General features: G+C 35.1%; 2 pseudogenes; both read right to left on the reverse strand.

Annotated features, from left to right (window-relative positions):
* Positions 1–17,594: 17,594 nt before the first annotated feature.
* Positions 17,595–17,929, reverse strand: LOC147826329 (SRA stem-loop-interacting RNA-binding protein, mitochondrial pseudogene; annotated as a pseudogene).
* A 54,150-nt stretch (positions 17,930–72,079) lies between these two features.
* LOC101698517 (solute carrier family 25 member 36 pseudogene) overlaps positions 72,080–72,089 on the reverse strand; it is a 1,060-nt pseudogene continuing 1,050 nt past the window's right edge.

Genomic DNA, 72,089 nt, shown 5'->3' on the forward strand with positions numbered 1-72,089 from the left:
CCTAGTCAAAGTGCTACATTTTGGACAAACAGATCAGGATGTTTCATGCCCATAGTCATTGGTCAGGATGAACAGAACTATCCTGCACAATGGATTCCAAAATCTCCAGACATTATGGCAGTGGTAGTTAATTACTTGTTTGTGCAAAGTGTGTTGTGAGCTGATGCAGTCTTCCACCATGTGATGCTCTAGGTGACTGCTCCACACTAACAGAGGCAGTAAACATAACCATGGAGGACACTTCAGGTAAAGAGAGGGTTAGGTTCCAGAGATGAAATGCTTCTGCCCCAAAGTGGAACATCACTTCCACTTACATGTTTTGAATAAAACTATTCCCATGGACAGGACTAATTGCAAGGTCAGGATATAGTAGGGATTGTGGAAGCATAAGAATATAGTACACTAAGAAGTAACCAGATATTTATGGTTGCATTAACTGCCATATTATGCAATTGTGATTTGCTAAAACTCAGACATATTCACCATTAGTAAATTAAAAATATGGCGCCCTGATTCTGTGTTAGCATTCCACAGAGGTAAGGCATCTGGCCTCTCCATGCATTTTTATATGTTGACATATCTGAGATTGAGACAAACAAGAACCATATATACACTGTATATTGATGGATATAATTGTGAATACTACCTAGACTTCTCCCTCACACAAAAATATGTGTGTTGAAATTCTTTGAAAAGTGACTGTTCCCTTCAGTTGCCTTTTTGAAAGAACATTGATTTCAAAAGAAAAACTATCTTCAAACTTCTAGCTTCTCAAAGTGATGGGTAGCTTTCTTATATTGAAATGTCTTATATTGAAAAAAGATCCCATTTTATTGATGGAGAAATAAAAGCAACAAACCACAACATAATCTTGTTTGAGAGATACAAGAGCAGAAAAAGAGTACTAGCAGCCTCCCTGCTCGTCTTTAAATGAGGCTCATTATTGCTTTGAAAAGTTAATAGCTCATTCTAACATATAAAACAATGCATGCAAATAATATACAAATAAACATATTAAATAGAACACACTATAAAAGCAATATGGGCAATTCTATTTTATTTGGAAAATAAATTACTGTATAGAATAATTGTATCAAAATGTCTGATAATAAAAATCATCTCTCAGGAAACTCCAAGTTATTATTATATACTGGCAATAAGTCCTACCATAGAAGGATTATGGAAACTTTTATTATAGCTTATACATGACATGCTAAAATTGTGATGTACACCAGACATAATTTAATATAAATATCTATCACCTAGTTAATCACTAAAGTCTTCACCTTCACAGGCAAAACATTATCCAGCTCTGTGATTCTGACCAAAACCACTGTTCACTGCCAACTTTTCTTCACCCACAGTTATATATTATGTTTTATGAAGTGATGACACAGGGTCAAAACTGCTCTCCAATCCAGGGAGTTATAGATGGGGAAAAAACATGCCCCCTGATGTGCTAATAGTTTTAGACCTGGAGCTTCCTGAGCCTACACTGAAGTATAACAATTTACAGTGTTGACCTGTCTTTTTTTTTCCCCATAATGATGATGTTGTTTGATCTATTAAATTTTTTTAACTTTATGTCATAGCACACTTTGCAAACTCACAAATGTGTTCCTCTGGCACATTCTTTGGGACTAAACTTATTTTGGTGAGTGAGTTGCAATTAGACTTAAAAGGTTGGCTCACTAATGTGGTCAGTCAGTTTAAGAATAGGTTAAACAATGTAAATTGTCCTCTCATGATAGAATTATCAAAGGATTCTTCAAAGTAACAAAGTTTAACAAATCTTTTTTTTTTTTTTGTACTAGGGATTGAACTCAGGACCTTGTGTTTTCAAGGCAGTTGCGGTGGTGCCACTGAGCTAAATTCCTGGCCCAACCAATATTTTATAAATATTGTCTACCAAAATACTTTCTTTAAATACACTTTAGGCTGGCGTGAAGATGGATATGGGAAAAGAAATTTATATTTATTCAATTTTTTTTTTTGTTTGGTACCAGGGATCGAACTTGGGACCTTGTGCTTGCGAGGCAGGCTGAGCTAAATCACAGGCCCTATTTATTCAATTTTTAAGTGTTAGTTTTTGGTACTTTAGAAGGATTTCCCAATGTAAGTTTTCAAATGTCCAAATATTCACACAACTATATTAATAGGTAGAACTAAAATTCGTGATCATTTCTCTTCCAAATTCATGTTTTTCCCATTGCAGTGACCTGTAGAAGAAAATAATATACAAGAAATGCCACAATTAATACAACCACAGCTACACTCATTCAACTACAGCAACAATGTGAACAGTAGAGTTAACTTTACGGAGTTTTTTTTTCAGGCAATAATCTTCAATCTGTGTTACATCGTTTAATCTTTAATTACCTATGATTTAGGCTTCATTGCCAACTTACCCATTTTATAGATAAGGAAATTGTGACAGGTTATTTGTTCAAAGTTATGAAGGAAATTAATGATGGATCAGGAATCAAAATCCTAAGTACATTTTGACATCAGAGTTAAAATTTTAAACTGCTGCCTAGCAACAGTCAATATTATAATTGTCACGTGGATTTCTTGCCTTCACTTTAAGAGTCACACATGATTGAAAAAAATATATTTGTGTGGTTGAACTAAGTAGCTACTGTGGAAGTTTCTAGGAGCAAAACAAAGGTGTGACTACTTTTTAACAATCAGAAGGATAAGCAGAAATTTTTGATCATCAGAAATTATTATTTAAAGGAAAGAGGAGTTTCAGATTCATTTGCAGGTTATTTCAGGATCTTTTATGGCTCATTAGCTTCTCTCTTCCCTTTTATTTTGGTTTGACATCTCTGTGAGCATTTGTTCATAATTAATCAAGTTGTCCAATGTAAGGTCAGAGGGCATGCCTGGGTTGACACAGCCTTACCAGCACTACCATTAAAAACAACCCAGTGCTTTTGCTCTGCTGACACATAAGTTAGGAGAACCTTTCCATATAGAAAGGCCATCATTTTGTGTTTCGTTATTCTGCACAGGGCATCTCTCTGCTGAAGCTTGACACACAACTTGACAGGCAGAGACATAGAACTTATTACCTGTCCTCGGCCAGAGGACAGGTGGCCCAATTCCATCCTCTCAGCTCTACAATCTCTTGTACTTCTCACATCTCACTGATTACCGGTAACTACCACTGCTGATCATTGCACACATTGGCAGCTGATGTGACTTGTGTGTCTCACCCGCATCCCTCAGCCACTGCAGTACATTCTGTCTGACATTGAACTGCATGGTCTACATCTCTGTGCCTGGGAATCATCCTTTGTTTGGGATGCACTGCAGGCCAGAGTCTACCAGGACCTAATGCTCTGAGTAGTCTTCAGCCAATGTCTGGGTGAAATTTCTGCATAGAGCTGCAGGCCACCCACCTCTCAGGTAGTATAAGTTGAGAGGGACCGTGGTAGTGGTGGTGGTGGTGATGTTTCCCCTTCTGCTTGCTGTGATAGCTGGCTTCCTTGGCTATCTTTCTGATTCTATATTCTCCTCTCTTCTGTGGTATTCCGTGCATCATTCTTGTAACTTTGCTCGAATCTCTGTTTGAGGGTCTCATAGGAGGAATCCTATACTTTAGAACAAATGTTTTTACAATGTGCCAGCACTGTAAGAGGCATGGAAACACTGAGCTTGCATGGATGACTGAGGCACACTCCTCTGCTTAGGAAGATTTTACCCTTCGTAAGAGCCAAGTTTGAAATTTTGGGGAAGTCTCCTGGTGCATAAGAGTGTGTTTGGAGCAGGGATTCCAGGTGGAGAGGACGGTGTGACAGAGCCCCAGCTGTTTCCCAGAGCTTACTGGATACAGAGCCTGTTTCTGTCTCACAGCTCCCAACTCCATTTCCTTCTTCATACTGCTTAGGAATTAATTTTATAGAGGGACATTGGTTCAAAAGAAAATAAATTGTAAATAAGAGACTTTGAAGGTAACTGTGTAACCAGAAAACAGAGTATTTCCTTGGCAGTTACCAGAGATTTGACTGAAGATCTTCCTGGATACTCAAATTCACACATTTCACTACAGAAGGTATTGTTCCTAGCAGCTAAATGGAGAGAGAAAAACACATCTTCAGTCAGGTGTGGTGGCACAAGACTGTCTGCAATTCTATCTCTGAGGAAGACTGAGGCTGAAAGAGTGAAAATTCTAGTTCTGCCTGGGCAACTTAGTGAGGCTCTGTTGCGAAATAAAAACTATAAAGGGCTGCCGATGTAGCTCGGTGGTAAAATGTTCCTGGGTCTGATCCCTAATAATATACGCAAAAAGAAAAGAAAGGAAGTGAAAAGAAAAGAAAAGAAAAGTCACATCTTTCTGTCAGGTAAAAGGGCCGAAGACCAAGACCAGACCAGGCCACAACAAGCTTTTATTAGGGGAATAGATCTGCCGGGCTGTTTCTGAACAAAGGAGAGCCAAAGCAATATGGCCGGGCCAGGGAGAGTCTTTTATAGAGACTGGGGTGGGGTTTGTAGGGGCAGAGGTGGGGTTGAGGGAGGTAGTGACTAGGGAATGGAGGAGCCCATGATGTCACTAGGTGGTAGGAGGTGAGTGAGTATTAGGTTACTCTCTAGGCGGGAACAGGGGCATGCTGGGAAGAAGGGTTTATTCTTTGGTGGGAGCAACCACCTTGGCATGACGTCACACAGGGGAGGGGTCAAGGCAGGATAGGAAGAGGGAAGTTACTATACATAATAGCTGCTGAGGTGGTGGAAGACCTATCACTTTCAAGTTGTTATGAAAATTAAATGAGATCATTAAGTTTTGTGGAATTGAAGACACTGAGTGTTTGGTTAGGCTTATTCGCTGGGAGATCGGTTCCTCTACTGGAACCTATCCATGTGTGATTAAACTAAGTGCCTCATAAATATCACAGTTGACCATAAGCCACAAACCTTCACTTTGCTCTTGCTTATCTAAATTTGGAATTGTACACTCTCACCATTGAATATCCTTTTGCTTTTATTATGGTCAGTCTTGTGCATGTTCATTCATCCCTCATTCTCAGAATCTCCAAATAATAATACAGTATCAGTCAAGCCTGGGTCAACATTAAACATTTTTTGAATCTTTGCTAACCTGTGGCAACTTTCCCACGGTCCTACTGCGCCAAATAAACTATGCCCTAAATGCCTTTGCCTTGCATTCAAGACCCTCTAGCATATGCTCCCAATCTATTCATTCAACAGGAGAGCAATTATTTTTTTTTAACATGACTAAGACTGCAACCAGTGAGAATAATTAGCAGTTTCCTAAGTACACAGGGAGCTTGTCATCCTCAAGCCTTTATTCTTGTCATTGTTGTCACCTAGCAGCTCCACCTCCTTCCTACCTCTCTGCCTTCTTAAAGTGTGGCTCCATCAACAACTATCTTTGTGACATCTTCTCCAGTTCCTCAAATCAGGGATGCTGAACATTTCATGCATTTCTCCTGTGTCCTATTCTATTTTTTATCCTGGATTACAGATATTTAAATTCATGTCTAGTCTCTTCTGCTAGAATACCAGTCCCTGAGTTAAGTTTGTTTTTCAAACTTAACCCTATTTCCCAGAGTACTACAGCATAGCACTATGACACACTAGGTGCTTTATAAATGTCAGTGGGAAAAATGTAATATTACCTTTACCTGCTTCCCTGGCATTCCAGTGAAGTATGGATAATTAGGGGGACATCAGGTTCAGTCTTCCAAAAGCCTCCCAGAAATGTAATTAAGTCTTCTGGTTTGTAAGGACAGGAAACTAATCTCATCTTCCTCAATGTATTTGTATGTGGTACAAATAGTGCAGACATTTTCTGCTTTATAGCTTCTAATGGGACTGGCATCTGATAAGCAGCTCAGAGACTCGCACTGGAAAGTGCTCAATGCATGCACCAGGTCTAATTATGATGATTCTTATTTTTGTTTGCCAGTTGATAATTGAACAATATTTGAGATTTACATTAATTTTTTAAAAAATGTCACCTGTAATTCCTTAAACCTATTCTACAATGCAATTGTCAGGGTATCCTTGACAGAATACCAGGAATGAAAGTTTAGGATTTTCTAAATGAGTGCCACATAAATATTCCCATTCTGACTTTCCATGGCTAGCTGGGTAGGTAAGTGTGAGGAATAAAGCTTAGCGCACTGAAAATCATCATGCTTCATAGGTTTGTCAAAGAAATGAAAACATAGGGCAAACTGCTGCCCCTCCCCCACACCGCCCCATACTGCAGAAAGAGACAGGAAGATATAGAGAATCGTGACATACTGGAGCAAAGCCAGAAGCAGCAACTTCAACCTCAAGGCGAAGCAGCACCAGGTAGGAAACACCAGCTGTGAGTGGGGATTACTAGGCGCCTCCTGTGGACAAGCTGGTGACAATTAGAGGGGACCCCGTTAACAGAGGCCCCACAACACTTTCGTGAGTTTTACCTCTAGGATCCACAAAGTTCTCATAGTGAACGATGGAAAAAACACCCCTCGAGCTTCTGGCAAGGGAGGAGGAAGGAGCCATTTTGAAACACACCAGAGCACTCCTTGATCTTCTTACCCAGAGCCTCACCTACAAGAGTCCCACCAACTTAGCAGAGTGGAAATGGCCAATTCCAGGCCACTGTAGCCATCTTGTCAAGCCAAAGGAGAGGTAACTTGAAACATCAGGAAAGCTCAGGGTCTGGGCACAATCTCAGCACCCAGCAAGATCTAATTAGATGGTACAGAATGCCGCCTCTCCCCCATACCTCCCCAGCACATCAGTGAAAGCCTACTACTGAACTTACTCCTATTTTGCACATCATGTTCTGAATTTATAAAATTGGTAAATAAAAATTCTATATGTTTACACAATACAACATGGGGTTGAGATATGTGTACACTGTATAAGGGCTAAATTGAACTAGATAACATAAGCATCACTGCCTTGTATAATTACCATATATATATCATTGTCATTAAATAGACTCACCACTTTGTGCAATAGATCTCTTGAAGTAATCCTCTTACGTATCTAACTGAGATTGTGTATCCTTTCACCAACATCTGCTTATGCCTCCTTCTCCTGCTTTACAGCCTTTGCAACCACAATTGTGTTGTGGGTATGAGTTCAACACTCTATTTATTTATCTGTTTTACTGAGGATTAAACACAGGCATTGCTACTGAATTACATCTCCTGTTCTTTATTTTTCAATTTGAGATAAGTTCTCACTAAGTCGTTAAGTTGCCCAGGTTGTGCTCAAGCTTGTAATTCTCCTGCTTCAGCCTCCCATAGTGCTAAACTCACAGGCATGCACCACCACTCCTGGCTTCAATACTCTTAGATTCCACATATCAGTCAGACCATGCAGCATTTGCCTTTCTGCTCCTGGCTTACTTGATTTAACCTAATGTCCTCTACGTCCAACCATGTTCTTGCAAGTGGCATGATTTCCTTCTTTAAGGTTGAACAGCATTTCATGGTGTGTATATGCCACATTTTCTTTACTCATTCTCTGTTAATGAATATTTAGTTTGATGCCATATCCTTAACTTTGTGAATAATGCTATAATAAACAAGGGAGTGCAGATATCTTTTCAACATAGTGATTTATACCCTTTGGATATATACCTTGTAGGAGTGTAGAATACATAGTTGTTCTTTATTACCTTTTTGAGGAGCCTCCATACGTTTTTCATAATGGCTACATTAATTTACATTCCTACTGACATTGTTCATATTACTAAGTGAAATATGACAATCTCCACAAGCTACTTACTATATGATTCAATTATATGTCATTTTGGAAAGTAAAAAATTCAGGGTAAAAATGATTAGTGTTTGCCAGGGTTTGGAGAGGTAGGGAGATAAATAGAATATTGAGGATTTTTAAGGAAGTGAAATTGCTCTGCACACTACTATAATGTTAAATATCTGCCATTATACATTTGTCAAGACACACAGAATATACTATACCTACAGCAAACCCTAATGTCATCTCTGAACTTTGTGTGGCAGTGATGTATCCATGTAGTGTCATTGATTATAACAAATACACCCTTTGGGGTGGAATGTCCATAGCAAGAAAGTTAGAAATATGCATGGGCAGGGGACATATGAGAATTCTATATGTTCTGCTCAGTTTTATTTGGAACTTAAAACTTAACCTAAGTAAATAAAGTTTATTAATTTTAAAAAGTCTTTTCTAGCATCTAAAATCATTGTTATTAGTGGTGGAACTAATTCCTTTGGCTAAAGTCTTAGTCTCTTCCAAATTTCTTATTTGAACAAAAGTTTCAGCTTGTAAAATACCCACTTATAATAAAATTAACCTTCAACATTTAAACACAATTGACTTTTGTTAGGAATATATGATTTAACTGTTACTAATCCAGATTTGAAGGGTTAGGAATAATAAGCTATGATAAAATGGGCTCAGTTTCTCCAAATTCCATAAAGAAGAATAATCACACATATTATTGCCACTACTTAACATATTTTAAATGTTACTTAGCAAGTTTATGGAAAATTCTTCTTGCTTAGAATGCTATGTTTATTTCTCTTGAAGAGTGGGTGCATTACATCTGATAATATAGTTTGAAGTGAGATTCCAGGGTTTTAATGTTATGCTAAATGAAAGTTACTGGAAAAGCACTCTGCTGTAGCTCAGTAGTAGTGTGTACTTAGCTAATAAGAATTCTTCACTTCGATTCCCAGCCCAGTCCCATGTTCAAATAAAAACATTGAACACTACTTACTGCCCTGTTCCAACAGCTGTATTTAACTTTTAAGTCAAAGGAGAGGTATTACTTAAAAATCAACAAATGATTTCCAAGAGAAAATCATTCTTTTTCTGGAGTCTGAGAAAAGATTGAAGAATGGAGAGCTTCAAAGGAAAATTGTAAATTTTTTGTCTTAAAATTTCATTTTGAAGGTTAACAGTAAGGATGCATTCTAGTATATGATAGATTCATAAATTCACAGTATGTATATTCAAAGGCTCTTGCTTATAGTTATACATTAATTTATATAGCTATAATTTTATCTGTGTACAATAAAATAATTTGATTAAAAATATATGTACAATAAAATAATGTGATTTCAAAAATATAAAGACATAAGTATGTGCTGCTTTTTATTAGTGTTTGTTTTTTTCACTATTCATATATTATGGAAAATAAATTGTAGTTGTGAATTTAAAAGATTGAAAAACAGTCTATAATCCCAGCTCTTGGGAGGCTGAGGTAGGAAGATCACTGCGAGTTCAATGCCAGACTGTTCTATATAGCAAGACCTTGTGTCAAAACCCCAGCAAAACAAAATAAAAGATGGTAAAGTTTTCCAGCAAGAAAATATATCTTTTGGAAAGTAAATCTGAAAGGTTTCTGTTTGAGCAATCATATGGTATTGCATGGTCTAATACTGAAAATAAATATTCCATTTTCTTTGTCATCCATGGAAAATATTAATTAAGATATTGACCAAAAAAACGTAAATGTTTCAGGTTATCTTGGTACATCAGAATTCCTCTTTACAGATAACATGCTAGTGGCTGAAAAGGTGAAACTTTTTACTTAATTAGTGGGAGAAAGAAGCGTGTTAGGTAGAAGCCCCAAAGTGTTGAAAGCCTGAGAAAACACATCATTTTGGGAGAGAAATCTAATTTTGAAAAATCTGTATAAAGAAGTGGAAAAATACCAGAACATGGTGAAAATAGCAGAGAAAGCAAAAAATAAATTCTGAGATGCTGTGATGATTCTGACCCCAATTTTCTCCCAAATTATTGAATCGCACCATTTCTGTAGCTCTTGATGACATATTCACTAGAGTGTTAAGGGATTATCTAATGAAGATACTGGAACACTGGCAATTAATTTTGAAGAATCTTCTAGAATTAGGAAGGTGAAATGTTGGAGTATTACAAAAAAATAGAAAAGCAATTTTATTTCTGATATTCAGAAAGCACCAGAGCTTTACTCCATGAGCTCACTGGCCAGTTATTCCAACTTTAATCTTTGACAAAAAAAAGAACAATGCTAAAAACTTTCTGTCACCTATAATATTCTGTGATTTTAAAAAAGGAAAGAAATTTCTGATAGTCAGCAATCTGGTCCAGCAGGAAACTAGGGACTGGGAAATTTATGCTACCAGAAGTACAGATAAGAATTTAATGGTATTGGGAGAGGAGGAAAAGGAAGGATATTGTGGAGACAATAATTTAGTATTGTAACACAAGGGGGACCTCAAGCCTTGAAATTACTGAGGTATTTGCAGTTCACATTTGTTGAAGTCTGAACATTGCTTCTTGAGAGTAGAACTGGTAAAGCATTTAAGACAAAGAGAAGTGATTAATGACACGGTATCATTTCAAGCAGGAAAGATAAAACTAGATAGCCTGTAAAGACATTGTATGAACTCTGTTTGAATGTGATATCTTCTCACATATAACAAATATCCAAGAGTGAGTAGAAAGCAAATATTAATAACATTTGCAGATGATAGGTCCAAGGGGTGTTATGCACACCAATCAGGACTAAGGCAAAATAATAATTTTTTGTGTGTCCACAGGTATTGAAATATGTGCAGTACATAACAAATGTTGTCTAACTAGGAAAATATGAACTGATGTATCAGAGGAGAAATATGTGAAGGCAAAGACAAACAGGAGGATGGTGAGTTTGAAAATGTAAGAGGGTATTTCTGCTAAAGAATATTTTGAAATCTACATATCTTCAAATATGGCTTCCAGTTAGCCCAAAGAGGAAACCTTTTATGTATTCAAACTTTAGTAATGTTACTTCTTAGAAAGGTTACAAAGAGAATTTATTATAGTAATGATGAAGATCAGGTACACAAACAATTGAACTGGTTGTTTTAGGGGTTTTACCTGTGTATATCTCTGAAATTTTCCCTATGTTATTAAGATAGTTACATAAACAATGAACGAGGCACCCTATTAAATACTCAGTTAACTGAGAATATCTTATGTGACAGACATCATTCTAGTTGTTGAACAGTAGATGATTATGATAGAGTTTGTAACCTCCAAAAGCTAAAATTCTAATACATAGTGGAACTACGGGGTGGCGGTTGGGGCAAACTTTAGTCTATAGTGTATCTTTGTCAGTGTATGGTTGACTCTGCAGCTTATACACATAGATATAAGGATCCTTACTCTATAGATTGAATTTATGGAATTGCCAAGTTCAAACGTAGAACTTAAAGCACATGGGGTAGTTTCATATGACAATAAAGTCAATTAAGAGAGGCTGAAGTGTGCACAGGTAATGGGGAAAAAATAAAAACCAAGAAACATCATGTACAGGTACAAGCACCCAATGATAAATGTAAATGTATTGTTTACCTAAAATTTACCATTAAAAGAATTTAAGGAAAAAAAATAAAGTCAATTAAGATGAATATTGCAGATTAGTCAAGGTAAAACACAAAAATAAGCAACAAGAAAACCCCTCTCTTTCCAACTCCAAGAACCTTCAATATTTCTACAAGTTGTTTCTAAACATGATGACGAGTACCTTAATAATAATCATTATATTCAATTTTCTTAATATGGGGTAAATTAAGAAGAAGTATCCACAACACCTGCTCCTTGGTAAATTGCTAGACAGATGACAAGGCATGTGTCCCTGTAAGAGACTTTTATTTGAAATTTAGAGGTTTTTCTGTACACAAAGGAAAACAGTTGGGTTCATATTTTGCTAAGGTCCTCATTCTTCCTCTGCAAACAAATCGGGGAATTTCCCAGAGGCAAAACCATGACTGGTAATCTGGTATAATGCAGAATATAGTTGGCAAAAAGGTTGACATGCATTTTGTTAGCAAACCCTCCTCCTTTCTCAGGTTGCTTGAAATGTTTATTTAATTGTTAAAGTTCTGCTTTTATTAAATTTACTCCTAAACATGTGGAAGTCAAGGTGATTTGACTCTGTAGTGCAGCCAAGCATTTCCTAGTGGTCAATTGGCAACATTCCATTTTATGTCCCTAATCAAGCATGGAATGGATTTTGGATGTGCAAATGTTTCTTTTTCAGTATTATTAAAGGAAGACAATTTGAGGAAACAGGAGCAAAGGGAATTAAGTCTCAGTGATGTGTACAATTGGTACATTAGGTTGCATATGAGAATAGTGAAGCTTTCGATTTAGGTCTCAATACTAAAAATGGTATGTGCAGTTATTATGGATAGTATGCACTTGACCATTTTAACATATGTACCCTTGAGGTCCACTTCTTTATTGTTTTGGCATACATTCATTGCAGATATCATTAAGAATGTAGTTCTGTGTTGGACTCATTGGTTGAGATGGAATGGAAAGAATATGCCACAGAAAGAACCAGTCAGTTTCTAAAGAAGCTCATTAAGTAGTGCCCAAGATAGGAATTATAAATAATAGTACTACTAATGATGATTAAAAGTTCTCCTTAAGTTGCATAAAACATGTTACAAAATTTTTCAGAAACATGCAGAAAACAGGAATACAATCCAGCTGTGGATTCAGAAATGGGAAGATTTCAAATGGAACCTTGTACTTAGGACCCAATAGTTACTAATGAGGAATCACCCATTGTAAACAGGAAAAACTTAACATAAAATGTTAGCTATAAGGAAATACTGACTAGTGTATAAAGAAAAATCAAATGAATACAGAAACAGTTACTATACCTAGGGCTCAGGGAGAACATCAAGGGAAGGAATGGAAAAATCTTTTTTAGAATCCCTCATCCATACTGCTAATCTCAGGATAAGATAAAGATTTTCTTCAAGATTTCACAACTGTAGCTTGTTGATTGATAGAGAAACTGTCTGTGATCCCACACCAATAGAGCCCTTGCAGAGCTACACTCTGGGGTACCAAGGGAGCTGTACTTGGGGAACTGCCATGTATTAGAAATCACTGTAAAACCACCCAGGATGGGGTTGACATGGATTGGAAATCTGAAATGCTGCCATTTTCATTGCATATAATTGAATCATAATGAAAAGAGTGCAGGACGTAAAATTAGAAGATTTTTTGTTTCAATCATCTCTCTGCATCTTAACAGTTGGCAATTTTTCACCTTTTCTGAAACCTGGGTTTCTTATCTCTATGTCACACCAGTTACCCCTCCCTAAATTCACAATGACATTTTAAGGCATCTGCAAATGTGCCTACAATAATAAGCTTCATTAATAGTAATACAAAGAAAATCATGAGACTCAACAAATGTTTTCACATTTACTATTGGCCAACCACGGACACCTTTACATCCATTCTGTAGTATAAGAGGAAGTGTCTCCTGTTTCAAGACCTATATCCTCCAGGAGAATCTCACATCTGCCTGCCTCCTTCTTTTCACCTTACTGAGTATCTTATATCCTATAAACGTGAGAAAGGAGTCAATACATCTCTGGTCACCATTTCCATTCTGAAAATAAGTTTGTATTCCTTTGCTGGGCCTCCCAAAAGAATAGCTGACACTCTTTAGCACCATGTGCCATCAATTATTCTCAGCATTTTCTGCCTTTACTCATTTAATAATCACAAGCCTCAAACCCTCAGTGAGAGGTATTATTATAAACATTTTATGCACTAGAAACTGGTTTAGAGTTCTTGTGATACTGCCCAAGATTTCATTTCCAGAGGGTTGGGTGGCTAGAACCAAACCCAGGTTTGGCTTCAAATGCCATAACATTTAGCTGTCCCCAAATGTGTCTCTCACATCCACTTTGTACCTTGTATACTCTCTATGAACCTTTTGCATATATCCTTAAGGACCAGAGAACTTTCTTTTATTAAAATATTCTATCTTTATTGTACATATTCAAGGTATACAACATGATGTTCTATTTACATGGACATAGTGCAATGATTACTGCATCCAGACCAGCCTTCAGTTGAAAACCTAACCACTGTACCTATATTCTGAAACTTGAAGTTTGGCAGAGGGTGAACCTAACTATCTATCAAGATGTTAGGGCTGTTCTACAACTCCATGCTCCCCAGGGGCTTGAGGAAATCAGTATTTTATATGCAGTGGAAGTGCAATTAAATCTAGATTGCCAGCATCTTTATTGATATTATTATTACTTATAGCCTGATCTATTTCAACAAAGCCATACCAAGCAGCTTATATTTCTCAAACTTTTATTTATTAATTTTTTTTGGTACCAGGAATCAAACTCAGGGTCTCACACTTGCCAGGCAGACAGGCACTGAACTGCTGAGCTATATCCCCAGCCCATTGTTTATTACTTCTTAAGGGTCTTTTTCATGCTATTCTATTTCCTTTTTTCAGTTTAATTTATTTTTCTTTTCTTGGTCAATTCATCATCCATCAAGTCTCATCTTAAACATCACTTCTGCCAGGAACTCATCTTATTCCCCTCTGAATTAAGTTAGCTGCCTTGCTAAAAACAGTCTCTCAGCACTGTGTGTCTCCACTCAGCAAATTTTATTGATCTTGCATATTTATTTTTTGTTTTCTTCATCACAGAGGAAACTCCAAATATCAGAGCATTTCTCATCATTATTTTTCCAAGAATGTCTATTGAAAGGTAAATGATACACATAGCTGGGCTCTTATTGTGTGTGAGGTGCTTAATCCTGTGTCACTTTAAAATAGGTACTGTTAATCCAGAGATGAGAAAATAAAGGCAGTATTTTAAAAATTATTCAAGTTCATACTACTGGGAAGCAAAAGAGCCACAATTTAAGCCCTAGTATGTCTCTAAAAGTTTTAAACTTTCTATGTGCAAGAAATGCTGCATTTGTGTTTGAAAGTTTGGCAGGGTTTACTTAGAACTCAAAGTGGGGAAAATATTTAGAACCAGTTCAATATAAGAACTTAAAAATATTGATTAAAAAAGATGATTTGCCTTGTGAAGTAGTGAGCTCTGCACTCCTTGAAGAGTTTACACAATGTCTGGTTAACCTTTTTGTCAGGGATACTTAGAAGGTGTTCCAGAATTTGTTAGAAAGATGGTAATTTGATCCGGTAAGACTCTGAAAGTCCATGAAAATAATTGTGTGACACTTAAGGGCAATTGAATGGTTGCTTGACTCAGAGATGAAGCCGTCTTAGAGATGACCTCCAATTTTAGTACTTATCAAACCATCTTCAGTTGCTGTAAATCCTATCCAGTAGGTCGGCATCTTGGATGGTCTTTCCACTTAGTTTTGCCGACATCCAAACTTAATTGGACCCTAAATGTTTTCCCTGTAGAGCTCTTATCTCCTGAACCAACTGCTTAATCTATTTTGGCAGATCTGGGATTCATAGCTCTTCAGGGAACTGTAAAATATCTTTTCAAAAAAAGTCAGCCTTCTCCAGTGTGAAAGCCTAGTGACAGACTTCATTTTCTATTCTGAAAATTTCCTCTTGCATGATTAGTATATGATTATACAGTGCTTTTCAACGTGTCTTGGATTTTTAATACCATTTTATGGTATTTTAACATTGGAGATACTTTTATTATTATTAAATTAATTCAATCAATAAAGAGATCATTGATGGGTCTTAAAAGCTGTACAAAATATAAAACTACAGAAATATTTTTTAAATGAGATGAGAGAGACTGAGCCCTTCAGCTACGTGGAATAGTGGTAGAATTCCAGAGTGAGGAAAAGACTTCCCTTAAATCTTACTTTCTGTCACAGATTCATCGGCTGGAAAGAAACTCTTGGCAGGCTGAAAACTCTACCCTCTTCAATGTGCCAGGATTGATTTTACTAGAAATAACTTATTGCTTATTTGATAATATTTCTACTTGGACCAAGCAGTTTTTGCAAAGGATAAGAGTTAGTTTTGTTATTTTTTTGAGTCATGATTTTTGGATCTGAAACATTCTTTTCTCTAGGTACTTAAATAATAGGGAGATTATCATGCAGAGTTGAGCAGATTTCTGTTTCAAAAAGTTAAAAAGATATGAGTAGAGAGCCTAGATAGAAATAAGAATTTAAATATGATGAATCATCTAACATATTGGAAATGGTACGTTTCCACATAGGTTTCTTCCTTTATTTGTAAAAGTACTTTATGATATAGGTAAATATATACTATGAAAAACCAGTATAAATTATATCTAAAATACTAAAATAGGAAAATTATGATATAATTGAGATTAGATGGTTCTAGCAATCCTAGTTTGGGTCCCACTTTAGTTATGGATTGGTAGTATTTTAGAAATAGTCATTGAATGAACAAATGAGAATCTATCTCTTGAACATCACCTCTTTACCTTCATTAGCCCTACAGATTTTAGGTAAAGACTGTTATATTCCAGCATAATATAAATGTATGCCATAAAACAAAACATGTAAAATTTAATTGTCACATATAGTTTCCAAAATAATACTTTTGTTCTTATTAGCATTGGCTTTCAGAATACAGTAAAGTGAAGACTGAATGATGAAAAATAGCTAAAAATGGAGAAAATAGAACAAAAGTTGAACTTGAACTGTACTCCCACTTATATAATTGTTTTAAGAGAACTGGAAGAAAAAGTTAATTTGGAGAGGACTTCATTCCTCCACCTCCAGTCTTGTTCTTTAAACAACAGGAGAGAAGTTTTTACATTCATTTTATCATATTCTTCCAGAAGCTGGTAATGCTAAAGGATCACTCTTTGTAGAGAACCACAGAATTGATATTTAGGGAAAGGTCAAAGAATCAGGTAAAATGACACTAAGGGGAAAATAATATTATCAGACAGATGAGTATTGAAAATCTCAGCCAGTTTAAAATATTTTGTAATCTAGGAACCATTGAGGGATAATAATAAAACAATAACTAGGATTGATAGTATTATATAGCTCATATCTATTGCTTCCTTATAAATGTTGCAGACATCTTTCCTGAAATCTTATCCAAGCTAATGCACATGAGCATTGAAAATTACTTGGTCATAATATAGACATTCTAAACCAATAATAAATTCAATAGTTTGAACATTCATCCAACATCAGGAAATACTTCGGTTTCCAAATTCAGTCTCTGTCATGCAATTCATTTCAGGGCAAAGAAAATAAAAAGTATTCTTATAAAATTTCAAGAAAATCTCTTCTTTAATAAATATGGATAACCAAGTTATTTTGTAGATTAAATTTAGAATTTAATATAATTAATACTCAAGGCAAATGCCTCTGATTCTTGAAATAGCTCATTAATTTTATCTAGGCATTTTTAGATCATTATATAGTGTTTTCTTTCATTTTATGTAAGCCTTTTTTTGTATTCAAAGGAGTAAACTCACAGAAGTTACCCGAGATTATGGGAACAAAGAGTTGAAAATTCTTTCTTTCAATTTTCTTTTTCAATTTTTATTTTTTATTATTATGTGTTTGCAGTATATAATGACTACATTTCTTATGGGGAGTTGGTATATTCACATGACACATCTTAATTGTTTTTCGTCTTCCTCCATCTTAGTCCCTTTCCTTTTTGCAAAAGATCTATCTATGTATTTCCCATTGGCTCAAAATGAATGCCAATAATTATAGCAGTAATGCCAATGCCCTTAAAGGCACTACTGGGTAAACTATTATTATTTTATAACTTACACAATGAATTGTATGATTTTTTTCTGTTTTGTGTTTGTTTAATGTGTTTGATCATCTCAGAAATCTTTCTCTTCATCAAATGTTTGATCTCCTTGCAAAATTTTTGGTTTTTGAACTTGAATGTGGACCTTTACTCCATCAGTTACATGATTTCATGTTGCACTGCATTCTGAAGTGCTTCTTCTGAAGAAAAGTAAATCCAACCCATACCTTTATGAAAGCCAGTCTCTTTATCAAAAGGAAGAATGAACTTTTGTATATGACCAAACTGAGCAAAGTGTTTTCTCAGCTCATTGGCTGTTCCAGTCCAAGGAATTTTCCAGACATAAGCAACCTGCTGAGTAAAATTCATACACAGTGCCAGGGCACCCCTCGCTACGAAGTCTGACATCTTTAGACTTGAATTGTATGATTTTTAAACAGATAAGTTGACAATTAGAATTATCTAAACTATCACACTAAATGTTTACATTTTTTACTTGGTTCCCATAAACATTCACTATAAATTATTTATATATGTGTGTATATATGTGCTATATTTATACATATATGATGCAAATATAGCAAGTATGTGCTATATAATGTATACCAAAAGTGTGAGAATGCAAGGGAGATAGGGCAGAAACAAACAAGAGCCAACATGCATAATATTTTTATGAATGTATTAATTTAGATGTTGAAACACTTGGAAATAATGTGCCTTGTCTCCTATGAGGTGGTCATGGATGGTTTGTAGAGTAGTTTAAATATGCATAATATACCTAAGATCTACGAATGTGACCTAGATTAATTTCTATGTCCTTCTGAGATAGGAGATAGGGCAGAGCTTAGGTTGGCTGGGAAGAGAGGCCTGGCAAGATCTCATGATTTACACAGTACCGCCTCTCTAGACCCGGTATGTAGAACTTCTCTCGGGTTCTCAGGCCATGTGGATGCCATAAAAGAGAGGGGTGGCCAGGAGAAGCTGGCTGTCATGACTCTTCACAGGAGCCCACCCTATATCTCTCAGACCACAGTGTCCTTTTAGTTTTGCTTTTCTCTTTTCCTCTCTTGTTGATCCCAATTTTACTCTGCAGTGTCAGTTTCTCCTTCACCTCCACTTTTCAAATAAACCTTGTCACTGTTTTTGACTTGTCTTCTTCAATTCTTTGTCCGAGGTGAGAAGGACCTATAATATGCTTAACTGGTGAGCCATTTCTAAAAGGAAGTACCCCGGGCCGGGGATTTAGCTCGGTGGTTCCACTGCCTGCCTCGAAAGCACAAGGTCCCAAGTTCAATCCCTGATACCACCAAAAAAAAAAAAAAAAAAAAAAAGAAGTACCCCATGACACTTCCCAACAGTTCTGAATACACAAAAGGTCACACCTTTCCCTGCGTGTGTTATAATATTTAAAAACATGTAAGCTTCAGTTCTCTTTTATACTTTTATGGAATATAAGTCTGGAGGTTACTTTCCTCTCAGTTTTAGAAAATGTAATAAGGATTGGAGGAATGAAATGCAGCAAGACAGAGAACCTAAGTGAAGCAATTATCCAAGGCAGAATTCCTACAGGGTCAGTTTTCCTCCATTAATTACCAGAGATCAGTGACCAGGGAAGAACTGAACAGACTCTACTCTGCTTTCCAGCATCTTTTAATGACCTCAAACCTGTCAATTCTAGATCTTATGACTGAGGGCCACAGTGTGCTTAGCTGGCTTCTCCTAGGAAACATAAACACTAGGTTCCAGGGAATAAATCAGTATATTTGACTTGCTGTCCACAAGGTTTCAAGAAAGCCCTAAAGGAGTCTTAAAGCCAGATGGAAGAAGGCTGGGTGTAAGGAATGAAAGTACTGTTATTTTAGAAAGCAACTTGGGAGAGACTGTGGTAGAACAGGGTTGAATTTCATGTAAAGATATGCAAAAATGCCCATACAAAGCCTGAATTCTGTATACCAGATATCAATGAACAAAATAGAAACAAACAAAACTGCTCACTGCTTCCCATGTTGCTTGCCTAGTCTAACAATTTATAGGAGCTGAAGATCCACGACTGCAGAGTCAACCTGTGGGTTTTCAAAGGCATGATTTGTTTATTACATAATGCATATATGAAACATCTCATTGTACTCCACCAATATGCACAATTATTATGTGTCAATCAAAAAAAAGTCAGGAGCAGTGAATATAACTAGCAGTTGTTTACATTTCTACCTGTTTTGGTGAACTGTGATTAGTGAGTTATAATTTAATGATATTGAATGATGGATTTGTCTTCTAATGAGCAGGATGACATTTCTAAGGTGGAATTGGTAGGAATAGCTGCTGAGTGTGTGGGATGAGAAGTAGGAGTTGTTAAGGTTGAATGAATCTCCCTAAGGTTGACATTTGGATGAATGGTGATTTCACATGGGAAAGTGATATGCTGATTTCAAAAATAGACCAAGAGCTTCAAGCCATGCTGAGGCTAGTCAATTTTTACCTGGCTCTCCTTTAACAAAATTTTGCCACATTTAGAAGTAGCCTATAAATAAGAAAGTTTCCAAAATATTGAGGAGCATCATATGAGTGTCTCCATTTCAAGGAAGGGAAATCATTCCTTCTTAGAAATGACCTTTCACCTTATGTTGAATGATCTTTCACCTTCTGGCCAAGCTGAGATATAAACACCAGTCAGTCCCTAACCTGAGCTGTTGCCCTTCTTATGCCCAAAACCTAAGTAGCAAAAAATATCAGTGATAAAATAATCCAAAACCACATTTACCACCAAATCCCTAGTTTCCATTAGGTTAGCCAATTAATTCCACTTTTATTTGGGGTCAAAAAATCTGTTAGGTTTAATCTATAATTTTGTCATGATGCATTCTGCATTGAAGTCTTGTTCAGTAGAGGATCAGAATTGTTCCAACACCACTCAGGAAGATTATGAAATTCATCCAAAGCCTGCCATCTTTCCCATTTATATTTTTTTGATCTTGGACTTTAATCATAGTTAGAATAAATCAGCCCTCACTTTTGTTTTTTTCAGACCAAATCCACAGATAAAAATATATATTAATTTTGATATATTTATATATATTTCATTTTAATTTGAGTTCTCATGTGCAAACTATGCCCAATCACTACCATCTGGTAAAACACATAGAAACACCAGCTCTATGGAAATTTTGATATCAGTAATCCTCCTTTTCTTATTCTGTTACTTCAGGTGATTCCCTTTCAACAGCAGCTTTGTTTGATGACTAGACTGTCTAAAATTATTGTTGTCCTTCAAGTGTTTGTCCTGGAGGTTTTGGTCCACAGAGTAGAGTTCTCCTGAGCGCATTCACATTGTGATTATGGGTGTAAGTTAGCAATCGACTTTGAGTTAAATTGTTATAAAGTTCACTCAACTGCTTTATCCCGCCTTTCAACTTTCACTGTTTTATGGAGTAGCATGGAGACCCTTGTCAGACACCACCTCCCTGGTCTTCCAAGCCTCCAGAACCATAAACTACATATACTTCTTTCCTGTATTAAGTACACTAAGAGAATCATCAACAAGTGGAAGGTGTTTCTGACTGATACAATCATTGCACAGTCTACAAAGTTGAGTATTTGTTACAAGAAAGACAAGGAGAATTTTTATTGTTACAGGAGGCAATAAACACATTGCTTTTCTTTTTTTTTTTGGTACCGGGAATTGAACTTGGGACCTTGCGCTTGCGAGGCAGGTACCGGAACCACTGAGCTACATCACTGGCCCAACACATTGCTTTTCAATATATTACAAAACATACTTGGAAGTGTCCTCATGCAAACACAGGTTAGTTACTATTATGTGAATATACTATGTACAAAACCAACCAACCAACCAACAAACAAAAAACAATAGGACAGAGCAATGTAACTTTAGCCAGTCTATACAGCATAAATTTATGAGGTTATTTAACTTGGAAAACAACATATTTTAGAGTAATTCTGATTTCTTCTAAAATGTTCAAGTCTTCCTCCATTAAATCAGTTCATTCAAGAATTGCCCTCTGGCCATCATTATGCAAAAAAAATGATGTCAGCCATTGTATAACAATGATCCAAACTTACTTAATTTAGTTTAAGAAATATGTATTAAGAAGCATCTTATTTAAGTGGCTTGTGTTGAAATGAACATGATAGTGATTAGCAAGGATCCACCTCACTTGTTTCCTTAAGGGAATAAATTAAAGTCCACCATGCTTCTTGACACATCATCTTTTTCATAAGCACAGGAATCAGGTGTGACATAGAGACCATGTAACCAATGAGAAGTCCATATGGACTAGAATTTCCAGAGCAAAACTCATGTTTGTATATATTAAGATAAAATGCAGAAGTCATACATAAGGCCTGTCGCCAAACTTGTCATAAACTGAATATTGTGATTTGGATCAAGACTGTTGGAAATGCATAAGATTATGGAAAAGTATTTTCCATTTTCTACTCTCTCTTCCAAAGTTTAATGCATTTTAATACCACCCTTCTTTTAAAGGGGAAAAATCTAATGAGTAATTCTGCATTCTGAGAAGCATAGGGCAAGAAGAATGAGAAGATGTTAAGCATGAAGAAGATTTAGGAGAAGTCTGGAAGTACTTCTGGGTACAGTAAAGAGAGGAGGAAGCCAGGATGCCTGAAGCAAATTGCAACCACCAGAGAGAAACATTAATATGGATGTATATTAGTTATAAGTGAAGAATCCAAGAGGCTGAAGCTCAGTATTATTTGCTCTTTACATTGCTTAGAGTTTTAAACAACATTCTGTTTGGTTGGTTCCCAAAAGAGTGGCCAAAAATCATTATATATTTTTTGTTATTAGCATGATGCTTGCTAAGTCACAGTTCTATGTGCACCATCTCCCTTCTGAAAGGTCTTTCGTGGTTTCTATTGTTCACAAAAAGGACAAATGTTTTAGCTATCTGTGAGGGCGATTCTGTTGCCTTTGGTTTTCTGTTTTCTGTCCCAGTTTTCTCCCCATGTATCAGTATGGTTTATTCTGCAGTCCCTAAAGGCACTTTGAAATATTCCAGCTCATTGCTTTTGCTCATATCATTACTTTACCATAGATAGTCTTCCCTTCCTTTTCCTCATCTGCAAATACTATCCATTTCCAAGTATATATTGAAAAAGTCTACTTTTATAACAACTCAACCACAAATAATCTTTTAGAACAGTGTCATAAACCTAATAGCAATAAACACCTTATATAAAGAATACTATGATGTTTTCCTCAAAATTTCACATGAAATCTGTCATATAAACTGTTTATGCAGACATTTATTACTTTGAGGAATTTTAAGATTACTTATTTTTTTTAAAAAATGGATTTAGCATCATTAGGAATCATTTGTCCCTTGAACTCACTTTGATTACAAAGCAATTACTTTTGTTTCATACATTTGGTAGTTCTATAGTTCATCTCTCAATGAGATGATCATGCTAAAGAAATGGATAATTCCTTTTATGCTGAAAGACCTTGACTTGAATGGTTTGAGATGAGAGAGCTCTATAGTTTTTCCATTATTTACTAGAATGAGTTCTATTTTCCTATGTTTACAGAGCTGTAAACATTATGCACTGTATTAGAATAAAAACTTTAAAAGCATACCTGTAATAAATAATAGGCATCTTCTAAAATAATTAAATTTAGGATCTGGAGACAAGAGTAGAGGTGGAAATGCAAGAAATTGTCCAATTTACTGTGTTCATTTCAGAGAAATTGAAATCAACAAATATGAGAAACACTTTCTTTATAAATCCATATAGCTGTCAGTTGGCCTTTCATGCTCCCTTCCCTCAGTATCCAATCTCCTGGAAATCAAACTCAGATCTAGGATTTTAGGGCACTGCACATGGCACTATTAGTTCAAAAATCTAAACTGAGAAATGCCAAAGATCAAAATAGATACAGTCTTTTGGGATTGACTAAAAGCATTCCAATGAAGGAAATCTATGGTACTCTAGTAGAGTGTTCTGCTGGAGGTTGATTTTACTCAGCAACCCCAATGTCTCTGATTAAGGATGAATTTTCACAATTTTTTGAGGCCTTCAATGGCATTGGGGTACAGAATGTGTACTGTTCTGCATGTCAACAAGCATTTATCACAGGTAACAGCAAGACTCTGCTCTGACAGTTCTAATTATTATAATCATGGATGGAGGGATTAACCAAGCACTTTTCCTCCATGGTCCTTGCTCTGCCACATTCTGGTTGAATGTCTTCAGTTCCTTGTGTCCTGTGAATCTGAAATTAATGAGCCCCTGAGAGCAATGGTTTCCAAATCTGGCTGATGACTACAGATATTTGAGAAACTTGTTGAAAATATAGTTTTCTAGGCTCTATCATTGGATATTTTTACCTTATAAAGTCAAAGAATCTGCATTAAAAATTTCTCAAGGGGCCTCTAAAAATTAGAAGTGAGAATGTTGCTAGTTTCTATGACTTCAAGGGTCTTTTTAAAAAACTGAAACTCAACTTTTTTGTTTCTATTTTTTTCTACTTTCCCACTAGTAATGAAAAATACATCACCTAATACAATAGGATTCAATAAACAGTCATTACTTTTTTATAGATTTTGAAAAAGGGAAATATGACAATAATGCTTAAGAAAAAACTTTGGTTTAATTTTTTACATTATCACTGCCAGTTAGATTCGTTACTTAAATTAGAGATAATAAAAGTTGAGTTAAGGGAGTTAATCATATGTGTTCTCTTCAGGGTAATGAAATCATTCTTACAATTTTAAAATAATCAGTGCATGTTTTAAAGAGAGCTTTCAGTAGCTTAGGTAATATGGGCCTGAGAGAGGAAGAATAGAGCCTATTTTTCTTGGCTCAGGTTATTTGTCACTGCAAGATTTAGTTGAAGGATGCTTACTGAGTACTCCAACACTCTCAATATAAAGCACATACATTATTCTTACTCAGTATGTAGAGAGAAAAAAAATCCTGAAAACGATGATATTTAAATTGCTCTTTTCTTAAAATGATGCTTTTTCAGTCACCTTGGAAATATGTGCAAATGCAAATCTAAATCCCATATGCAGTGATGATTTGGTTGAAACAAATAGTATTCCCTCTAGCTATGTTGGTTTGGGGAAAAAAATGACTTCTAATGGGAAGATTGCAATGGCTCTGGTCCTAAGGGGAAAGGAAAAAAAAAGCTGTACAGATAAGATGTTCTTATTTATAACATGTAACGAGATATGTTGCTAGACACAAGCATCTTTCTGATGACTTATCTTGCTGATCTGAGTACAAAAGAGTTTATTTTCATAATTACAACAGATGGAAAACAATAAAATTATACTTTAGGCTAATGTATTCTCACCCTTATTATCCTTTCTGGGGGTATGTGTGTCTCCCCTGAAGCTATTTTATAACAATATAAAAATTGTAGAAATATGGCATCACAAAACCTGACCAGATTTCCTAATCATCTGTCATGACTCAAGACTGCAATAAGAAATTAGCTCTCCTGGGAGAGAAAATTTTGATGGAATTTAAAATAATAGAAAGAGTCTTATGATGTCTCTCCTCCACAAGTTGAGAAAGAAATCTGTCCATTTTTAGTGGGCCTATCCTAACTAGCATTGTTTTTGCTCATAGAGACTTGTGTTAATCAGATTCTCAGTACATGTCATGCAGAGATTTAATCTTATTTAATTAAATTTTATTTTTCATTCTCATTTCTATTCCATTTCTGTCTTGTCAACACAAGTGTTAATTATTGTACAGAATAAATAAGCTATATGTACATGGAATATGCATATATTCAACGTATCTACTTCCTTTATTTCCCTATTTCCCAACTCATTAGTACTTAGGTGTGCTCATATGAACTCATAATCCTGGCCAGTGGAACATGGACAGAATAAGGTCTACTCAAACCAAAATACCTTCCATATGCTAGATATTCTCTTTTGTTGTCTTTTGACTGGGTAGTAGCACACAGGTTGCACACTGAATATACACATTGAAGATGACAAAGTCTTCATCAGACTAAGTCCTTGAATTATTCTAGAGAATTCATTTCTCCTGCATGTACAAGTGATAGTACCCTCATTTGAATAAGAAAAAAACTTATAGTTTGTAGTTTATCAAGCTACTGCATTTTTGATGGGATTAGAGGTGTTAGTCATCAAGCTGGTTAAACCACTACAGTGTTAAAGTTTATCTGTTTTCCCCTTACCTCACTGTAAGGAACTATCTTATGAGGCTTATGTGGTTTTTATGGTGCCCGTATGTATTGATTGATTTTCTTTTGTAATTTAGGTAAAAAGCCTGGAAAACCACACTATAATATAGAAGGACACCAGCATGGTAACTAATTTATTTTCTCCTAATCTGGCTCACTGTGACAATGGTGGAGGCTGGACAAGTTGGGTGTTGTTATGACTTATAGCTAGATGTCTCCCCAAAGCTTCATGTGCTCAAGGTTGGGGCTTTTGGAGGTGGCTGGATCATGGGTGTGTGATACTGGGATTAAGGACGTGTGGTGCCAGATTAGTCCACTGATTGGTTTAGCATAGTTCTGGGTGTGGCTGAATGGATTTACTGAAGACAGAAGCCCCATCCTGGGTGTGGGTGGTACCACCCAGTAGGCTTGTATCCTGAATGGAATATAAAGGGAAAGAGGGAAAGGAAGGCTGCTGCTTTCTGCCTGCCCAACTGTGGTGAATTGTCAACTGAACTGAGTCAGCATGGTTCTGGGTGTAGAAGACCAACTTTAAGGAAGATTATTGTTAGAAAGGTATAAAAAGAACAGGAGGGAAGGATTTCAGCTGATCTTCCTTGGAAGAACTTCCTTGTGACTGCTTTTCTTTGGAGGACTTTCTATGGTTTTACTTCCAAAGAGTTTTGATTGTTTTCTTTCTTTGTGGGATGTTCAATCCTTATCTTCATCTTGGATGTTATTTTCTGGCTTCCAGTGCAGATTCCTCAGCACAGACACTTCAGGTTCTAGAACTGGCCCTTGGGCCTTTTGGGGGCAGATCCTTTGATCTCCTGATATGGACTTGCACAGGACATTGTCATAAACTCCAAACCCTCAACTGGATCCTTCAGGTCTCCAGCATGCACACCGAGGTTCTGCACTCTTCTACAGCTAACTCCATTAAGAGCTGACTAGCACCCCTACCATGGACTCTTTCTCCTCTGCCATGCTCCCCATCATGCCACCCTGCCTTCCACCCAGTTAACTATAAGGTCTACAAATTGTGAGCTAAAAGAAATCTTTCCTCCTTTCACTTGTGAATGTCGAATATTTTGTCCCTTCAATGAGAAAGTACCTAAGAGGGGTATCTTAGAGGTTCTATTGATCAGTTAACCTTCAATTCCAGTGAGATTACTTAGCCACTACAATATGCTAAATGTAAACTACTTAACAAAAATAAATTGGGCTAACATGGTAACATGTCTTAGAAACTTTGTCAGCAGGGAGAACTCATGACAAGTACTCATTCCCGCAGGTTAAACGACACCTTCTTGTTTTCAGAAAATAAAACAAACAAAATTAACCTTCTGTAAGACTAAATCACAAGAGGTACTGTCAGAGTACATGCACACTACTTTAAACCTATTGTGTATATATATATATATTTATTTCAAAAATATTGCATATAGTAATATTAAATTTCTCCATGTGTAGGAGATGATAATGTATTTTTTAAAAAAAAAACAAAAAACAGGTTTTATTAGGGTCTGGGATTTAGCTCAGTGGCAACTGCCTGCCTCATAAGCGCAAAGACCTGAGTTCAATTCCTGGTACCAAAAAAAAAAAGATTTTATTTTTATTTTTCTCCTTTCTGAGCATTACTTCCCTCTACATTTTTTACTACTTCATATTGATTATACAGATTAATAATTTCAGTTAGGCAGATTTATACCCCTTTCACCACACCTTCCTCCATAGTTTCATATGTTTTGAATGGAGGCACCAGAGTATATTTATCAATTCACCTACTGAATGTCTTGATTGCTTTTACATTTTGGAAATTAAGAATAATTTGCTGTGGGCCGGGGATGTAGCCCAGTGGTTCTGCCACGAGCCTCACAAGAGTAAGGACCTGAGTTCCATCCCCGGTACAAAAAACAAAAACAAAAACAAAAACAATAATTTGCTGTAAATATGCATATGTAGGTTTTTCTGTGGATATACATTTTCAATTCACTTGGGTATGTATGTAGGAGAACAATCAATGGATTGTATGCATGGTAAGATTATGCTCAGCTTTGCAATGGACTGAATGATTGTTTTCTAATGTGGCTGCACAATTTGGCTTTCCTGCCAGTGATGAATGAGAGTTCTTGTTGCTTCACATTTCTAGAACCATTCAATGTCAGTGTATTGTTTTTCTTGTCATCCTAATAGGTGTGTAGTGGTATAAAGTTGTTTTAATTTATAGTGTAATCACTTATGACACTGAGCACATTTTCATGTTTATTTCACACCTATCTTTTTGGTGAGTTGTCTATTCAGATCTTTTTTATATTTTTAATTCGGTTGTGTATTTATTTTTCAGCTCAAAGGAATCTGTGTATATTTTGGAAAAAAGTTTTAAATCAGATATATGCCATTCAGTTCTTTTCTCATTCTATGACTTTTTTTTTTAAACAATCTCTTTCACAGGGCAGATATTTTTAATTGTAATGAAGTTTAACTTACCATGTTTTTTCCTTTCTTTCTTCCATGGAGTGTGCTTTTGGTGTTGGATCTAAAAGTCATTGCCTAGAGATGTGCCTCACTGGCAAGTCCAAGGTCCTCAGTTTGATTCCTGGTACTGGAAAAAACAAAGCCATTGCCAAATCTGAGGTGACCTAGATTTTCTCCTGTGTCATCTTTGGCATTTAGTTCTAATCTTAAAAATTTTAAGATCTTCATATTGTTGGGGGAGCTAGAGTAGTAATTCATGATTTAAATGCTTTATTTCAGATAACTTTGATTGGTTCATCCCATTTCTGACACATACAGCTTTGTCCCACTCTGAAAAGTCATGCCATGTTTGTTCAGAAAGGATGAATTCTTTTCTAAGACTAGATTACATCTCTACATGTTTTTTAGAGTCCTTCAGGGAATATTTTGGGAGTTCATCTTTATTCTTGGGAAGTGAGACTGATATGTGCCTGCACTAGGACCATGACATTGGTCATTGTATCCCTACAAAGCCACAGCCATCATATTGGTTTATTGAAAGATTCCCTTTACAGGAAAAGAATATATTCTATCTGAATCAATGATTGACACTTGCATTGAATAAGTCACTGACATCTTCCCCAAGAAATAGCTTGAAAATCATTGGCCAAATAAAGTGATTAGCAGGATACACCTTCTTTCTAATGTGCCTCAAGAAAGGAAGGAGACCCAGGTAAAGAAACCCTTTCCCTTGACTATCTGCAATGTGGAGCTTTAAAGAGAAAGAGGCAAGTATTAGCAATTTTGAAACTCCTAATCCTGGAAAATTTATGCTTATCATTGAAATTGTTACTGTATAAGGCACCATCTGATTAATTTTTCAATGTAACATTGCCAAAAGCTACTTACTTATTGTAAAGTTTCTGGCATTGCTCAAAAGCCTTTCATAACTATTATTTGTAATTAATGGTTTTTTAGATATTTATAAGAAGTACATGAAGAATAATTTAACCTCATTTTAAATCATGCCTCAGAATAATGAGTACTGGAAAACACTATGTTTAGCATTAAAATCTAAAAACAAATAAGTGACCAATTTTTGTCACACACAAAATAGATTAATGATCAGGGAAGTTAAGTTGTTGCAAAGACATACAAGAAAGTACTATTGATATATTCTTTGATATATTGCTCACCAAATTATGTGATATATGCAGTTTTTCTTTTTGTTCATGATATTATATATTATTGATTTATTTTTATTTAGTGTTCCACCCTCACAGTAACTACCATATAGGATAAAATTCAAGAACCTTATCCCTCTCTTAAATATGTATATAGATTCCAACATTCTTGTCAGTTATTTCCATTATGACGTTAAACTATTCTTCCAATGAAGTCAGTGCAATTGGAACTCATATCCTTGAGTCTATTTCTTCTTTCACTTTTCAGCCAACTCTTAGTTTCCCTCTCTAATTTTGACTCAGGGGAAGGGACTCTGTCTTACCTTACATCAACTAGGTATTCAATGAACATTATTAATTATCATTATTAAAATTTATAATGATGTCAAGCTGGCCTAATCAATTTTAATTCCGCTTAATCTATTTCAATTAAGTTTAATTTAAGAGGTGTTGCCCTGATATTTTTCTTTTACCTAGATTTCTAATTTAGTTCTGCAATGGTCCTCTCACTTAGTTATTTATATTTTTGGTTTTATAAATTTCTCTTAAGAGGAAGATTATTTTGTTCCATTGATAAAGTGCATTTTATCTGACAGATGCTTTTAAAGGAGACTGGTTTCCTTGCCTATTCAGTAATAGAATGCACAATGTGTTGAGGGTAATATTTTTTTTTCCTAGTTCAAGTCTCACCTTTGGATATTTCCCTGGCTCTGGATATTCCCAGTCAGTATTAGGAAGTAGGAAGAAGAGTCTCTAATGAACAGGGTGTTGCTAATCATTTTTGTGCTTTTGAGAAAGCATTCCTATAACAGTGTAGAAGATAGAGTGAGCCCAGCAAGGGTGGAGACTATAAGATTTGGAGAGTATGGAATTATCCACATTACTGACAACAAGAGATTACACAAAGCTCTGACTGTGAAGATAAAAAGGGTTTTGGTGGAGATATTAAGAGAGGTATAAAAAAGAGCAGTTGCTGATGACCAACAGGTGGATCTGAAGGTGAGGGGAGGGTCAAAGATGACCAAGTGGCACACCTTTGCAGGACATGATACAGATATAGCTCTGCTGTAGCGGTGGTGCTGTGTTCATAGGGTACGGTCAGTTGAAGGAATGAAGGCCGGGAAGAGTTGAAGCCACCTTTCCTGAGGAAAGAATGGTAGCTCTCAAAGAGGATGAACAAGCAGTGAGGAAATAGGAAATGCCAATTTTTATGGAGACAAATAAAGAAAAACAAACCAAAAAGTGTACTGAGTAGCAGTGAACAGAAAAATAAGGCAATGAGGAAAACATCTGGCTATGGAAGCCATCTGTTATTTTAACATCTGAAAATCTTGAATGGGAGAACTGCACACAAATTTCACCCTCTGGGATATGTTCTTTCTCAAGAGAGTGACTTACAAGGCACTCTGAACAGGGTTGATATGTGCCTGGGGGCTGTATTCAGCAGCAAGGAGATGGTACATCTCAAGGCAGTTTGAGGTTAGTGCCTTTTCTGATGTATCAACCTGTGCAGTGGTGAATATTTAGAATAGCAACCCTGACTGTAATTGTAGCTTTCTCTCTGTCCTTGCATCTGTTCTGCCCACCTAACTTGGTACTCTAAGAAGGAGGCAGTTTCTTACCTCTTGTTCTTAAATAAGGCCACCTCTGCTGTGTTTTGTGAAGGCAGCATGACAACAGAATGAGTGATTTACACACTTGGAGCTGAGTCCTACATGTATATGTCACATACTAACTTTGTGACCTTGGACAAGTTACTTAAGCTTTCTGAATTCCTATGATTTACATAAAAATGAAAAAAAAGTTCATAGATGTTACAGCTATTAAATGAAATTATCCTATTTGGCATGTAACTAACAAATTATAGGCACATTACAAATGTTACATTTTTGTTCCTCCCATATCAATTCTTTCTCTCCTTTTAAGGATGATAAGTAACCTGGAATTCCGGAAATCCTAAAATTAAGGCTTTTTCCTGTGAGTCCTTGATGGGAGAATGAAATCAGCGCAGATTTCTCTGAGAAGTCTTTGAAAGGATACCTCTTTAAGGAGGAATCTAGCACTAACAGCTACATAAAAGAGTTGCACTGTTCATTATTCATTCATTCATTCTCATGAAACTTTCTTGCTTACATTTTCATAAGTAATCTTGGTGACATTGTTTTCCATTGTTCACTCCTTCGCCCACTTCAGTTGTTATGTTTTTACTCTTTAGGTGAATATACAGTGATGGTGCGACTGATGAAGTGTTGAAATAAACATCTGCTTGCACATATCCTGTTGAAATGTGGACTAATGCCTCAAGCATTTTTAGCTGACAAGTTCTCTGTACATATGCAGCATTTTACACTTTACAAGAAGGCTTCTATGTGCTAAAAGCATGTAAAAAGTGATCTACAGACTCACAACAGACGAAGGTTTTCTTTTGAGTTCTTTATTTCCATGATGATTATGAAAGTCTTTGTTCATCACATTCATCATGTGAGTAGGCAAGGCCATTTTCACTTATTTTAAATAAAAAACACAACAAAAATCTGTGATTTCCAGAAGTGACAAATTTTCAATTGGAGACAAAGTAGCTCAGAGAAGTCATACAATAAAGGTTAAAAGCAAGAACCCCAACTAGTCTTACCTACATAAGAGGTGATGGGAGGCTGCACCCAGTCATGAATAGAGCACTAGGTTGGTATCTGGAGTCTTGACCTTTCACTCTTGGCTTGTGTGTGTAAATAGTATGAATTCATGCATTTGACTCCACTATCAATTTTGTCTAAAATGTAGGCATTAGATGTAGGAACTCTAAAAGGAAGAAACCTAGAGACAAATAGAATATTAAATGCCAACAAGTGCTAGTTGCCTACTCCTAATACTTCTCTTTACCTGCTATGATTGTAGAGCTACTATATTAACACAGAAACACCATGTTTTGGTTAACTATACCAAATACAATTAAACAACAACTTTATTATTAATGAAATGATCAACTCTTTCATTATTATCCATCACTTAATGTCTTTTATAGTAAAAAGAATTGAATGTGATGTTTCAGTTAATAAAGAAATGTTTGTATTACCAAAAGCTGGGTCATAATATGGGAAAGCTTATTTTAAAAAATATTATCAGAAGTCACACTGCAGATGATCTAGTTAAGAGTTGCCACAATATTGCAACTTCTAAACTAAATGACTTAACTAAATTAATACTTTCAAATATAAAGTAAATATGTGTTTTACATGCCCATGGATTCATTTACACTTATGTTATGAAGACATATATATAATATGAGGGGTTTTGAGCAAGACAGAGGCTTTTATGCTTGATATAAACATGCATTGCATTGAATTTGTCGAGGTGAATTGAAATCATAGAACCAAATGCTAGCCCAACAGGTAATAGAAGGCTTGAGTTGATTAGCCTATTACACTTTTAAAATTCAAAGAGAGATTGTGGGTAACTGAATCAAGGTTGATTGGTAGAGAAATCTGCAAGGCAATCAATAAAGAAAAAAAGAGATAACAAGTGAAAAGTGAAATCAAAGGTAATGACTTACTTGACCTGAGCTTACAGAGACGGGGAGATTCAGAAATGTTTTTCCTTCATCCAAAACACACGCTGTTCTTCTCTGGTCTCGAAAATAGCATGTGACCTATGAAGCATCCTATTAGCTATTTCAGAAAAGCATGTTTTCTTCCGAAAAGAAATTAGTTTAAGAATCAAGAAAACAAGTACAAACACAAAGCCAAACATACTGGGGTCTCCATTCAGCACTCATTCAAAATATCATGTCATTTGAACATGGATCTCATTTTTAATGGTGCTTCACTTGGGTCTAATCACATTCAAACCCTGCTGGGTTGCATGCTATTATATGCTTTAAAAATGTATAGCCAAGATAACTGAAATCAAAAGTTCATGCAAGCCAGCAGCTGAAGCACAGAAAGAAGAGACCTCTGGGATTCTGGTTCGTCTGGTGCAACTGGCTTACAAGGTCATCTGTGACTTGTTGCCCACTTGTGTCTCTGTTCCCTCATTGTTAAAATAAGAGTGGTCATGAGAAATGATTCATGAACCATAGTTGTCATGTTTATTTTCTTTAAGTTACATTTAGGATCCTGTTTTCGGAAAGCAGACAGTCAGTTCTGATGGACTCCTTTCCTGTGCCCTTACAACATGAAAGACACGGGAAGACATTTCCAAACATATATTTCTACCAATGTGTGACCAGGGTCATTTTGGTATTTTCCAGGAATGCTGTTTCTCTGAAAAGTTTCAAATAAAGGAATGATGTAAAACTTTCTTTCCAAATATTTCAAATGGTGAATTTTCTTGTTCTGATCATTTTAGCTTTGTAGAAGATTACATTAAATTGTATGTGCACATCAAACAGTGTTATGTGTCTTTAGGCAAGTACATAGGAATAACTGGTCCTTTGATTATTTTTCCCCTGAATTTTGAATGTTTGCTTAGAAAGGCTTTGCTATGTTTTTATTGTTGACATTCAAATGGAATTGAAGCAAGGGTTTTCTGGTCAGAAGAAGGAAAAAGATAAAACTGATGTATGTGGAGAAAGCTTGTGATAGTTTCATTCAACTTCTTAACGTGGTTCCTTCCTCACCTGTCAGAGTGATGTAATCAGAAATGAAGTACATTTTATGATAAATGTCTGGGGGTAAATGTCGCTCACAAAAGATATCACAATTTTCCTCTTTTCTGTGTCTTCAAAAAAATCTTAAATTTTTAATGTTAGCCTTTATCTAGTTATCAAAAGAGAAAAAAGGAACCCATACACACATAAGACACACATGTACACTCATCAAGCTTGGCTGATATAACTAAGAGGTAACCATATTATGCTTATTTTATATATCCCAAACAAGCAAACATAAACATGTTATGACCTGAATAACCTGATGTGACATAAAATATGAAAGAACATATTGTAGGTGCAGACAGCTCTTCCCAAAGTAAATTAAAATGGCATAGGTTTAAAAACACTCCTGTAGGAGGCTGCCTTCCATCTGCAGGACTCAATCTGTGCCAGAGACAAAATAATCAGACACCAAGAGCAGGATCATGACCCACTAAGTGAGCTGGCGGCTGGAGTCCAGAGGCACTGTGCTGAACATGTGGACAGGCTAATGAGATAGCACGGTCTTATGAGAACTGAATGGGCACTGTGGGACCCTGCGAGAACTGCTTAAATTCCACACCAGGGGATAGGATTTCAGCAGATAAAAGGGCTTCTATGACCACCGCAGTACTGATAAGCAATGAACATGAGTTGATATGGGCAATATTGGGTCACAGTAAATATAAGTGAATGCACACTATTGTTGGCTTTGGTTGTACAATTGTAAAGCCCACCAATTGTTAACCATTGCCCCGACCATACAAATAACCATTGAGCAATACCCTTCTGAAATCATAGGAAGCAAAACTTGAAAATAATAGAGTGAGCAGATATATGTAGCCACAAGACTACCTAACCATCTTCTCCCAGCATGGTCATCCCTTTACCAGTTCAAGTCCAGCTTCAAGTAAGGAGCCGAGGGGGCTAATTTGCTCGTTATAAAACTCTGTGAACAAACTTTTAAAACTTACATGGCATGAACAAAACATACAGTGGATACTTAAATCTTAAAAATGTATTGCAGTAAAAGACACATTGCCATTAACTCCTCTCAAAATACCCTGGCTTCAAGCACATTTTTGATGTTATTCTTGCCATTTATTGAAGCAGTTCTGGAAATCCTCTTTCATGAGTGTTTTCCATGAGATACGATTAAACCTATGGTGAATGTCACCATCGTGTGTCATCCAATGGAAAGGCAGTCTTGTAACAACATTCCTGCATATTCTCATCCACTTTATTCACCAGATGTACCTTCTGGCTTTTTCTTAAGTCAGAATAACTATAAAAGGGAAACTGTTTAAATTGATTCAGGACACGGAGACAGCTACAACTCTGAAACTACAGACACTCATGAAAAGAGGAGTTCCAGAACTGCTTCAGAAGGTGTCAAGAACAAAGAGATAAGTGTGTTTGAATTGAGGGTGGGTATTTTGAGGGGAAACAATGGCAATGGTCTTTTACGATATTACATTTTAAAAACTGAGCCATTCACCCTATGTCTTCATCACACTTTGTGGATATGAAAGTACTGTGACATCTACCTGGAGACTGATCTAGGTCATGAAAGGTGTTCAGACTACATTTAGAAAACTAATATTTTGGTGCTCTATCAAAAAAGAAAGGAATTTATACCAGGGAACACTGTGAGCCATGACAAAAGCGTGCACCCTGTTGCTCAACAATCTCTAACCTTTACTTAGTCCACTGCCTTTTCCACCTCGCTGTTGTCTCCTAGGGCACCATCAAGGCCCATCTCCTTCCTACCTATCTCTGCTGCCCCCTTCTTACTCTGGGTCTATGATGAGTACAAGTGATATTTAATTAGCACCACTGTAGTACTAGCCCTGGAGGCTGAAGCATTTTGTTAAACCCGGATTCCTGAGCCTACTGCAGAGCTGCTAAGTCTGGGGTCTGGGACAGGGCCAGGGAATCTGCATTTCTAACACCTTCCTGCTGATGTGGCTGTTACGGCCATGCCTTAGATAATAATTCCTTACACTGAAATTGCCTTCTGCACTATGTGAAGAGAAAATTCTGGAGCTGAGAACATTGAAATACATCTAAATTAAATTCCTCTTTGATTTAGGAGAAGGTAGTCCTCTAAATGTTTGAGTCCCAGAAACTTAAATGATGTGACAAACATTAGATACTCCAGTTTTTAAGAGAGGTAAAATGGAGAGTTTTCATGGTATCTGAAATCATAGCTGGCTCTTTTTAATGCTTTCAATAAGTTTTATACCTTCAAAATTTGACTCAATTCATAAAAACCACATGAAAGAAGAGAAGCTTTAAAAAGAAATATGACTATTTCATGTTAAACCCCAAATTAAGGATCAAACTCTCAAGTAGAAAATCATCATCTTTAGACTGTTTATGTTTAAACGTTTACATTTTTATGTAAATTGTATTATTCTTGGATAAATAGTAGAGACCAAAACATTTGAGTTTGTTGAGATTGTTGGAATAACCTTTGCTTTTATCCCTCCCCCGACAGCTTATTTGTTCAATATTTTTGCAAATGTGAATACATTTCTGAATAAAACTCTGTGGCCACACATTACCTTACACTCTTGTTGAGATTCAGGTGTATTATGGAGCCATGTTAGTCATCGTGTGTGTGTGTGTGTGTGTGCATCCACGCATATATATACTCATAAAAGGACCTTGTGATAAACAATGCTCTTTGTGGTTTCATTTTCTTTTGGTGTTTGACTGTTCTTAACAGATTTCATTTCAAAACTAGTTCAATTTTTCCAAGTTAGAGCCAGTTCTAACTGGTATTTGTAAATTTTTATCTATACTCATATAATGTAGAATTCAACACTATAATATACAAACTTGCATTGTACATCAAGAAGTCTCTTGTCTATGATTTACGTGAAAACTCTTTTGTATTTATGGACAGTTTCCTATATGTCTTGAGCCAAGCTCCTAAGAAGGGTTTTTGTGTAGTGCTTCTTGGCAAGATATGAATTTTGAAGGGAAAAGATTGAAACTGAGTATTTTTATTTATTTTTGTTTTTTTTTCAGTTTTGCTATTCTCACTGTCAAATTCTCCAAAGATGGATCAGTCCTCATTGTACAAGGCTGAGATAGTGTACAAGCGGCTTGTCCTCTGGGTAAAAGCTGATACAGAGAAGTTGAAATACGGGAGCAGCAGGAATTCTTCAGCAGTGTTTCTTTTCCTGGAATAGTGGCAGGTGCTTTCTCTACAATTTTAAATACTTCCTTAGGAGGTGTCAATTATTTTCAGTCCATCTAAACTACTGGCATTCTGTTACCTGGCAGCTGTGAACAATATTCCTTTGAGGTTATCCACAGTCACAGTGATTCAGATGCTAATTCCTGAAGCTACCTCTCTTATAATAAAATTTTTTTAAAAGTCTGAGAACTTCAGATGGTTTGTTTGGTAATGAATTTTCAATTTTGGGCTTCTAAGAGACAGAGGCCTATGAATCCACTTTTTATTGACAGTGGGACCCCGGAGACTCTCAGTATGCAACTCAGGGAGAATCACCTTGAACTTCAAAGTGGACAATCTGCAATCAGGTGGATTTCACTTCTCTGAAACCATCTGGGAATGCAGTGTCATCATGGAAAGAGCCTGAAGATATCTTGTAATTATGGACACCTTCGCTTATGGTAATAAATATTTAAAAATTGGGGAAAATGCTGCCTATTTTCTCATGGAAACATTGGAGGAACAATTGCCTCTGAATTTACTCTTTTTAAATAGTGAACAAAATGATTTGGTTAGAGGCGCAGTGCACCTTGATCCCAAGAAAGTTATAATTAATAGGAGAAATGGGCATGGCACTATTAAATTAAAGGATGGGAAATATCAAAATACTATGGAAGAAGAGAGCCAGAAATGAAAACTGACCCAGGATCATGAAAAGTCATAAGGTGGAAGACAGTCTTTGAGTTCTGGTAGGTGGAGAGTTATGACAGGACTATCAACACTTAAGAATCTGCATGGACTTGTCTGGGAAAAAAAGCAATTGTAACCATGGTGAAGAAATGAGACTAAACATAATGGAAAGTGCAGTTAGACCAAAACTTTGATTGGCATGTTAAAAAATTTATTAAACATTGTTCAGTCAATTGTAATCCATTGAAGTTACTGATCTCAGGTACCACATTGCTTTAGGAGAATTAGGTTGGTCCTAGTGACCCCCTGAATTCACCACATGCTGTGTACTGTCACCTCTCTCCACAAACCTTGGCCTCCCTGTTGTTCTGTGATTATCTCAAGCCATCTTCCTATCTTTGGGCCTTTTATTTGCTATCCTTCTTTCAAGCTGTTTTCTCTCATATCATTTTTTTATGTAAATGCACGTTGTCAGTGATTCTTTCCTGCTTCTCTGAATTCCTATCTTCTCCTTTGGTTCACTTTTTCCATAGTACCAGTATTATAGTACTGTCTCCAATTTCCTCTGCCTAAGGACAAGAATTTTTATTTTATTTCCTACTCTGTTCTTGTCTAGAATAGAGCATGGAGCCTACTTGAGCATGAGCAAATGTGTGTATTTATTTAGTGATTGAAAAAAAGAAAAGGAGTATGTTTTTGTCTGCTTATGTTGATAGAGAAAAATATCCATAATTGGATAACTTAAATAGAAATTTGGTTTTTCATAGTTCTGGTAATGGGAAATCTGAGATTCAAGTTATGGCTGGTTATGGTGAAGGCTTTCTTTATGACTGACTTAAAACAACCTTCCTTCTTGCTGTCTGCATGGGAGGGAGGGAAAGATGGAGAAAGAGGTGATATAGATGAAATCCCTACCCTCTACAAACTCCCTTCTCTGAGAAGGAGGAAGTCTGATAAATATGACAGAAGAGAACAATTCTGCAAAATTGCACTGCTAGAAGTCCTGCCCAAGCATTCTGCACCCCAAGTGAGGGATTCAGACTCCCCATGGGATGATTTCTGGTGGTGATGGGGAAAATGTAGAGACAAACAGTGGGATTTCTCTTGGGACCAGATGGCAACACTCAGAAAAAAGCTCAGAAATTAGAGTAAGTAGAGAGAATTCTTTTTTTTCCCCCTAGGAAGTGATCATATAGAAGAGAAAAATAGTCCCAGCTGTGGTTCCCACTAAGCAGGAAGACAATAAAAACCATTACACATATGGAAAGAAAACTAGGTTCCCCCAAAAAGAGGCCAGCTTCGAAAACAAGACAAATGTATCTGAAAGAGACATACTGGGTGAAGCAGAAAACAGATTAATTCTGAGATGTGTTCTAAAGAAACTTGAGAAAATCCATCAATTAAACTATTTCATCTTAAAAATATATTCAAGATTTAGGAGAGAACAAAAACAGAACCACCAAATTATTTTTCTGTTTATACTTTTTTTTTTGCACTTTTATTAAATTCTTTTATTGGTACATTGTAGGTATACAACACAATTACATTTCTCATTGGGAATTGTACCTTTACATAATGCATCTTGGTTCTTATTTTTTCCCCATTCCTAGCCCTCCCTTCACCCCCTCCACCCTTCCCTATTTACAAAGACTTTATTTCCATTTTTTCCATTTCTCATCATTTTTCCTTTCCCTTCTTTCCTTTCCCCTGCCCCTCCCACTACCCCTACCCCTTTAGACCTTTTCTTCCTATTTTACATTATCGATTATTCATTCTAATCATTGGTACATTATAGGTATACAATATAATGACATTCAGCATTGGAAATTTGCACCTTTACATAGTCTCTCTTGGTTCTTATTTTTCACCCTTGCCCAGCCCTCCCTTCAACCCCTCCGGTCCTCCCTATTTACAAAGATTTTGTTCCTATTTTTCCATTTTCTCATATTAATCCCATTCCCTTCTATCCTTTCCCCTAGCCCTCCCACTTCCTTCCCCTTTGCCCCTTTTCTCCCTATTTCACATTACCTATTATAGATTTAGTCCTTATTTACACTTTCAGTTTCTCACACCAGAGAAACTATTCAGTATTTATACATGTGTGTCCTATTTATTTCACTTAAGAGTATCGCCTCAAGGTGCATCCACTTAGCTATAAATGTCTCTAATTTGTCATTTCTTATGGCTGAGTAATACTCCATTTTATTAAAAAACCACATTTTCTTTATCCAGTCTCCAGTTGATGGGCCTTTGGGCTGTTTCCAAATTTTAGCTATCACAAACTGTGCTGCTATGAACACAGGCGCACATATATCACTATGGTATGATTCTTTTAATTCTTTGGGGAAAATCCCCAGCAGTGGAATAGTGGGGTCAAATGGGACTTCCAATCCTAGTCCTTTTAGGTATCCCCATACTGATTTCCACAGTGCTTGCACCAGTCTACACTCCCACCAGCAGTGGAGCAGGGTTCCTCTTTCCCCACAGCCCCACCAGCATTTGTTATTGGTTGATTTCATGATAGCAGCCATTCTTTCTGGAGTGAAGTGGAATCTCAGCATTGTTTTCATTTGCAACTCTCGAATGACCAGTGATGTTGAACATTTTTTCATGTATTTATTTGCTATTTCTACTTCTTTGTCTGAGAAATGTCTGTTCATTTCAGATGTCCATTTTCGGATTGGGTCTTTAAATTTGGGAGGTCTGATCTTTTTAAATTCTTTATAGATTTGAGATAGTAGACCTTTGTCTGAGGAAGAGCAGGTGAAGATTTTCTCCCACATTGTGGGTTGTCTCTTCACACTGCTGGTGGTTTGTCTTGCTGTGCAGAAGCCTTTTAAAAAGAAGAGATCCCACTTGTTGATTGTTTGTGCTAGTTCACGGACAACTGAGGTTTTGTTCATAAAATCTTTTCCTACACCAATGTCTTCAAGGGTTCTATCTAACCTCTGTTCCAACTGGATCAGAGTTTCTATTTTAATATTTAGACCTCTAATCCATTTTGATTTTATTTTAGTGCATGGTGAGAGATATAGGTCTAGTTTTAATCTTTGGCAAGTGGAAGCCCAATTTTTCCAGCACCATTTATTAAAGAGGCTATTTTTCCTCCAGTGAGGGTGTTTGGCTCCTTTGTCGAAGATGAGATGGCTGAGTGTGTCTGACGTTGTTTCTGCATCTTCTAATCTGTTCCACTGGTCCTCAAGTCTGTTTCTCTGCCAGTAACATGCTGTTTTTATCACAGTAGCTTTGTAGTAGAGTTGCAGGTTGGGGATTGTGATACCCCCTGCCATGTCTCTGTTACCTGGAATAGCTTTTGCTATTCTGGGTCTCCTCTTGTTCCAAATGAATTTTTGGATTGTTTTCTCGAGGTCTATGTAGTATGCTGCTGGGATCTCAATTGGAATTGCATTAAATCTATATAGCAGTTTTGGAAGGATGGCCATTTTCACTATATTAATCCTTCCTACCCAGGAGCAGGGGATGTCTGTCCATTTTCTGATATCATCTTCAATCTCTCTTTTCAGAGTGCCATAGTTTTCAGAGAAGAGGTCTTTGATTTCTTTCCTTAGGATGATTCCTAGGTATTTCAGTTTTTGGGATGCTATTGTGAAAGGAATTATTTGCCCTATTTCTCTCTCAGTGAGTCTGTCATTCGTGTAGAGGAAAGCTATTGATTTTTGTGCGTTGACCTTGTAACGAGCTACTGGACTAAATTTGGTTATTAAGTCTAGAAGACTTTTGGTGGAGTTCTTGTCGTCTTCTGTATAGAGTATCATGTCATCTGCAAAGAATGACAACTTGACTTCTTCATTTGCTATCTTTATTCCTTTTATTTCTTTCTCTTGTGTACTTGCCGTGGCTAATGTTTCCAGAACTATATTGAACAAGAATGGTGATAGTGGCCATCCTTGCCTTGTTCCTGATTTTAGTGTGAAGGATTTCAGTTTTTGACCATTTAGTATGATATTGGCTGTTGGTTTTTCATAGATGGCTTCTATCAGTTTGAGGTAGAGACCATCTATTCCATTTTTTTGTAGGGTTTTTATCATAAATGCATGTTGGATTTTGTCAAATGCTTTTTCTGCATCTATGGAGATAATCATATGGTTTTTGTCCTTGGCTCTATTGATATAGTGTATTACATTGATTGATTTTCATATATTGAACCATCCCTGCATCCCTGGGATGAATCCCACTTGATCAGGGTGTATGATCTTCTTGATGATCTTCTGAATTCTGTTTGCCATTATCTTATTCAGGATTTTTGCATCTATGTTCATTAGTGAGATTGGCCTATAGTTCTCCTTTTTGGTTGGGTCTTTTTCTGCTTTGGGGATCAAGGTGATGCTTGCTTCCAGGAATGAATTTGGGAGTATTGCTTCCCTTTCAATTTTACTGAAGAGTTTAAACAGTAGTGGCAGCAGTTCCTCTCTAAATGTCTTGTAGAATTCAGCAGTGAAGCCATCAGGGCCCGGGCTTTTTTAGTTGATAAGTTTTTAATTACATTTTCAATTTCATTGGTTGATATTGGGTTGTTCAGAATTTTTAGGTCTTCTTCATTCAGCTTTGGTAATTCATATGTATCTAGGAATCTGTCCATTTCTTCTGTGTTGTCCATCTTATTGGTGTATAGGTTCTTGAAGTAGGTATTGATGATCCTCTGTATTTCTGCTGGGTCTGTTGTAATTTCACCCTTTTCATTCCTAATTGCATGGATTTGGGCCTTTCCTTTCCTTTTGCTGATAAGGATGGCTAAGGGTTTGCCAATTTTGTTGATTCTTTTGAAGAACCAACTCTTGGCTTCATTGATTTTTTGTATTGTTGTCTTAGTCTCCATTGCATTGATTTCTCCTCTGATCTTTATAATTTCCTCCCTTCTATGAGCTCTGGGGTTGTCCTGTTCTTCTTTTTCTAGAAGCTTGAGGTTCAGCATCAGGTTGTTTAATTGGGCTCGTTCTGTTTTTCTAATATGCATATTCACTGCTATGAATTTTCCTCATACGACTGCTTTCATTGTGTCCCATAGATTCCAATATGTTGTATTGTCATTGTCATTTAATTGAAGGAACTGTCTGATTTCTTCTTTAATTTCCTCTGTGACCCATTGGTTATTCAGAAGTGTGTTGTTCAATTTCCACGTGTTTATGACATTTTTTGTTTCTTTTCGTATAGATCTCCAATTTCATTGCACTATGATCTGATAATGTACAGGGGATAACTTCAATTCCTTTGCACTTCCTTAAACATGTTCTATGTGTGAGTATGTGGTCTTTTTTTGAGAATGACCCATGCTCAGCTGAGAAGAATGTGTATTCTGATTTTGTGGGGTGGAAGACTCTGTCAACATCTGTTAAGTTCATTTGTTCAAGAAGAACCACCAAATTAACAATTTGGAGGGCTATCAGCACAGACAATTGATTGCAGCAATGATTATTGAAGTATGTGATAAACTTAAAGAACCAAAAGCTCAGAAGAAAAGCATAAAGAAGAAATGATGGTGCTAGGGGAAGGAAAACATAAGAGATCCAATCTATGCACAAAAGAATTTCCAGAAATTAGAAAAAATATTATTCCTAAAGAATGGAATGAGTAAATAAAATAATTAAAGAAATGCATGTTTTAATATAGGAGGGAGAGCAATTATGTATGGACCATGGATCACATCTTCCACCCTTATATGTTCACCTCAGTGTCCCAGCTGCTACCACCTGGCTCTTTGTATTTCTTTTGAGATTTTTCTGTTACACAGTCATTTGCCAGTCCCTGGATTTTCACCTCTTCCTCAGGAATTGGATAAAATCTCTATAGGATTTAAAAATAAGCATAGCATCATTATTGAAATTAGACAGATGGTATGCAATGTTTTATTTTCCTATACTGACTACTCATATATTTGTTAAATGGACTGGGTTCTATATATTCTTACTTAAAAATGAGCAACTAGTGCTTCTTTTGGAAAAATGATTTTTCACTTAAAACAAAACTAGAAATAGTTCTGTCTAATAAAAATGACTTGAACATTAATCAAACTCTTTTCTTCAACTTGACAAACAATGAGTTGGGAGCTTTGATCACTTTGTTGAAACTAGTTCTGAAGTTGGTCACTTTTAATCTCTCCCATGTCTTGCTTTTGACAGTCAGGTTTAAACAATTATATCTTCAGATTAGGAACCAAAACAAAAACAAGAACAACTGGCAATTCTCAAATTAGCAAAGAAGACGCTATTTGAGGGCCATACTGGACTGTGAGCACAGATGTCTACTTGACCTCTCACAGCCAGCGATGGGCCCTTGCCCAGCTCTCTGGAAAGAAGAGCTGCAGACCCCAGCTGCTGCCTGTCCCTAAGACGGATGCCAACAATGTCTGGAGGGCACTGAAGTCATCACATCATTTACACTTCTTGTTTCTCAAATGACTTCTATCAAGGGCTCACAGTTTATATCTATGAATCTTTTTATACATGGTACCAGTTCTCTCATAGAACAAAACCATGATAGGTCAAGAGAGAACACTGAAATGCCCACCTGGGTGCAGGAGGCAGGGAAATATCGCTCACTCTGCACTCTCCCTGGAACTGCTGAGCCCAACTGGGCCCAGCCCAGCCCAGATCAACTGAGCCCAGCACATCTGTCTTCTAAATAAAAGGCAACATTTTGCTCTACCTTGAACAGGGGCACTCTTCTGTAACATGCAGTGAGACTCCCATGGGGACTCTGTCACATTTTTGTTAAGAGAGATTTTTGTTAAGATAAAACAAAATTATTTTTAGCTCCAGTATTTAGTAGAATAGATATTTATAGAATTATACTATAATGTTCTTTAATATTGTTATTTTCAGTTTTTCCTCCTCCCTAGCCCTGCTCTCCTTACACCAAGAATGAAGAGGAATAATTCTACAGACTTTCTTCAAACCTTCAAGCTGTATCTGTCAAATAGAAAGTGAAATGAAAGACTTCATCTAGCATATGGTTAAGTTTAAGATAAATCTATTGTATCTGCATAAAGTTGTAGGATATAAAGATTGTAAGAGGCCACAGAAATTATACTGCTTCAATTTCTTTCTAGTATCAGCCTCTGGGTTTAATTAAATATACTAAAGTTTGGTTAGTGTTTGCTTTTGAGCTTGGATTTTATTTTAGGGTGATCACTGATAATAATACATATGATATTTCCGTATGTAACCCCAATAGGTCTCTGCAATAATTAACAGTAAATATTATCTTAAACTTCTACAATAATATAAGCCTATCATGATATCTTCTTATATTTATGAAATATAACTTCAAAAATTCTTTTAGAGAAACAAAATAAAAATAATTTAAGAATGTGTGAAATATGAAGACAAAGAGGAAGATGAACAAGAAAATGAAAAGAAATGAAATACATGTTCCAGTTTTCACCTGAGGTCCTATACCTTTTGACTTTTAATTTCTTGGAAAACAGAGGTGATATCAAACAGTGATTCTGAGTAAATCCTTTTTACATTTTCCAAACTTTGTTCTGTAGAACAAAAATGTACCTCAGAACATTAATTGATGTTTTGTGGAAGAATAAAGCTGTTCCATGGTCCAATCAAATTATGGCAATATTTACTTTCTCTTGGAGAAATATTTACCATCTCTTGGAGAGAGGGCATCTAAAAATCTCTGATAAGACATATAGAAATATGTTTTATTTGTTTAACCTAGAATTACCCACACGTATTTTATCATGACCATCCCACTCCTCTTTTACAGTGTAGGTATGGCTTACCTTATTAAGTGGATATCTGATTGAAAGGGATAACATAAAAGATTTCTTTAAAGAGTTATTATTTCAACAGGTATTGACATTTCCATTTGGACCACAGTAAAACAATTGGACGTGACTAACTCTCTTAAGCAAGGAACACTCCTTTTCTGCTCATTTATGTGTACCTTGTTGCTGGAGTGATGGTTTTTCAATCATCAACGTTTCTGGGCTGCAGTGCTGATCAAGTTTAAGACAAGCTGGTTTTCCTAATATCATGGCTAGTGGTATTTTTATTTTACCTGTGCTCCCCTGGTTCTTAGAATATGAACTTTGTCTATTTCCACCTTTTGATGATTGTGGGCATGAAGAGACTTAGATACGGAGGGAGAAAGATAATTGCCCTAGGCCACAGGAATAAGTACTGCCTGACTAAATAGCAAAGATTATACATCTTGAAATCTAGTTTCCCCTGGCACCATTATTATGGCTGCCACTACCACCCCATGAAGTAAGGCAGCCTGCTTCTATGCGAAAGTAGTTAACAACAAAACAATGCTCAAAGAAAGAAAAAAGAAAAAAATTATCCCTTCCATCTTTTTCTATTCTTGGCTAAATACATGTGACACTAGCAATTTGCATTCATTATATTTGATTTATGTACCTATGCCCAATCATCCAATTGTAGCCTATTTTAAGAATGTGCCCGCAGCAAACCAGTTAGAATTCATGGTCACAGCATAACTATAGCCAGCAGTGACTTGAGTTCTGATAATGTCAAGATGCTTAAAATTGCATTGGCCATATTATAGATAAGTCCAAATACCACGCAGGCAATATACCAGAAGAGAGAAATGACTTGATAATGGTTGATACTTTGTGCTTATTTCTTCATTCATTTGTGCTAATTGGTTGTTGTTGTTCTTATGGCAGCAATGTATCTATGGAAGAAATCTATAATTTTTAGAGATCATCAGTTGAAGAGATAATATCAGAGGATACCTTTTTACTTTCTTGCGAAGGCAAATTGAATATTTCCAATCCCCTTTGCTTAATCAATATTTGTTTGAGGCAAGAATTTTTATCTTAGCAGACTCAAACGTTTAAACACTCCTATGAAGTGCTGCCCAAGCCAAAGTTAGAGACATTTCATGCTCAGCATTACAGAGGGGAGGAAGCAGAATCAGATATCTTGGTCAAAATAGGTGAGAAGTACTAGGCAAATAGGATTTTCTTTCTCTTTGAAATAAAGTTACCTGCATTTAAAGGAATGCTATCTATCTATCTATCTATCTATCTATCTATCTATCTATCTATATTTATCTATCTATCTTCTGTCTATCTATTTTGGTGGTGCTAGAGATTGAATCTAGGGCCTTGTACATGCTAAGCAAGCACTATACCATGAGCTACATTCCTAGCCATGCAGCCTGCATTTTTAAAGGCTGGTATCTAATATTGCTTTACCTCATGGCCTCCTAGTTTCTCTCTTTACCTCATCTAAGTTATGTTTTTAACTCATGGGAGTGGACCACTTACTCAGGAAAACCATGGTTTGTGTTGTCTACATTCCTGTTTTTATCCAATAGTGGTAGCTGGTTTTACAGTCATTCATTTGCTTGGAAGGACTTATGATACTTTGTCCATACTGTACTTCTTAGGCACATTTTCATTTTGCTGTGTTGTTTTTGCCTCTATAGGCCTGCAGTTTTAGGAGCTCTTTCCCAGATTCTAATTTAATCTTTAAGCCCTTACCCAGTGAGGCCTTAAAGCTTCCGGTAGATGGATAGGCACACTTTTGCTTGGCCACAGTAGTAAGTCCATAAGTCCCATCTAACATTAAGAACCCAGACCAGCCTCCAAGTCCAGGAAAACTCAGACTAACTGATAAACTCAAATACTTGAATGTACTGGTAAAATGTCACTCAGTAAATAGTTGTGAAAGAAAGAGGAGAAATATAAACCAAATTTAGAGCAGCTCTGAATTCTTCTGAATTGTTTCTTTATGAAAATGGAAGTGACAATAACATAAACATAAGCACATCCATTTTTAAATAATGGAGTCAATTTGATTCTTCATAAGCAAGCAGAACTACCCTCCGACACTACTTTCAGTGGGCAAATCTCATTTATTTTGTTGAGTATTTTTCGTACTTTTTCTCTCTTATGTACATCTATTCAGTTGGAAACTATATGACATTAATTATCTTTGCCTTAGGTAGAAAAGCCACTTGCTTATTTATAGATTTTCCAAATAGTGATCCATGTCTTAAATAGTTTACTTTCTGTGTGAGTTCTAGGATTTCTACCCTTGTCACACAATTTCATCATTCATATAACATTTTCATATCATTTAGGGGAAAGAGAAGGCCTTAAGAATGAAATTCTAAATTTTAAAACTGTTTGGAGGAGAAAGAAAACAAGCAGTTCTAAATTTCATGAAATTAGAATGATAGTATGAATGTTAGAGTAAAATCCTAGATTTGTTTCTAAGGTCTTTTAGCTGGACCCTTTTAAAAGTGTCAAGGAGAAATTGAAAATTAATTGATTAGAAAAAAAGGAGCTAGAGTTTAGTTCCTTACATGACTGGCTCAGTTAGCATGTAGGATCAACAAATTGAAGTTAATTCTCAGGAGTTTTGTAGTGAGTCAACTGTGAATGCCTTGTGACTATCACTTGGCAATAAGGAAAAAAACAAATACAGGAGAACTGGCCCAGTTCACCTAACATGCTGTGGGCGACCTTGGAGTTGCCTATGAATTCTTGTGGGTAGACATGGTGTTCCTTTCAAAAGAGCATTACTGTAGAATGGAGACTATTCAATTCTCCATAGCAGGCTAAAGAATAAATATTAGTGCCATATCATTTTTCCTCATTGTCTATGAACTATTTGAAGTGGAAATGGTTTCTTTCAACACCAGAGACCATATGAGAAGTGATCTATGGAGTTGCTAAGTTGACAGGCACAGTGGGGAATTTGATTTCACTTTAGAATTTGACTGGGACAAAGAGCTCACTCTAGGTTTTCCCTAAACTCTAGCAAGTGCTTGGAACTGAATCTGTAAATGTTAATCAGTATTTCAGGGCTATTAAATAAAGAAAGGCATTGTGAAAAATCAAAGTACTAATGGCCAGTCTGACTCTACAATGGTCTATTCAGCTGTCAAAAGTATGATGTCTGGCATGGAGAATATATTTTAATAAAATTCTTTCAAATTTATATGAAACACAATGTTTTTGTTCTACCACAGTACATATAATATCAGTGCTCCAAAATATTCAAGGGTACTAAACAAGATGATACTCATTTCTTTCTGAAAAGCCTTGAAAATAATATCCTTTGAACATATGGGGTGGATAAAATATTTTTATATAATCGTTCATCATTTAAACTTTTTGAAAAAGCGCTATTATATCATTAACATGCCAGTTCTCTAAAGCAAAACAACAAAGACCAAGTGTATGTAACAGCTATAGTTAAAATACAAATATGTAGAAGTATTAAAAGAAAATCTATCTCTATAGCTAGGGGTATCTTCTTCAGAAAGTACAAAAATCAAATCCATTAAGAAAAAAAGATAAGCTTGAATAAATAAAAATTAGAAATTTATTTATGAAGAAAGAAACCATAATAAAGTTAAAATAATGGAAGACAATATTTCAAAAAAATTGCCAACCAAACAAATTACACACAAAAGTATTTAAGAAGTCCTAATAAATCAAATTAAATACAAGTATCTCTATTGAAAAATTAGGCAAAGATAAGTAAAAAGAAGTAAAATATGCATGTATGTACGAAAATGCTTTTCTTCATAAGCAATCAAAAATCACTTTTCACAATGGATGTTGCTTACATTGATTTGAGAATATTAAAGTGTTGATAACATCCATTATTGGCAAGGATATAAAGAAATGCACACACATTCCACAGTGTTAGTATAAATGAATTTGACATTGTGTTAGAGGACAATCAAAATATACAATGTCCACAACTTTTCTGTAAACCATTTAACTCCTAAGAATCCATTTCATGGGTAAATGTACACATGTGAACACAATTCATATACTAAAATATATATTGAATGAGAGCTATGTGCTTATGTTCTTCTAAGAGGTTGGAGACACAGAAGAGATATAGGAGAGAATAACAGACAAAAATGTCTGGCCTGTGTTGAGTGGCATAGGCAGTAAACAACAGAAATAAGTAAAAATATGCATTACAAACAACATATAATATTGTATTAGGGAGATTTTAAAAGCCATGCAGATGTCTGAGAACTGAGCATTTCAGACAAAGTCCTAAGTATAAAATCTAAGGCTGAAATCTGCCTATGTTGTTAAGTGAAGGTCAAGATCACCAATGTAGCTTAGTAAAGTAGACGATGAGGCTGCCGGGGTATGAAGTTGGCTTTGCTCTGAGTGAAAAGGTGAGTTCATGTTCTGATCAAGGTCTTGTGACATCATTCTGACTACTGTGTTAAGGGAGGGCAAGATGAATAAGAGTAGACTTAGGGAAATCAGTATCTTTACATATGTGTTGGAATAGAAAAAGAATAAACAACTTACTGAGAGTATCTTCCAGATTAAGCTAAATCAAGATATTATGGAAAGTCACTCAGCCATCAGAAAGAATGAGGTAGACCTATTCTATCTTACATGATAAATCTGTAACTCACTATTTTGAATGAAAAAAAGTATTCATTATGGTGACATTCATCAAAAGAAACCCAGCAAAAAGTACACAAAGCAAATGGTTTTATACATGATAATACTGAAGAAATTTTCCTCATACACAACCAAGAAGGAACAAGACAAAAGAAGTGGCCTTTTAGATTCCACCCAGTTCACATTTGAAATTTTTGTGGTTTTTACAATAAAATTTATTATTATTTGTACAATATTAAATATACTTGTGAAGTGAGAAAAACTGGAAATTTTGAATACAAGTTATTTAAGCATGATAACTGCCTAAAACATTCATTTTCTTTGTGTCCACCAAAAACTGAAGATATTTGTTTGTCTCATAATAAAGAAAATATGCTGAGGCCATACCCTTAAGTGAAGTAAATAGGACACATGTGTAAATACCAAATAGCTTCTCTGGTGCGAAAAACTAAAAGTGTAAATAAGGATCAAAATGTATAATTGATGTTATGAAATAGGAAGAAAATGTCTAAATGATTAGGGGAAATGGGGGGGGAAGGGAAAGGAAAGAAGGGAAAAGAAAAAGTATGAGAAAGGGAAAAACATGGAAGCAAAATCTTTGTAAATAGGGAAGGGTGGAGGGGGTGAAGGGAGGGAAGAGGAATGGGGAAAAAATGACAACCAAGATACATCATGTAAAGGTACAAGTTCCCAATGATGAATGTAACAGCATTGTATACCTAAAATGTACCAATAAACTAAATGGAAAAAAAAATAAAGAAAATATTCTATAATATGTATCCTATTTTCAAGTTAATATATGGATACAAAAAAAGAAATTCTAAAGAACAGTGGATAATCTCTAAAAATATCCAGACTCAAAATACAATGAATTTATATTCCCTTGTATACATCCTGAATTGCTAATGGATAACTGGAACTGAAAGATGGCATATATACTGTTCTGCTCATTTCTTTAAACAGATGGGATACCTCTAATCCAGGACAACTTTCTAGGTGGCCTTTATTTAAGTGAGGTAATTTTAGTACTTCAACAGAGCTAAAAGAAAAAATAGGGAAGGCATATGCAGGTTGTGAATTAACAGCCAACATTTTTTGTATAGGATCTTCCGAAAGCATAGAAACATTCACTGGAAAATACAAAAATCTGAAGTGATAAAGTTAATTCAGCATTTGACATCACATTCCGGACATTTCAAATAGAAGTTGAAAACACGCAGTATCTGAAAACTGGTTAAAATTTTAGGGAAAAATGTAAGAGCTCTATGACACATCTTTGGAAAACAAACACCAGCTGGATTCAAAATACAAAAGATAAAAGTACAATAAGTTATTAGAATCAGTTGAAAGTGAATATATAATTTTGGTGTAAAAAAATTATTTCTTTGCTTGATGCCAAAGTCAGAGACTTAGAACCAAAGGATGGACAGTTTTTATTAAATATTATTTTAATACTTGTATAATCAAAGCATTAAAGGACAGATTAGAACTAAAAAAGAATTTGAATAAATGTAAACAAGTACAATTAATATATAATGAGCTCACAGAAAACAATAAGAAAAAACAAATACTTATATAAGAAAAAAATGCTTAAGACATGAGTAAGTAATTTAAACATCCAGACACAAAGGAATACAAGCAGACAATGAATATATTAAGAAACTTCAGCTTTACCATAAATATATTGCAATTTCAAATAACACAGTACTCTTTTCATTTTACATTGGTAAGATTAAATTGTGCATGGATGCATGTGAGAGGCAATTTAATGTTTCAGAAATTTATTGCCCTTAATTCTCCCTTTGCAAAGAATTATTCCCATCAGCTTTCTAGCATGCTTAAAGTCCTCTCAAAATAATAAACAAATTAATTAATTAATAAAAACCCCACCTAATTCCTTTTGTTTCTGATTTCCTCAATTGCTAGCAGTTTACCCTACTTTCTGTACCATTTGATAAACTTCTTGAAAAGTCTTATCTAACCAGACATTTCTTTTCCTGTGATTTTGAGGCATGACACACACCTGCTTCTCACTTTTCTGACAGAACTTCTTCCCTCCTTTGTAGACTCATCAACTTTCCTTGCTGTGGGAATATGGGAAGCCCTCTAGGCTTAGTTCTGAATCCTTTTCCCTTCTTCCTTTATATTCTTTTTCAGGGCTATCTCGGATTCATGACAGCCAAACTGTAAGCGACTCCTACATGTACACATACAATCCACATTCCTACTCAGAGCTCTGCACATATCAGTCAAAACAGAGTTCTTAATATCTTCATCTGGACATGCCAAAGACACTTCAACTTCATCAGAACAAAACTAATTTAAGTATCCTTGAATCTTCTAATAGTATGTATTTTGGTCGGTGACACCTCTAGTTATGGAATGATAAGAGCCAGAAACTTAGAAGTTGAACTTGATGTCTCTATTTACTGCTCATATCCGAACTATCACATACTTGTCCTGGAACCTCTCTTTATCACAGTTATCATACTACAGCTGCCATTAATTACCTTTTATTAGGTTGTTACGATATCCTCCTAGTGGGTTTCCAACGCTTTCATTCCTACCCCATGCCCATATCAGACTGATATTCTCCAAACACATATTTGGTCATGTTAATCCCAATTTAAAACACTTTAATTCCTTTTGTTGCTTTTAGAAGGATCAAATTTCCTAAAATACATTCCTAGGCTTGAATTGATCTGGCTCCCATGAAAACTAATGCCTTATTTTTTTCTGTGCCGTCAGATTAATCACTAATTTTTTTTTTTTTAAGTTTTTGTCTTAATCAGTGATTTTCTAAGTTTGATTTCCAGATCAGCAGCATTAGTATCACTCAAGAGCCAGTCAGAAATGCAAAGTCTCAAGCCCACCCTGGGACTTCTAAATCAGAAACGCTGGGTGGTGGGAACCCGCAATGTGTGTCTTAATCTCCAGCTGAGGCTCCGGATCTCTATTCTCTGGCGACAGAGGCCATTGCTTCTGGTTGGCTCCCTCTTACCTCAGCATTTTTGAATATGCTGTCTCCTGCGCCTGACATTTTCTTCTTTGTTTTTTAAAATAGTTACCTCTTTTTCTTCTTTCAGATCATTGAACATTTATCTTTCTCCCACACCTCCCTTTCATAGTATTTTATAGTATTATCTCACTCATTCATAACTCTCATCACATTTTCATTGTAGGTATAGTTTTAGTTGATTGTGTGATGATTTTCTGCTTTACCAATAGAATGCAAACAAATGATGGCCAAACCCTGCTTGTTACTTTTCACCACTATACTCCTAGCCCTTGATATTTAGCTCAAAATAGCACACAATAAATATTTTATTTATTTATTTATTTACGTTTCGTACCAGGGATCGAACTTGGGACCTTCCATTTGCGAGGCCTGCGGCAGAACCACTGTGCTAAATCCCCGGCCCTACAATAAATATTTTAAATTAATGAATTATGGTACATAGATTGGTGTGGTGATGAATCTAGACATTCTTAGTGTTATTCTCCACATAAACTATTTTCTTCATTTTAGTTTTATGTATTTACTATTATGTTAAGGGAGCATCAGTATGTTTTATAAAAATAAACAAATATATTTAATAACAAAGAGAATAAATAATACATTATTACTACATATTAAATGCAGGTAAAAGTAAATCCCTAATTAATTTCTAGTTTCTACTCTTTTTTTTGGTACCTGGGGTCAAACTTGGGACCTTGCACCTGTGAGACAGGTGACAGAACCTGAGCTAAATGCCCAGCTAGTTTCTACATTTTTACCAGGAAATTTTACTAACCTCAAGTTACTGAATTTTCTGGGTGAAGTTATTCCCTTCTCAATGAACCTTAAAAGTGAATAGATTTAATCACAATTTCATAACATTATTTATATAATTGTGCCCATATATAATTTGGATTCACATTAGTCATATGTGTAAATTTATATTTTTCAAATACAATATATTTTAAGAACACAGATTAATAATAATACCTAAATAACAAATTTTTACCAAACACCCCAGAAGAACCCTTCTTGTTACTTCTCAGAATACACTGAGGATAACCACTATATTGATATTTAATATAAGGATTTTCTAATCCTAAATAATTTATATATATAGAATCAAATGTTATATATCCTTCAGTGCTTAACTTAATGTTTTTGTTAGATCTATCCATGTTATAGCATAGAGTTATAGTTTATTCACTCTCATTGCTTAATAATATTCCATTGCACGAATAAATAAAATTTGTTTATTCATTCTACTATCACTGATCATTTTGGTAGCTTCAGATTAGGGGATGATTCCTTGCTTCCCTGAACATTCTATGGGTGTTTTGGTGAACAATTTGTACTTGTTTGTGTGGTGTGTACATTCTGCACAATTATAAAATATGTGTATGCTCAGTTTTAATAGATACTACCAAATAGTTTGGCAAAACAATTTTACCAATTTATACTCTCACAAGTCATTTGAGTCCTGAATGTTCCATATCTTTGCCAACATTTATTTTTTCTAATTTTGTCCACTGTCATAGGGAGTAGTTTTATAGTTTTAATTAGTATATCTCAGACAAAAATAAAGCCAAATTCTTTTCAGCATTTACTGGGATTTTAAATATTGAATTCAGCTTTCCAGGGTCTAATACTCAAGTATAGACAATGAGTGTAATATAAGTAATTCTATAACCTTAAATTGATGAAAGAATGTCATTAATTCTTAAAATTTAACTCTCGAGGAAAATATACATCCAATATAATATATAATTACTACCATTTGAAACATATCTTAAAATAGTTTATGTTTTAAACAGAGACTCTTGTTTCACCATTTCATTATTTGCAATAGTGCTGGAACTGTATAATTATTTGTAACATTGAATTTCTCAATAACTTTAGCAATGATAGGATCAGAAAAGGCAGCATCTATCCATTTTTAAAACTTCCATTGAAAAGGACAATTGTTACTGTCTTCTCTCCTACAACTTTAGAAAGTCTGAAGCAAAGCTTCTGTCTTATTTAGCTCTAATTTACAACCAGTGTTTTACGGCCCCTAGGGAATCTTGAAGATTTATTTTCATTAAACTGCTAGAATTAAATGAATATTGTGGGTTGAACTCAAAATGATAACAGACACTAGTAAACAAAGGAGTCTTTCACACTAAGAAAAATAAGAAATAACTTTAAAAACACTAGGAACATCAAATTGGAGCTTAAATTCATTCATTGAGACTGGTTTCTTGATTGTCATCAAAATCCATGCTTGGAGAGTTACTATATAAGTGAGTTGTTTTTTTTTCCAACTTCCCCATGAGAAAATCAAAGCTTTCACTATTTTACTTATTAATAACAGAATTAGAAATCTTTCTGGATATTTTCCTCTAATTGCACTACTTTAAAGAATTCTGTATCCATTCTCACTATTCTTATTGGGGTCTTTACTCTTACCTAGAAAAATGTAACAGCTTTCTGATAGGTCTTTTCGTATTTATTCACTCATGAGTCACATTTAACTTCTTGCCTCTGCCAGATTACTTGTCTAGAACCTCAGCCCTGATCTACTTTCTCCTGGGAATTGGGAATGCCCTGTAAAACCAATGTCTGTTCTGTCCATCTGCCTACTCTCTAAACAGAACAACTGACTTTTCACTAATATTTTAAATTTTTTTCTGTTTGACAATACTCAATCTTTCTCAAATAATCAAATCTAACCTTTCTTTAAGGTCAATTTTTAATGGCATGTTTTCCAAAAAGGCTTCCTGGATTCTTCCAAAGCATTATAATTTCTCATAGCTTAAATTTGAGTGGTATTGTGTATACTTTTAAAGAAATTTATTATGTTTTTTTTAAATTCAAAGTCATTTTCTAGGATCTTAAAATTTCTCAACAGTTGTTTACATTTAAATACATTGCAGGCTTTCTATTTATTCTTACTACAAATATCTTAGTGAATCATTACTTATTAAAATGTTCATAGTTATATAATATTTGATACATATAAAGAGATATATAGCCTCAGGAAAGCACAGTAATGTAATAGTATCAATGATCTTAAAGCCTTACAACTAAAACAGTGCCTGTATCTTGCTTTGTATTTTGTGCTTCTTTTATCTACTCTACTACTTTTCTCTGAGAGGCAAACATTACTCTGACATTTGTAAAACTCATTCTTGTGCATTATTTTTCCATTGTTCAACCATGATTACATCCAATGATGATAATAATAATAATAATGATAATAAATCTTGGAAAATTTTGAACTTAATGAAAACGAAATCAAACTTTGGATATTCTTCTGGAATTTCCATCTTCCATTTAATTTTATGGACTATTTCTTGATCCCTAGTTCATTGTTCTACTCTTGTTTGAACCATAGGATTGTTTTTCATTTTGGAAAGTTATGATTGTTGTTGGTATGACATATATACATTAATATATATGTATATCCTAATGTACACATAAAATATTTCTAGGAGTGATATGTATGTATGTGCAGTTGTGTGCGTGTATGTGGATGCTTAGTTATATAATGATCAATTTACAAGATATCACTAGATTTTTTTTTTACTAGAGGCTATACTAATTTCAAACATGAGCCACTATATGAGTTCACATTGATTCATGTATGCTCTAACACATCACATTATTAAGTATCTTATTTTTTCCAATGTAATGAGTATAAAATTGTACTTATCTTTGGTTTACATTTGCTTTAATAAGATTACTTCAAAGAATACTGCTCTTTACTTCTGTCTTCATTCTTCTTCGGCCATCTCAGTAATTTTATTACTGCTCTTACACATGGAGAAATGGGGTTTACACTCAAGGAGCTTTGAACTTTGAAACATCTTCCAGAATTTTTTTTCTGTTCCTCCCTGTGGAAGAGCCATCTGGGCAAAGTGTCTTAAACTTGAATAGAAAAAGCACAGGACATAATACTTGTTTCTCCTCTTTCCCAGGCTTCTATAGGATTACTACTTATGGTAGTATTCTAAGGCACTATGTCTAGCCCCAAGTTTCAGGAGAACATTCGGGTAAATGGATTGTTTTTATTGGCCAGTGTAATATTTCTTTGATGGGATCATATTTTAATGAGCTTACATAATTTTGAGTGAGTCTTACATACATGGTACAATCTCAATTGTCTGAGCTACTCATGGTCCAAATCCTTCATATTTTAATCAGGGCATCAGCTCTCACTCATTCATGGCTTAAACAAGCACATTTGTTCATATTCTGGGTAAGACTTACATTAATGATCATGTCAATGAAGTACAACAAATTTTGAAAAAGTCATTAGAAAAAGTATTTATGGGAAGCACTATGAACAGTACAGAAAAGTGAATGCTATGATTTGGATCACATATGTGCCCCAAAGGCCATGTGTTAAAGGCTTAGTTGCCAGCCTGTGGCAGTATTAGGAGGTGTTTCAACATTCAGGAGGTAGGGCCTAATGGAAGGAACTTAAGTCATTAGGCTGTGCCCTTGAAGGAGATATTGAGGACTCCGCCTTCTCTGCTTGCCTGACTCCATGAGGTGAGCCCTTCCTCTACCACATGCTCCTGCTGTAATGTTCTGCTTCTCACAGGCTTAAAGGCAACATGGCCCAACAGCCATGGATTACACCCTCTGAAACCATGAGCCAAAAATAAATCTTTCTGCCTCATCATTTTATTATCTCAGGGAATTGTCACAGTGACAAAATATTATACAGTGTGCAAAGAACATTTAACTAATGGATTTAGAGAAACTATGAGAGAACAAAATCTGTGTTGTTTCAATACAAACAATTTTTAAAGAGTTAGGGTATTGTGAATATAAAAATTACCTTCTTCTCATAGCAGGAAGTATAAAGTTAGGAATTCATCTATCTGACAAAAAGTAACTTCAAGAGATGTTTCCTAGATCTCACCAGAAAGAGATGGTGCTTTGGTGCTACAAAGAAACTTCATGCAACTTGATTGAAAAATAATTTTTAAGTTCTTACTCTCTAATTATTGTTCTAAATATTTATTAGTAATTCACTGTATCTCACATAAACCCATAAATTCTTATTGCATTTTAGTCAAATTGTTTATATATACAATGTCTTCACAAAAATTTACTGGAGATCCCATATATCTTAAGAAAGGCCTTATTTATATTATATGTTTTTGCTGTAGCTTTATATTTCTATTCTCTTTGAATTTTTTCTACCTTTCTCATTGTTTCATTGTGATTATTTTCTCTAATGTCCTTAGATTTCCAGATTGTAAATTCTCTTTCTATATGCTGTTCAATCTGCTGTCAAGATCTTTGTTTTATGTTTGGTTTTAGTCCCTCTTTCCCTTCCTCCTTCCTTCCCTTCCTTCCTCCACCTTCCTCTTTCCTCGTCCCTCCTTTGTTTCTTATCTTGTGTTCAGTTACTTTATTTTAGAGTTTAAGAATATCTATTTGGTATTTTCAGAAATATCTATGTCCTCCTCATTATGTTCAATTTTCTCTGAGATCTTAATTTACCTTTCTGTCCTCAAGCATAACAGGAAAATTATTTTACACATTATGAGGTCTCTGATAACTCCAATGCCTGGATCTGTTTTTGTTATTTCTAGGTTATTGTTCATTTTGGTTACATTTTTACATACTCAGTTTTTTTTTTTTATTTTGTCAGAACTTTTTATTTGGAACATTTTTCCAGAAATAATTTAAAGGTAAGATTGGTATGTTTAGATTTACTTCTGGCAGACTCCCAGGGGCACCAACAATTAAAAATTGCCATCTCAACGTTTAGGATGGGAAATGTAATTGTCTATGTGGCTGGATTGAGAAACACTTAGGAGATTAGTAAAACATACTTTTGTGTATGCCTCGGTGGGTCTTGGAGGTTTGGTGACTATATCTGGTTCCTGGCCCATTTCTACATTTCTCTCCCCTGTTTTCTGCTTCCAGGCTTCCTTGTGGTAAGCAACTTTTCTCTGCTCTGCTTTTCTGCCATGATATCTCTACTTTGGAGTCAAGTGACCATGGACAGAAAACTCTAAAACTGTGAGCCAAAATAAACCCTTTCTCCTTTATGTTGTGCATGCCAGATATTTTGTCCCATTACCAAAAAGCTGACTAATAGCTTGCTAGGCCCAGTTAGTTTTGGTTTACTGTTTTTTTCTCAGCTTTTAGCATTCTAACACAAAGAACAGAGATTTATCAACACCAACATTGGACTGTCTCTGTATTCAAACTTTTGCTTTTATAACACTGGGAATATGTCAAAAACCCCATCCGCTCATGCACTCACTGATATATATTTTTTTTTTTTTTTTTTAAAGAGGCAAACATCTCCAGGGGAGAAATAGTCACCAAACATCAGACTCATGTGTCTCTGTCTCAGTAGATGTCTAGTGCTGAGTTTGGAAAATATTCCCTTGGTTTTCTTGGTAGGAAGTTTGGTCTGAATTACTGATTATTATGGGGAAAATAAATTCATTATTATAAGAAAAAGAAACCTTAAATTTATTTTTTAGAAAAAATTTGGGTGGTAGGTTAAAAATAAAGTCATTATTACAGGAAAAAGAAACTTTAAATTTATTTTTGGGAAAAAGCTTGGGCATTAGGTTTTCTTTTCTCCAGCATTGTCAATGAAAATCTAGACTAAGAGTTTTAAAGATATTGCCAATAGTAACTTATTTATAAAATAAAACTTAGAAATATAAAAGCCCTAAGAATAAAGAATTAAAAATTTGAGGCCATGAGAATTAGTATATTTTAGATCGAGGTGGTGAATATGTCAGTGAAGGACTATTGTATTTTTGGGGAAGCTTGAAAACAAGAATACACTTGAAAACACACTTTTATTTTATATTAAATTTAGGCATAGATTTGGTTGGCCAACCCTGGATTAAAATGGATTCTCATTTAGCTATCTTTTTTCAAATTCCGTGCAGTGGGGATTATTCAAAGTGTGGGGTGTGCATCCTGCAATGAAGACAAGGTGAATCATTGGGGTGGAGAAGGCAAACACAATAATGTCTTTCCATATTTTTCTCTTTTATTTCATCCTCTAATTAAAAAAAATTTTCTGTATACTGAATACCAGATAGCATTGCATCTTTGTTCAATAGATTAAAAAACCTGAATCTCATGAAAACCATTTCACTTGGGTAACCTTCAGAATGCAGGGGGAAGTTGTAGAATATTAATATATTTGGTAAAATTGTTTAAACACAGTAAGAGGTTCTGTCTCTACATAGGGAGAATTTTTTTCTTTTCGGACTTCAAAAAGCTGTCAGTAGAACTCTGATAATGACACTTACTGTCAAACTTATCATTCCTCGATTACGTTAACACCTTCTTTTGAAGTTTTCTTTTTAACATGAAAAACACAATTTATTATAAAAGGTCTCCACATAAGCTGAAAATATTCAAAGGCCCCCAACAGACTGCTCTTAAGCAAATTGTAGGCAGGAGAAACTTTATATTCTTAGCATGAGCAACCTCAGTTAACTTTGCTGTGAGAATAAAGCACAGGAAAAGGTACAACTTGAAGGAACTGTATCTGAATTTTATAGCATCTGCGAATTCCCTCAGGGCTCACTGAAAATCCCTCCAAATCTCCAATCAGAAGATTCCTGCAGGTCCCCAGGCATGGTGTTATGATATTTCACTAATCCAATCACAGTCGGTTCATTTGTACCTTTCTGATTTTATACAATTTTCCCTCATTCTTATTTTTCTAGCTTTCTATGGCTCAGCACAAATTTCCCCACCCTTACTTTCCAAGATATCTTTCAAATATCAGTGAAAAGGAAACTAACAAAGTTACTGGTTTTTAAGTCTCTTTTTCTTCTGAATCTTAGTGACCTGAAAGAGAGACTACTGATTTTATATAGATGTGTGCATTTTCTACGAATTACACCCATTCATTGCTACTGATACTCCGCAGCTATTCTTTTCTCACCAACCTTTGGTGCCTATCTCATGGATTTCTTTGCTCTAAGAGGAAGTCATGTGCACATTCTTTCTCTGTCTGCAAAGTAGCCATGTAGCACAAATTTATGTACTGCCTTCTGGTCCGTTGTCTTCAGTCTGATGATATTTTTAACTGCTTTTTCTTTGGACTCTATTTACTAGGAATGTTTCTTCCCTGTGAATCTTGTGTTACATTTCTTTGAAAATTTTGGTTGTTCTCTTTTGTTATCTGATTTAAAATGCAGTAGACATACTAAATATAAGAAGACATTCCTTAAGAAAAGATGCAATGCTACTAGTTTATACTTTTTTATATAACAAATATAGACAGATAAATTGTATTATAATATATGTCTGTGCCTGATATTGTCTTGTATAGAATTGACCATACATACATACTTTGCCTCTCCTGTTCCAATATTTGCAATATTCTCACTGTGAGTTGCAAATATGGAAATTTTATACTGTTCTTCAAATTCAACTAAAAAGTGCTATACTTCACAACCTCTCCTTTGCCAGATACTGTTATAACTGCCATTTAGTCAAGTTAATTTTACATATATGAAAAAGATTCCATTTCCCAACACCCAAATAAGCAAGTATTTATAAGCCATACTCTTCATAGAATTACAACTTTTCCCATTGGTTAACTCTTGCAATCGATCACTTCACTTTTCTATTGCTCCAATTCAGTGGTTACTTTTAAAAAATAGAATTGGGAAATTCTTAGCACAGTCACCATTCCTGCATCTATTGCAGGAGTACTTAATTGTGAGACTCTTTCAAATTAGCAAAGATAGGTGTATAATGTGACCATTTTTCAAATGGCATATAAATTAAATTTTACAGGTACCTTTTCCATGACATCATATTTTCTAAAAATACAACTTCATAATGTGTGTTTATGCTGTTTTTATTTAAATTTTATGAGTGGTGATACCTTATAATATATGTTATGTTTAAGAAGTTTATACATTAGTTTTTCAAATTTCTAGGTTGGCAAATAAATAGCACAGGGGATGAGTACAGTGTTGGCTTTCTTCATTTCTCATAGCTTTTCCTGTACTTTACATCACAGACTAGTTTGAGGATATGTATGTTTTTAATTACAAAAAGTTTCAAACAATGATTAGACCCAATTTTTATTTAAATTCATGAGAATGAGGACAGAAAAACAGTAAGTAGACTATTTGGATCTTTTCCTTTAACTCATCTCTTTTCTTACTTACCTTCCTTTTACCATTTACTCCTAATAAAATCTTTAAAACATGATTCAGAAATGAGCTTATGAAGACAAACATTAATACATTGTCAATTATTTTCTTCAGAATAGGTGTACTTGCATTAGGTTATACAGCTAAGGAACTTAAAATACCAAAACATCTAATGGAAAAAGGTTACCACCATGTCATGTAGGACATGTTTTTATTTCAGCTCTCAGAATAAATTATCAGTTAGAGGATACTTGAGAAATCCTTTAACTTCTGGTTTTCCCTTTTAGTGAGAGCAATCATGGAGAAAATGATGATCATTATCTAGGACGCTCATTTAGATAACATGGCAGGCAGCAGCCTCTTGGCACATATTTTGCCTGAGAAAGAAAGATGCAGTAGCACCTACTATGCAGCACTTTATTCTCTTCTCCAAGATACAGACAATCAAAACAACTTTCAGAAAAATTAAAGAAACAAAGTTAGTCTGCCCTGTGACCTTCAGAATGTTACGGAGGCTTGTAGTGTGCCTAGAATATTTCTATTCAGTTCTTCTTCGGAAGAAAAAGGAGAGATACTTTGTTTTGAGTAAGTCACCTAAGACCATGATTATGGACAAGAGCAATCCAAAAGCACAATTTAATTCTATCTAGTAATAGCTTTTTGGTTGCTATTGACTTGTTTTTCAAACCCTTTTGGTATTTTGTTACATTTGCAAATTATAAAGTATGTGCCTGCCCACCCATCTGTCCTTGAAAGATAAGTCTTGGGGCCCAGAATTCTGAAAATATTCTTTAAGGAATTTGTTGGTGAGATGTATCAGTTATCTGTTGCTGTGTAACAAATAATCCAAAATGATCTGGTTTAAAACTTTTCTTTCTTGCTTGCTTGCTTGCTTGCTTGCTTTCCTTTCTTTCTTTTGTTTTTTCTTTTTCTTTCAATTCTGTGGATTAGGAATTTGAGTAGGGTTCAGCTTGGCTCTCTAAGCTCTGGCTAGTATTAGCTCTGACCATTACTCAGATATATTCATATAGAACCTGGACAGGACTGAAAACTTCAATAAACTAATTTTTTGTTTTTTTTATGTTCTACCTAGGATCTCTTTAACCAGATTTTCATGTCCATTAAGTATATTTTCTTTTTTTTTTTTTACTGTAAGTGTATATCCTTTCTGAAGCTCCCCAAAAGCAATTACATCTCCTTTCTCTGTGCTCCAACAACAGTTTCCTCATTGTATTTTAGGTTATTATTTTGATACTGGAGATCGAACTCGGATCCTTGTGCTTGCGCATCAGGCCGCAAAACCACTGAGCTAAATCCCCAGCTCCTCGTTGTATTTTTTTTTTTTTTTTTGGTACTGGGGATCGAACTCGGGTCCTTGCGCTTGCACAGCAAGTGGTGAAACCACTGAGCTAAATCCCCAGCCCTCTTCATTGTATTTTAAATCCACCTGAACAACATCCTCACTTCTGCTCAGGCTTTTACCTATATCCCTACAAAGTCTAGCCTATATTTTAAGATTTTGCTATGGTAGTACCCTATATTTGGTACCAATTTTTAAAAATTATCTACTTCTAGGTAGCAAACAACTCCAAAAATTTGTGACTAAATGCACTGCAGTGATAATTTATTATTTCTTATGAATCTTTAAGTTATTAACTTTACATTAGTTATATATTATTTGAATGACAGCTCCCCACTTCCTCTTTCCTCCCTTTCTTGCCTGTGGAAACCATTGGTATACTTTCTGTCTATGAGTTTGTCTACTCTAGGTATCTTACATCTAGCAATGGATAAAAACATGGAGTGTGACTGAGCCGGTTTGATTCCAAGAATATGCTTAATATAACATTAGAAAATTAACTTATATAATTAATTCCACTAACAGATTAAGGAATAAAATTTGATTAAAAAATCAATCTCATTTCATGATTTTAAAATAAAAGTCAGATTGGGGCCGGGGATTTAACTCAGTGGTTTCGCTGCCTGCTGCCCAAGCGCAAGGACCTGAGTTCCATCCCTGGTACCAAAAAAAATAAAAATAAATAAATAAAATAAAAGTCAGGTAACAGAATATAGAATATTTTCTTTCTGCTTCAGATAAAATATTTCTTTCTAAAAATCTACAAAAAATATATTTAATGGTAATATATTGAAAGTGTTCATTTTAAAATGAGCAAGAAGAGAGCAAGGATTTCTATGGCTTCTGTTAGTAGTATACTTGAGGTCTTTATCAGAGTAGCAAGCAAGGAAAATAAAGACACAGAGTTTGAAAAGGGAAAAACAAAACTAATTATTTACAGATTGACATAACTGTCTCTGAAGAAAATGTAAAGAAAAATTATTAGAAATAATAAGACAATTTAGCAATGTTTTTGTTTATCAAATCAAGATGAAACTCTCTTAAAAAGAAATTCTTCCCTAATGTTATAACATGGATAATCTTGAGGATCTTACAATAATTGAAATAAGCTAATTTCAGACACACAGATACAAAGATAAAATATTAACATTTAATCTTTTATAAAAGAGACTTTATATCCAGTAAGTGTCACTTCTTACTCTCCTTCTCACCCCTCCAAGCCTCTCTGTATATAGATTTGCTCATCCTAGATCTTTAATAATCAGGAAATCAAGCAATATGTAGTCTAATTTTAGCACATTGTTTCTAAGATTGATCCATGTGTTGACAAATTGATTACTTCAATTTTTTTTATTATTAATAGTATTCCTTTTTGTAGATGTAACACACTTTTTCTATCAATTTATCAGGTGATGAGCATTCAAGTTGTTCTTACTTTTTAGCTATTATGAATAACACCAGTATAAACATTCATGTACACATATTTTTAGGAGCATTTTCTTTTGGGTCTATGGCTCCCAGTGTAATGGTTGAGTCACATTATAACTTTATATTGAAAATTTTGAATAGCTGCCTCGTCATTTTACAAAGTGGTTGGACCAGTTTATATTCCTATCAGCAGCATGTGAGAATATCAGTTTTTCCCCATTTTGCTACTACAAAAATTGTAAATATTATTGTTCATCTTTTTGGTTATAGGCATTGTAGAGGGCATTAAGGGATGCATATTACATTAAAAATTAAATATTTTTTTTCTTTGAAAAAAAGGATGGTTTGCTAATGAGTCTAGATTACATCCAATATGAAATTCCCTAAATAACAGTGAGTTAGCAACAAAAATTGCGTATTTCTCTTTCACATAAAAAATGCAGGAAATGAGGTAGGAAGTTGGGGTGGAAAATTGAGCTGAAAGTACCCACAAAACCCCTTTTTAACCTAATTCCAACTCTGATGCCACGATGTGGCATCCTGTCTACAGAGAAAGGCATATAGCCAGGATGGAGCAATATTGTAAAGTGCTAGGTCCCAGCTTGAAAATGGCTTGAATTCTCTGGTCATATTTCATTTCTTAGAATTTAGTCATCTGTCTCACTTCATTGTATGGGAAATTGGAAAAAATAATCTGTCAAGTGTATAAAAGGTAAAGGAAATAGTGTTGAAGAATACGTTGTATTTTTCTCTCAGCATACGTTATAAATAAGAACTTAAAAATTTACTTACTTTTCCCAAAAACACAAATTTTGTTTTTTAAATATTTACTTATTGGAACTCTTTCTGTAAACTTTGATGGTCATGAAATATTTCTGGTGCCAGGTACTCATTTTTAGTTTCTTTGATTTATATAACTTATACTCTTGATGCTTCTACTGCTTTTTGTCATAAAGGAATCTTCAAAATTCATAACATAATGATTTTTAATGAGTGCTGGAATAATTAAAGAATCCATTGAACATGTTTTGAAATCCTCCTTTTTAATTAAATTTTCTAAATCTGATATTTAAGATAATATTATAATAGAAAGTAAGATTACCTTACCACATCTAAAGTTTATTAGGTTATTTCACTTTGAAGTAGTATATCTAATATAGATTACAACCTGTTTTTGTCCATAAATATATTTTGCAAGCTTTAAACTGGCATTAGTAGCTTCATAAATGATTAAATCTTCTTTGGCATTGTAATCATCTGTCATGTAAATCTTGTATATTTCAATTTTATAATGCATATATATTGTAAGTATCATATTAATACTGCCAGAACCTTAGGCAGTAACGTTTTTTTCCCCTTAAATCCTTTTATTGGTGCATTTTAGGTATGCAATATGTTTACATTTATCATTGGGTGTTTGTACCTGTACATGATGTATCTTGGTTCTTATTTTTTCCCCAATACAAGTGCACCCTCCACCCTTCTCTATTTACAAAGACTTCATTTCCATTTTTTTTCTTTTCTCATATTTCCTTTCCCTTCTTTCCTTTCCCCTTCCCTTCCTAACACCCCTACCACTTTGGATCTTTTCTTCGTATTTCAAATTATCTATTATTCATTTTAATCATTTTAATCCTTATTTACACTTTCTCTTTCTCACACTAGAGAAACTGTTCTGTATTTACACATGTGTGTCCTATTTATGTCACTTAAGAGGATGGCCTCAATATGCATCTATTTAGCTAAAATGTCTCTAGTTTCTCATTCTTTATGGCTGAGTAGTACTCCATTTTATAAAAGAACCACATTGGGCTTGCAAAGAATTGTGAGACTTTCCATCCATTTCCTTGAAGACTCCATTGACCAAAAATCAAAAACAAAAACAAAAAAACAAACAAACCAAAACAGCAGCATCCTTGTCTCACCACTTAAGTCTACTACGAAGAAACAAAAATCAGGCAAAATTTTGGGCAACTCATTGAGGAAGGCAGCAACGCTGAGCCATGTGTGCTTCAGTAGCCAGATCCTCAAGGAGTGGCTTCTCTGAACATTGTGGTGGTGTCTTGAGTGTACAGGTGTCATATACGTGCTCATGTACAGCCATGGTGTCCTATGTGATGTGTAAAACACACAGAAGAATCTACTTATTGAGCAACACCAGTCATGAACTTTAAGACAGTTACAGTGGACCCTGGAGTTATGACCAAACTGACATGTGGACAACTTGGGTTACAAACAGAATTTTAGTTTTAAGGTATAAGCAAAGTCTGGAGTTACAACCAAATGCTGGCCTTTTCCGTGTGGGGTTAATTGAGAAATTCTTTAACTATCAAAAATAAATAAATAAATAAATAAATAAATAAATAAAAGGACCACATCTTTTTTTTTTTTTTATCAAATTTCCAGTTAATGGGCATTTGGGCTGTTTCCAAGTTTTAGCTATTACAAACTCTGCTGCTATAAACATGGGTGCCCATATATTGCTGTGGTATGATTCTTTTAATTCTTTTGGGAATATACCCAGCAGGGGAATAGCTGGGTCAAATGGGACCTCTAGCCCTAGTTCTTTGAGATATCTCCATACTGATTTCCACAGTGGTTGCACCAGTCTGTCCTCCCACAAACAATGGAGAAGGGTTCCTTTCTCTGCACACCCTTGCTAGCATTTGTCATTGGTTGATTTCTTGATAGCAGCCATTTTTTCTGGGGTGAGGTGGAATCTCAGTGTTGTTTTCATCTGCATCTCTCGAATGACCAGTGATGTTGAACATTTTTTCATGTATTTATTTGCTGCTTTTACTTCTTTGTCTGAGAAATGTCTGTTCTTTTCAGATGCTCATTTTTGAATTGCGTCTTTGAATTTGGGGGGGGTCTGACTTTTTTCAGTTCTTTATATATTCTAGATAGTTGTCCTTTGTCTGAGGTACAGCTGAAAATTTTTTTTCCCAGATTGTAGGTTGTCTCTTAGCTCTGTTGGTGGTTTCTCTTGAAGTGCAGAAGCTTTTTAACAAGATGAGATCCTAGTTGTTGATTCTTTGTGCTAGTTCCGGTGCTACTAAGGTTTTGTTCATAAAGTCTTTTCCTATGCCAATGTCTTCAAGAGTTCTACCTAATTTATCTTCCAGGAAGTTTAGTGCTTCTGTCTTAATATTTAGATCTTTAATCCACTTCAATCTTAGTTTAGTGCATGGCGATAGGTATGAGTCTAGTTTTAATCTTTGGCAGGTTGAAATCCAATTTTTCCAACACCATTCTTTTTTCTTTTCCCATTAAGTTTATTGGTACATTTTTAGGTATAACATACAGTTACATACATCATTGGGATCTTGTACCATTACATGAGTATCTTGATTATTATCTTTTTCCCCTACCCCTTCCCTCCCTTCACCCCCTCCACCCTTCCCTATTTGCAGACTTAGTTTCCATTTTCTCATATTTTTTCTTTTCTCTTTTTTCCTTTCCCCTGCCCCTCCCACTTCCCCTGATCTTTTAGACCTTTACTTCCTATTACACAATATCAATTATACATTTTTTAAAATTACAATATCAAGATCTAGGAGACATTACCACAGATTTTACAGAATTTAAAAGGATATAGAAAAAATATTACAAAAGTCTGTTTTGAAAGAAATTTGACAACTTCCAAGAAGTACCTTGGAAGACAAATTAATGAAACTAACTCTGGAGGAAATATAAAATTTGAATAGCACCTATTGAAGAAAGTATATTCCTAGCTTGAAAACCTACCTATAGGACAACAACAGGCTCATATACTTTTTAACTGATGAATTATATCAAACATTTAAAGCAGAAATGAAAAGGAACATTTCTCCCCTCATTTTAGGAAATCAACATTGTGCTAATCCTAAATCTAGATAAAGATAATAGAAGAAAAAAGTATGAACATAGATAGAAATTTGTTTAACAAAACAAACTATTAGAAGTCAGATCTGGCAGTATGTAGAAAGTGGTTTTATTATAGGGATGGAAGTGTTGGTTCAGCATTAGAAGATCTATCCCCAGAAGTCATCATTTTAACAGAGGAAAGGAAAAAGCCTTATGATCCTGTCACCAGTTGGAGAAAATGTATCGGACTAAATTCTATAGCTATTCATGGTAAAAGCTATCAGGAGTCTAGAAGTAGAACAGCACCTTCTCAACAGATAAAAGATATGTACTCCATACTTCCAGCAAGAATGCCTTATATGAATGGAGAAGATACAATGCTTTTTCCTTAAGGTGGAGAACAAGGGCAGATATGCTTACTCTTTATCTGTCCATTAAACTTTGAAACCTAGGCCCAAACCAAAACATTCTGGCAATAAAATGACAATTAGGATTGGCAAGGTAGAAGCAAAATCTTTATATGTAGATGAAATGATTATCTACAGAGAAAATACTAAGATATCTCTAGGAGCCCCTAGAACTTTTATTTGAATTTAGCAGGCTTAGAAAACACAAGGTATATATAAAAATTCAGATCTATGTATACTTGCTATTAATGAAGAATTGAATATTGAGATTTAAAAGTTATGTAGGAGTACAAAGGATCTAGAAAAGTAAAAAGAAAAAGAAAAAAAAAACAGTGTTGGAAGACATTTAGTACCTAATTTTAAGACTTCCTCTAAAGCTACAGTAATCAAGGCAGTCCAACACCATTCTTTAAATAGGCTCTTTCCTCCAATGAGGGTGGTTGGCTCCTTTGTCAAAGATGAGGTGGCTGAGTATGTATGGAATTGTTTCTGCATCTTCTGATCTTTTCAACTGATCCTCGGGTCAGTTTCTTTGCCAGTACCATGCTGTTTTTATTGCAGTAGCTTTGTAGTATAGTTTCAAGTTGGGGATTGTGATACCCCCTGCCATGTGTCTGTTGCCTAGAATTGCATTTGGTATTCTAGGTCTCTTCTGGTTCCAAATGAAGTTTTGGATTGTTTCCTCTAGTTCTGTGAAATACATTGTTGGAATTTCAATCAGCATTGCCTTAATTCTATGTAGTAGTTTTGGAAGTATGGCTGTTTTCACTATACTGGTTCTTCCTACACAGGAACAAGGGATGTCTTTCCATTTTTTCAGAGTGCTGTAGTTTTCAGTGTAGAGGTCTTTTGCTTCCTTTGTTAGACTGATTCCTAGATATTTCATTTTTTTGGAAAGTATTGTAAAAGGAATTGTTTCCCTAATTTCTCTCCCAATGAGTGTGTTATTTGTTTATAAGAAGGCTATTGTTTTTTGAGTGTTGAACTGATATCCAGCTACTCTACTGAATCTGTCAATTAAGTCTAGAAGTCTTTTGGCAGAGTTTTTTGGATCTTCTATGTAAAATATCATATCATCAGCAAATAATGACAGTTTAACTTCTTCCTTTCCTACCTTTATTCCTTTTATTTCTTTCTCTTTTTTAATTGCTGTGGCTGTTTCCAGAGCTATATTGAACAGGAGTGGTGATAGTGGGCATCCTTGTCTTCTTCCTGATGTTAGCATGAAAGTTTTCAGTTTTTGATCATTAGTATGATGTTGGGTGTTGGTTTTTCATAGATAGCCTTAATCAGGTTGAGATAAAGATCTTCAATTCCAACTTTCTGTAGGATTTTCATCATGAATGGGTGTTGGATTTTGTTGAATGGCTTTTCTGCATCTATTGAGATGATCGTATGTTTTTTTGATCTTGATTCTGTTAATATAGTGTATTACATTTATTGATTTACATATGTTGAACCATCCCTGCATCCCAAGCATAAATCTAACTTGGTCAGAGCATATGATCTTCTTGATGACCCTCTGTATTCTGTTTGGCAGTATCTAGTTGAGGATTTTTGCATCTATGTTCATGAGGGAGATTGGCCTGTAGTTCTCTTTTGGGGTTGGGTCTTTCCCTGGTTTTGGAATCAAAGTAACACTTGCTTCCAGGAATGAATTTGGAAGCCTTGCTTCCCTTTCAATTTCCTTGATGAGTCTAGACAGTAATGGTGATAGTTTTTCTTTAAATGTCTTGTAGAATTCAGCAGTGAAGCCATCAGGACCTGGGCTTTTCTTTGTTGGTAATTTTTTTATTACATTTTCAATTTCACTCATTGTAATTGAGATGTTTAGAATTTCTATATCTTCTTCATTTAACTTTGGCAATTTGTATGTATCTAGGAATCTGTCCATTTCTTCTGTGTTTCCATTTTATTAGAATACAGGTTCTTTTTTTTTTTTTTTGAAATAGTCAAGAATCAGTATTTTATCTTATTGGTTAATTTTTTAATCTGCAAAGTATTATGATATGAGTTTTATATGGTAACAATTTGAAGTCTACATTATGCTAACATTCAAGCACCTGTTAGGTGAAGAGACTCAAACATTTTAATACTCAAGATATTTAGACTACACTTCCTTGGTTGTCAAAAACAGTGGTTACTGGTGCCAAATAATTAATATATTGTGCCAAGTCATCTCAGCAAAATGGGAATTCTGAGTATCTACTAATTATTGTTATCTTACAGTATTACAGGAATTAAAAGTCAGAAGTTAGATATTTATGTTATCTATAGTACAGTATATATTTAAGGATTGCTTTGTTTAGACGACTGGAAAAATCCTCTTGGAATAAACACTATACTCTCAATGTTATAGGTCAATAAAACACAACTGTATCTGGTGAACACAGTAGAGAAATGGCAATTTTCACAAAGGAGTGCTTCCAAAGGCATTTCCTTTAGAGGTGGCTAAGGTTTTTCCACATTACTGAAAGACTAAGTAATGTGGTGTAGCTATCTTCACCAAACTTCCACTTAGGCATATTATGGTACATGTTCCCAAGCTACTATTCTTTCTGTCCACCACGCTGACTCCAATATTCCATGATGCACTGTAATCTTTTGGTCTTCCTTCTTGCAGTGTGGCAGCCTGTGGTGCTATCTATTG

Source organism: Heterocephalus glaber, unplaced genomic scaffold (genome assembly GCF_053883595.1).
Source record: "Heterocephalus glaber isolate CG9 unplaced genomic scaffold, H.glaber_assembly_v1.0 deba00001472, whole genome shotgun sequence".
Lineage (NCBI taxonomy): Eukaryota > Metazoa > Chordata > Mammalia > Rodentia > Bathyergidae > Heterocephalus > Heterocephalus glaber.